Below are 72,089 nucleotides of genomic sequence, written 5' to 3' on the forward strand. Positions count from 1 at the left end.
AAAGGTTTGTAAGTACATACATACCACGAAAGGTGTGTAAATATATAAACTAGACAGGTAATAAATGGAGTGGTGCCTTTTATCTTAATTATATAGTTTCACATACACTTTTCCTTTAATGCCTTTATTGCTGGAATCCTATTTGCCTCATAATCTAGTTCTAATAATCTGATTTATATAGCCATTGAGAAGTGGCAGATCTTTCTTCAGACAAAAGACAGAAGATAAGCAAAAAGCACTTTGGACTGTCCTTTGTTGATACTTCTCTGTGGGACATTTTAAAGAGAGCCCCATTTGAGCCAGCTGGCAATAGCAGTGCTGGATAGGGAATTATTTCAGTAAGACTGTTCAAGGAGAACTTAGACACCATTTGAAACTTAATGGTGTCAGAGTCTCAGCAATAAGAGGTGCGGAATGCCATGAAATACCCACAGTAAATGTGTAAACGGAACAGTTAAATGCCTCACAAATCGAGCAAGTGTATGCTATATTTCATTAAGCTCGGAAAGGACTAACTACTTTAGCCAAAATGTCTTTGGGATACAGATGTATTGAGAAAAATTTCTCCTAAAAATTTTTGATTTTTAAATTATTTTCAATTTTTTAAAAATTATCTGAAAAGCTATGAAAACTTTGGAAACAGCTGCACCTCAGCTGAAACTAACCAAACTATTTGCAATTTATAAAAAGAAAAAACCCTTATTATTTTTCTGCCACAAGCAGCATTTTTCTTTGAAATATAAAACACTCCAAATTGAACTTAATAGAAATTTTCCATCAAAATTATTTTTTAGTTGAGGAAGAATCATAGAAGATGCGTGTGTGCATGTGTGTATGTCATAGGACAAGATAAGATTTTACAACTTCTTGATTTTTCAATAACAAAACCAAAGCAAAATATTTGATTTGAGTTGAGCTCTACATACTGCTTGTAGTTAGTGGACTGAACAAAACTGCTCTGTTCTGAGAAAGTTCAACAAAACTGATTCTGAAGATATTTCTGAAGATTCTTTTGAGTGTTATGTCCCACATCTTAAATTCAGTCTTTGACTAGACTGCCTTCTCCAATGTGGTCTCATTTTGGATCCAGCTGTTTAATGTATTGTAGCACTAACATGAGAATGGGAAATAGTTGATGTTGAAATTTTCTGAAATTCAGAAATTCTGTTTTTCCATTCCTCTACAGCATTAAGTCTAATACCTTTCTTGACAACAATGCTTAGGTTACACACCTTCTTAATTTTAAAGCAGTTAAAATGGATTGTATGATAGTTAAAAAAGAATGTATGCCTTAACCTCTGGTTTTTTATCAAGACATCTTTGCAAATATTCATTGTGTCTTCAGAAGTGTTGTAGCTGAATTTAGCAGTGACTTGCACATCTAAGGATTTTTGGAGCTTATGATCAGAAAAGTTGTTTTTCTTTTCTGTCAAGTCTAGTTGTGAAATACTGAATATGTTTCATTGCCAAAATAATTTGCTAATGTGATCAGGACAGAAGGATACATAGATGTCTTTGAACACATAAAAATCTGTCTCTGGCTCTGAAACATCCTTTAAATTTCAGTGGCTTACCCAAAGACGTGCTTTAAAATCAATATTTTCTATTGAGTGGGTCGTTCTGAAAGTCACAGAGCAGCCTGGCAAAAATTATTCTTTCATCACTGCAATCTGACAGTTGTGTTTCACACCTGGTGTGTGCAAGTAAATTAGCACCCACGTTGCTTTCAAAAAGACTGTCAGAGCACCATCATCTTAGCATTCTTTTAGGAAAAGATGCTATCAAGGATTCTAGGACTGCATTTCTCCATACGAATGATTAACTTGTATTTTTTATTTTGTAAAGTTTTAAGACCTTTTTTCTCAGGACTCAACTATTATTTCTTTTCAAAACCCCAGGATACTGAAAAACAGTAGAAGAGAGTGCAACTCTCTTCCCTCCCAAAGCCCAAACTTCTGATAGACATCTGCCTGAAATCTTGCTTTTGAGACGGATCCTATTAGAACATTCCATACTTTTAGTATCAGTGGGAGGTTTTTGTGTGTTTTTTTTTTTTTCCTTCAGATATGTCTAGTTTTCTCTGATCTATTCTCTCTAGAGCCCCCCAAACCCTTTTTTTTTTTTTTTGCGTGCTAGCATCCTGTTTCTTCTCTATTTATTTCTGTAATTCAGGAATAAATAAAACCCTTGTCTTACTTCTGAGTCTTCTTCCTTCAGAGCTGCATCCCCTTTTCCCCTTCCCACTTTAGAAACACAGGAAACGAAGCTGTAGTATTTGCAACATATGCTTCTACCACGTGCTTGAGAATTTCATTATGTAAGTGAAATTCAGGTTGCTGATCTCTTCATGTTTGTTTTTAGGCGTTCCTTAATAAAATGAGATCAAAATGAAAAAATTTGTATTCTTAATATGGACTAGCATTAGCAGTTCAATAGTTGATAGTCCATGTAATTGAGCATAGGAAAAGGTTTTATACCATGCACATAACATACACGTTTATTCTTTCTGTTTCTGGAAAGTAAACACTTATTGAATCACACACACACACACATCCATTATCTCATCTAAATAGACAGAAATAAATCTCCAATCGAAATGCCATCAAGATACTGTAATTGGGGAAATGAAATGCCATGTAGAAAGGAACCTTCTGATTGTCTTGATAAAGCATGCACTAGAAGTAGTAATATTTCAGTAGGTGGTATAAATTCAAGGAAGTGTATATTTTCAGCATAATTTCAAATGAAAAATGATGCTGAGTGTTGAAGAACTGCACAACTCCCCATATTTTAGGATTAAGAAAGACTATTCTTTTATAGTTGCTCTTACTTCTATCCGGATTATAAAAAAAAAAAAAAGCAAGCTGTATGAGAAGAACTCTTTAGTTAATCTTTAGTTTTCTGTTTAACTCAAGAGAGTTTCCTATAGAATATTCCCTGGAGATATATCCGGATTTCCTTTAGGCATTTGATGAAGGGAGTGATTGGGCATAGAAGGTATATGGAACAATAAAGAAAAGATGCCATTACAATTTCAGCAATCTGTTTCCCAGATACATGCAGAAATAACGATATCTTCCTATTCTTGGCAAACAAAGCCAGTTACTATAACCAGTTCAGACTAACAGAATTTATTTTTTTAAGATTATCTACTCTATTAGATGTTGGTGACTGTCCCTCTAATTAAATATATGGATTGTTTTACAGTACCAAGGAAAGTGCAGCCAAATTATATCAGTAAGATTTTGTACTTTCCAATTCAAACACCCTATCCATTATACATCTGTATAGACATTATCCTGTTTTCATATATGACAGGCTGCATATTCATAAAGAGAAGCACAGGAGGAAAAGTTTGCTGACTCAAGGCCTAATTTCAGATAAAAAATTTGCCATACCTGTAATTTATATTTGTACTGCAAAAATTGGCATGTAGTTCATTTTATTAATAGCAATAAATCATCGGGTGGTAGATAAAAATCTGTTAAAGTGTAGGAAAAAATATTTTTCCCAGCATTCTGTTATAAGTGTTGGTTTGGATAATTAATAGGGCTTGACTTCTTTGTAATGTAAGCGTCCCTCAGTTCTAGGTTCCATTAAAGGCAGGACTAAATAAATATTCATGGCAGTGTCTACTCATTGAGATAGGGTCACTTAGACAGAGTGTTCTATTAAAAATACATTTAATTTACTTGTAGTTGTCACCCAGTAGGTGTGAGAATTGATACTTTGACCAGTAGCCTTTGTCGAGATTCATGGGGAGAGGTCGTGAAAAATCTATTGGTCAAAATGTCAATTAGCTTGCCTAATGAATTATACCTGTGAGTCCTGCAGCCCTATCTTTAAGTAAATGGATGGTCTATCTCAACAAGAGGCCACTTTCATGAATATTTTATTGAATGTTCTAATTGAAGTAAATTACCAAATTATACTGTACGTATAAAGTGATGCATTTGAGGTTCCCAGAAAGCAGTCAATGGGATATAATAGTGGATTATATACAGAAAGATATATTTGTTAATGTTCTTAACAAAAAGAAGGCTATTATAAAAACAGATGCCAAGATGATCACATGCTTCCCAGAAGCTGAGAGTAGGGATTTGCCTATAGTGCTGGCTCTGTAACAAGGTGAAGAACCCCAAGCCAACGCTAAACAAGCTAACTCAGGTATTAGAAGATGTTTTGATATGAAATGGCCATGAAATGGCTTTGGTGTTTCTTACCTTACCTGGCAGTCCAAACATACCCTTAAAGTGGTGGGGAAGGGGCAACCATACTCAGGCTTTAAAGCACAAAGGGAACAACTGTTACAGGGTGCATATCCTGTCAGGCTGATGTTGAAAAGGTCATTTTTCAGTTTTACATGTGTCACTAATTTGCCCTTGCAGCTGTAACAAAAGGGTAGTATTGTAATTATTCTATTCATAGAAGCACACTATGCTATTGGTTTTTATGGATAGGACTAAAACAGGAAGGCTAGCATACTGTCCTCCTAAAAAAGATAGTGAGTATCAGTGAGCTTATTTCTCCTTCCTTTTCTTAGTAGAGGAGGGGCAAAGACAGAGAAATGAAACCTGCTAGCCTCAGTGCTATTTAGGTACCGCAGCAGCATTCCTGACACGCCTGAAGCAGAAGTAAACAATTCTTCCTGGAAATTCCCCCTTCATAAGTAAAGATTGTTTGTTCTAAAAATGTAAAAACTCACTCCACATCTTACCAGTTTGTATAAAAGATCTTTACTGAAAGATACGTTGTAGTCGCATTGTAGATGATAGCAAGGTCGTCACATGGCAGGAGGTAAGATGGACAAGAACACATGCCAAGGTCAAAGAGGAAGGGTGAGTCTGCAGAAGCTCGATTTAAGGGGTATTCTGCTGCAGCTTAAGCTGAGCAACAGGAGGGATGCAAACTCCAGCATGCTGTCCCAGCTGGCAAGCTCGGTCTCAGACCAGTTATGAACCTGGTAAGTAAGACTGAATGAGTTTGTCACCGAAGCATTTTCTTAAGGATTCTTGTTTGAAGGATTGGACAAGGCAGTCTGAGACAGAAGACAAATTTCTACTTGGTTAAGCTTGGTAAGATCATCTTATCTGGAAAGATAAAATAATCTCTACCCAAAATAGGCTAACTTAGATTTCAAGCTCCTTAGATCCTAAAAACTTAAGTTTTCTCTGCCAAAGTGTGAGAAGAACAGCAAAATCTGTGAGAAAATTACTTGAAGAAACCTAGCAAGCTCATAAAATACTCTGAACTTTTTAAAAACTGCAAATAGTATTTCCTGATTGGTAACTCAAAATTAACTACATGCTTTGCTTATTGTATGTTAAACATCTTTGCCCTTAAACACTTTCTCCTGAAAGGAGGAGCAATGTAGCTGAAGGTTAATCAGACAAGTAAAGAATTTTGTGCATGGAGTGTGTCCTGGAGAATGGCATCCAAATCCTTCTGTGAGTTGGACGAATACTTCCAACACCTGTTGTTCTGCATTCAGGGAGATAAAAAAGAAGACAGAAGTCCTGCAGCCATGGCGGAGAGTGAAAACAGAGAGGTCAGTTCATAAATAAGGCTGTACTCATCTTTCTGAACCTTTTTATGTAATATACTTCTTTGGAGTTTGACTTTGAGCAGTATAATACGGTTTTGAGAACAGGAGCTATAAGAAAAAATGACTGTTCCAATTAGTAGATATTGGTAGCTGTGTTGGATGATTTATAGCTATTAATAGTTCCGTTGGCTACTGACCACTATAATAGACACTACAATTTATAGTAATTTCATATGCCAGGACTTGTGACTGGTCTATAAGTAATCTGTCTTTCTGCGAAAAGCGATGGTCATTTAATTTGTCACATAATAAATTATTTTTCAGCCATGTTTACCAAGAACACTACTCAGATGATATTTCAAAAGCTAAAACATATGTCATAATGATTGCTTGCTTATAATCATCTAGCTTTTTCTCTGTTTCTGGTATCAGATTAAGTTTCTTATCATTGCAAATGGAACAGAACATTTTGGAAACAATTCTGCATTTACAGATGGACAAAAGTTGTTCAAAATATATTACAAAAAAGATGCATTTTCTGTCAGTCTTATAGTAGTTTCTTTTAAACATGCAAAACTGAAAATATCTGATGTACAGTCTACACATTCATTCATATTGAATGTACTACAGTACATAGAGTACTATAGTTCAACATATTATAATCAAAACACCTAATTAAGGTATCAGATACGTTGGCTTTTTCTTCTCTCGCTACTGTTCCTTTTCATAATTTTAGGGAATGAAGTACATGTGGTCACACTGTCTGTCTCTCCCCCTCTCCTGCTTCTCCTCCTAGTAGTTTTTTGATCAGTTTCTTTCAGATACGTCTGAGGGCTAGGAATCTTAGAGGTAACTTATTTCCTCTATGTTTTATGAGAATAGGTAGCCAGGCAGAGGAAGGAAACCCTTTAGGTGTTCCCTCTGAAAGCTCTGACAGGTGGAAAATCTCTCATTAAAGCCAGAAAACACAGATGGATAAGTGGGTTTATAAATGTGCCAATAATGAGAAAAGTTTAAATCAGAGCTTGAGTTAGAATCAAGAATCACAAATCTACACAAAGCTGATTTCCATCACATGTGGATGAGAGGTGGGCTTGCCATGTATAAGGCAGGAAAATGAAGAAAAAACTAAATCACAAGTTTAGAGTGAGCAAAGGGATAATTGCTGTGAATACAAGTGTCAAAGTCTATACAAAGAACTCCCAAATATTTTACCCAGAGACAAAATATGGAAAAACAGACAAAGTCCCAGCAAATAAGTAGTCTCATTCTATGATGTTACTACTTTAAGCGGTTCAAAACAATTAATGTATCGGTACTACCCAGTGCGCTAAGAAAAATTGGAGAGCCAGTTGTAAACAGTGTCCAAGCCTAAAGAAATAAAATCACTGATCTTGTGTTCGTTTTCTTCCAAGAATCTCTCACAGTTGCCCAAAAGAACTGTAGTGATATAATCAGATATTATAACTGTTTGATACAGAAAGATGTCTCTTTCTGCCTAAGGAGAAAGATCTGTTTCAACAATTGTATAGCATTTGATTTATTCAGCAATTATTTGATTTATTCAACAATTGTATAGTATTTGATTACCTTTAGTAAGATGAGTTCCATATTAATGTTTTCATCAGATTGGCCTTTACTACTTCTATATTATTACATTTTACACAACGTCTTGTAAAGTGAGATCATTTAAAGATTTAGAGGTAGGCATAGCAAAGGTAGCAACAAAATGGTTTTAATGATAAAAAATGTGCCTGTCACTGCTTTTTCACTGCAATCATAGCTTCATTAATCTAATTTTTATTAAAAACAAACTTTTAGGATGGGGGGGGAAGAAAACAAGAAAAAAACTAACTGTTTTGTATTCTGATGCAATATAAGCCTTAATACATAAAATGAATCAAAGAATCAAAACTTGAGACATTTGTGCAGGTGGATACTTCAAAATACAAATTTATACTTGAGTAGCCTTTAGCATGGAGTTTTTAGTAGCCAAGTTAAAAACTAAGAACTGGATTTTTAAATGTCTTTAGAGAGTGAAAGAAGTCCTGTTGATATTTTTTCAGTAATGTATGATAAAGTATTATCCCCTTAATAGAAATCTGAGACAAACATGGATCTATTTATATTTTTATGCCAATAGTTCATATATAAATTTTCTTTAAAAATGGAAATATTTGGGGATTAAAAGCAGAAATCCTAGCTGAGCACTTAGTTACATTTATAATTTATAAAAACAAGGAATAGGTCTGAAAAAAGCAATTCATGTCAACTTTGAAACAGAAAGTAAACATGCTTAAGAATTAGATGTTGTGTAAGAACATAATCAAAGGGTATATGAAGAACATAATCAAAGGGTATATACAAAGGGTACATGTAATAAGTAGACGGAAGAATGTGAATTGTTATAGATAGAAATGGAAACTGTAACTCAAAAGATTTTCATTATTATCAAAGCAAAGAATTAATCAGGGAGGAAATTAGCACTCTGGAGGATGAGATGGGAGAAGGGATGGCAGAGCACGGTGAAATTTTTGAAATATTATATTATAACTTGCTTAATATAGTTTAAAAGGCTAACAGTAATGGATTAATGGCTGGCAATAGCTTCATGCTTAATTCTGGATATGTGCAGTGAGGCTTATTTTCTCTTCCCATCTCAGTATAGTTGCATTTGTGAGTAAGTTAGATTGAATCTTGTTACTTATTTTTTAAACTTCAGAAACACAGAGTGGAGATAGGCCCTTTCTACAACTGTGATGCTTATTAAATTTGTATCATGTCTATTTAATGCACATATTTCTTTGACATCCCTAGAGAAAATATTTTAATATTTTGTTGTTAACTTCAGCACACTGTAAAGGAAAGTAAATACAGAGGATTGCAGTGATAAATATTTCCTTGCTTACATTTATTTTTTTACATAGTGTAAACAAACAAATGGTTTTTTTTCTATGTAAAAATGCTGAGGTCAGAGAGTAGACTGTCCACTGATTTCAGCTGCCTTTGGTGGACTACTGAAAATATAAGCCAGAGGAAATAATTGAAATAAATGAAATAGCTCTTTTAAAAAATTATTCTTAGTAGTGAGCCAGTAAATGAAGTGTATACTAAGCTATTTAAAACTATGAAGTTTATTTGGAATGCTTTAATTATACATTCAGTTACTTAGATGGGAAATCGCTATTGAAATCACATTTCAGAGAATTAATACTCACATATAACATGGAAATCTCATGTCTCCTTTAAAGATTCCGTTGCTTGTATTCTACATGGACAATGGGAAGGGCAGATAAAATCCTTCTGTACTGTCAGAAATAACAAAGCAGATCTAAGTATGCTAGGATTTCCCTTTTCACAGGCTAGAATTTTAATCAATCTAATATATGTGTAACTAAAGAACTCTTTTTCTGGGTATTTTTTCTTAGCTAATTTTAGAAGTACATCCTCGTTCATCAGCCAGATCAGCCATTTAGTCCTTAAATGGTCCAATCAAATTATAATTAACCTTTCAAATTAAACATGGGACTAATAGAACCTAATTCTCAGGTTTGGCAATACAGTGCGGGACCTGAAAGGATCTGATTGCTTGCAGGTAAATGCAGCGAGGGCTTCAGCCTTGTGCGCGCTACCATGGCCTCTCTTTTCTCTTGGTAGACGCCTTCCTTGTCGTGAGTAGCTGTGTGTAGAGTCCAGTGTGCAGTGTGGTTCTTCTTCTGCTCCAGCAGTCCTTGACCTTGGCAGCAGACCCACCTGAGGCTTCAGCGGTGCTCCCATTCTGCCTGCCATAGGGAGCTACAGATTCAAAGTCAGCAACAAGATGAAGCTTTGCATGGAGGTGCACAGCCTTTAGTGATAGTGCCAGGCTCACTAAAAGAGGGAAAAAGGTGCATTCCATGGGAAGTTTTCCAGGTGTTCTTTTTTTTTGTTTGTTGGGGGTTTTGGCTTTTTGTTTCAGTTTTTATTTACATCTTTACATCCTTTACATTCTTTTATATACTTTACATTCTTTACATCCTTTACATTCTTTATATACTTTACATTCTTTAATTGCTTATTACATAAAGCTGTTCCCTTTTTATTATGATTTTTTTTACTGAAGAAGTGATTGGTTTACATATCAGTATTAAAGTCCTTTTAATATTTGTAGATACTATCGTCTCTTCTGCCTTTCAGCTAAAATATTTATTCAGAAACTTCACTCATAAATAGTGATTATTCCACTTCCCAAGCAATTCTAATAGCTCTTTTCTGAGACATTGAACACAGCATGCTAACAGGAACACCAGAAGTATGGATAGAGGACATATGCTCCACTCTGTGATACATCTACTCTAATGCCTCCCATTTAGTAACTTCTTTGCGTTCCTACACAGCAATCTCTCCAAACTAACTGTCCTCCAAGAAAACACCACCACCAAACAACCCCCCTCTCCCCCACCTTTCCTCTTATGTCTATAGAGACCTGATACTCTTCTCTAACTATTAAAGAAAGCATACGGGTATTATATGAAACTTTTCATTGAATGTACCAAATTCATGTACCCTTCAGCCCTTCAATTTTAGGTTTTGGAAGTCGTTGTCCCTTTTGCTGTGCTTTTACTGTATAGGGTTTAGCAAAGGAACTAGCTGTGGTTTGGTCACTGACAAAATCATTGGACAGCCTCTGTGCTTTAAGTGAAATATAGCTGGTTTAATTTAATACGCTGTTAATAAATATTTAACTGTCTTTGGTCTACTATTCAAACCATAAAAAGCCCCAAACAATCCACCAAGTCAAAATTACCAAAAAATATTTATTTTTGCTTCAGTTATATATACAAATGAGCAAGCAAAACATGAATGGTGGGGTCTGTGGGTCCATCCACATGTTTTATGTAGCATGCATATGTAGCATCCCCAAAGGATGCGTGCTTGCAACATATCCACAAACCATGGATATAGAGAAATGTCTACTTTTTCCCCTATGGTGGCTCAAAGTTAAAAAACACATAGATAGTACTGTAAGCGTGGTCATATTTGCCACTGTTGGGGGCAGGCATTGGGCTGTGGCACGTGCCAGGGGGTGGCTGGGCTGCCCTTGGTCTGAGCTGGGTTTACCAGGTGCCCCATGGCCAAGTGGCCATTGCCCAGCCTGTCTGAGCTCCTGCTCTGTGAGTGCTGCCAGGGTAGGGGCTGGCAGCCCCAGGCAGTCCCTGCCAGACACAGTTGATGGGGGTACAGCGGGTTTGTGGTGCAGCTTTCATCCCTTCCCTAGGAGCAAGTAGAGCCCAGGGGGCTCAGGAAATCCTGCCCTGCCTTCACGCACCCCTTGCCCAGGAGCCACAGCCTGTGCCCAGTGGTGGGAGGGTAAGGGCAGGACCCTGCATGCATTGCCCCGGCTCCACTCTTAAGAGCTCTGTCCCACAGTGCTCCCTGTCAGAACCAAGGAGGAGGAAGCAGATGCAAGATTTAGAGCGTAATGTTTTTCCATCCAGTTTAGTGGCTTAAATTCAGCTGCACTGCCACCCTGGCAATGGCTGGCAGGAGGAAGTTTGGAGGGCCAGACCAAGTATGACACATGCAACCGGGACTGTCACTGTGCTCAGCTGCATTCACCCAAACCTCCTCTGTGATGGCCGAGGGCTTGCAAGATCACCTAAGCAGGAGTATGCCTCTTGCTGGTCCTAGATTTAGAGCAAATTTGAGGTTAAGCCTAGGTGTGTGTTCAGGTTCAAAATATATTGTGTCCACATCATGTGATAGTAGATGCAGGATTTTGTCTGTGTTTCCTGGTTTCTAATTTCTTCTCTGTAAAGAAAGAAGCAGAGCAATCCTGACAGGAAAAGAAATGGTACTTATGAGGCTGACAGTATTGCACAAGGAAGTTGAGGACACCAAGGAGGCTGGAGTGGAAGAGAAGGCAGCAGGGATTAGGCTGAGGAGCGTTTCATCTCTGTCAGAGCATAGAGCGGCCCTCTGAGAACACTCTGTATCGAGAACACATTTCACTTAGAGGAAAAAAAAACCAACAAAAAGTAGCATGCAAGTAGTCAAAGGTGACATCAAGATGTCAACAAATGGAAACTGAAATAAAATTGCAAAACTGATCCCAAGCTTGATGTTTCCTAATTTTGAAATGCTTAACTTCACAATCTAGATGGTATTCTTGTGTAACTTTTTTATATACAGATCCAAAATACTCCAGGATAATGTTCAGAATTTCTTATCTTGAATGTCACAAGATAAAAAGTGAGGGAAAAAATATATTCCCTCAGACTATATTTCAGAATAACTTGTCTACATGCCAATCACACTCTGACAAAGATATGAAACTCAGAGATGTATTACTGTGCCGTATTTGATACAAAAGAGCCTTTCCAGGGGATGAGAGTTACCAGCCAATGCAGAACCATCTGACCAGCCAACGCAGAACCGTCTAGCTTAGTAATGAGTTCTTAACTGGTGAATACTTAAAGGAGAGTTAAGGCTATCTGCGCATCCAGACTAAATTAGGACAAGAGATCTGAGCCTTTTTGGCTTAGTCATCAAGTGGTGCAAATAGTTTGCAAATAGCACCACAAAACCACCTCGGACTTCTTTGAGTGAATCAGGCGGTTGTGTCTCATGTACGCACGCCTAGATGCTTGTATAACCTTGGCAGCTAAAGGTGCTTAGAAACATGGGAGTTTATCAAAATGGCATACAGTATCTAAGGGTGCTGCACCATTGAGCTTTTTGCAAATACAGCTAAACTAACATTAGCTCAAGATGTATCATGAGGTACAGCGTAACATAGTGAAGATAGTGCTACCAGACCCAGGCTAGTATAAATTTCAGTCCAAGGACTGTGATCAGTTGCTCATATGCAGTAATGTATTGTCATGGCTGTGTTTGCCCAGCACCAGGACTACCTCTGCCCTGCATTCCAAGATTTTTGCATTGTTGACAGTACCAGATGATATCTTTTTTTCCAAATTGGCTACAGTGATATTGAATGCATCTTGTATAAAAGAATTATATTCAGTATCTTGTTCAGTGAGCAATATTTTATACTTGGATTAGTGTGACCATAATTATATTGCAAGATTGTTCAGTTAGTGACCATTTTAGTGTGAGGAGGTGAAGAAAAAAAGCTCTTTGAGCAATCTGCATGAGAGGAGTGGAGCTGTTACAAAGGGATACTGAATTTTTAAGTACTGGGTTACAAAAACTTGCTTGAGATTCATCTGAGATGTTGTGCTTAGTATTTTCCTAAATTGCTAGCCAAGGCTATAGAAAACTTATCGAGTCAAGAAAATGAGCTATATTAATAGTCCTTACTCAGGTGAATAGAGTATCAGAACTATTAAGGAACTAAGCATCACTGACTGATATGTGGAACATAGTAAATAAAGTTAATGACTCTCAAAGGAAGTCAAGCTCATTAGAAATGAGAGTGCAGCAGCATTCAGCTCCATGCAAGATCTAATCTCCAAAAAGACAGCTCTGCTATACTGAAGTGCTTTTGTTTTAAAAACTGATTCTAGAACTTTATTACTAGTATAAGCAAGAAAATAAAGAGCGGTATGCTTAGCTGATCTCAGGTAGTGCACGTAGATCAGGTCTATTTTCATTAATAAATCTGTTTACAGTAAATGGTAATTTCAGAAACATAACTCCATGTATTGATCATGGATTTTTTAACTAAAAGAATTATTTTGAAACTCTAAGTATGTTGGACTAATTTAGTATTTCGTATATAGGACAATTCTCATCAGGATGGCAAGAACGTTACTAGAATTAAACTTTTCTTATCCTCTCTATCCTCACCTTTATCACAGAAGACCCTATCATTTTTTACTCCTAGACATAGCTGATCATTAGTTTGGTAGCTGCAGGCTTGGATTACATTCGCTAATTTAAATCCACAGACTGGATGAGTCTTTAAAAGTCTCTGTCAGATCTTGAGCCATCTAAAACTGTGACAAAACAGGTATCAGACTTGTTAATTCCTCTAACAAACATGATGGACAGATAACTTTTTGAGACATGTCAATAAATGAAGGCAAACTTGTGATATCTTCAGTTAAGAAAGAACCACATATAGGTCAGTGCTAAAAAATATCCTGAATTTTTTCGGAAAAGTATCTTGATTGAGAAATCCGTCTCTTAATCCTTTATGAGACTGACTATGGTGCAAAGGCGAAAATGTGGAATTCATTATCAACAGGTGTTCTAAATCCTTTTCCATAAGACATTTATTTAGAAAGAGTAGATGATGTGAAAAATGAAAGAAAAATTATTATGGTCCAATTAGGTACAAATGAAATGAGGCAATGTGGTTTACTACTTAGCATTTTAAAAACCTTCCTTTTTAAATAGATGAAGACTTAGCAACTTGGCAATTTCTGGAAAAAGTAGTCAGATGGGAACTGTCTTTGAAATTTGCAACATATTTGAATAGTCAGAAGTAATTGGACTCCTTTATAACATGTAGTGCCTGCTGTGTGAGCCATTAGCATTCTCATAGTTCAAGTATATGCACTGATAAAATTATGATGAGCTAGCAAAAACACCAACTCAATATTAATCCAGCCTTTAGACAAATATTGTAATAGGATTTGCACATTTAAGGGGCAAATTATCCTCTCAGTGTGTGCTCTGTATATCTGGGCTATTAATATTGATGTGCATGGAAAGAAAAATACATCCATAATCACAATTACATTTAAGATTCAAATCCATATAGGACATGAAATTATAAAAATATTCATATTTTTTTCTATAGTTCTCAGAATGTGAAATGAGGATCCATTTTTTTTTAATGTACTGTTTCAGAGGACTGCATAATGTCCAAGAAAGTTTTGTGGTGTTTTGTTTGTTTTTATTATTGCCTCTCTCTATCTGCATGCATAAATTTTTGTCATTTAATGTCAGTTATGATTTACATTAGTTACAGATCTTAATCTTTATTTAGTGGGTATATAGCTGAAATATACTACTGGTACACATAATATGTATTGAGTAGTCACTGCGACTGAGCCAGGTATCCTAACAAAATGGTAACCTTAATTGGCCCATAAGCTAGCTCTACTCCATTGCTAATTCATCCTCTTTCTCCATAAACTTTGTCATTTGCCCCAAAGCTTGCTGCCATTTTAAGAGGGAAAGATAGTAAGTTTGACCATCTTAATTCTGAAATAATTATCTTAAGGAAAGGCATCACTGGGTGAACAGCAGAACAGATGAACCGTACTCTGTTTTCATTTGGTGCCAGAGAGGTTATTCAGCCTGCAATGTCAGTACAGTAGGCCTGGCGCCCAGTCCATCAGATAGACTACTGAGCAAATTCAGGACTGCCTAAGCATGTGGCCTCTATTCCTTTATTCTTGATAGAAGCCTTGCTATTGATCCCTGTAGTAGTGAATTTCGTATTTAGGGTTTAGTATTTGTCTTGCACCTCCTAAGAGAGGGGAAGTTTTGCATTCCCTTAAGATCAAAGAAAAGAGACGCTCAGGTGTCTCTCTTTCTCTAGATAGAAATGTCTGTATCTTAAATTATGTCCTTGCATTATGTGTGCACCACTGCAAAAAATCATCAGTAACTTGATCAGCATTATAGTTTGTGCCTCAGTGTGAAGTTGTTTTGCACAAAAAGCAAACTGATGTCACCTACCTGGACATACGCAAAGTATTCCGCACAATATCCTGGTCTCTAAATTGGAGAGACATGGATTTGATGGATGGACCACTCGATGGATAAGGAACTGGCTGGATGGCCACACTCAAAGAGTTGCAGTCAACGGATTGATGTCCAAATGGAAACCAGTGACAAGTGGTGTTCTGCAGGGGTTGGTACTAGGACCGGTGCTGTTCAACATCTTTGTCAGCGACATGGACAGTGGGATTGAGTGAATGGTCAGCAAGTTTGCTGATGACACCAAGCTGTGTGGTGTGGTTGACATGCTGGAGGGAAGGGATGCCATCCATAGGGTCCTTGACAGGCTTGAGAGGTGGGCTGGGCCAACCTCATGAAGTTCAACCAGGCCAAGTGCAAGGTCCTGAACCTGGGTCACGGCAATACCAAGCACACAATACAGGTTGGGCGGAGAATGGCTTGAGAGCGGCCCTGAAGAGAAAGACTTGGGGGTGTTGGTGGATGAGAAGCTCAACATGAGCTGTCAATGTGATCTTGCAGCCCAGAAAGTCAACCACATCCTAGGCTGAATCAAAAGAAGCATGGCCAGCAGGTCAAGGTGGGGTGATTCTGCCCCTCTACTCTGCTCTGGTGAGATCTTACTGGGAATAATGCATCTGGCTTTGAAGTCCTCAGCATAGGAAGGACATGGGCCTATTGAAATGGGTCTAGAGGAGGGCCATGAAGATGATCAGAGGGCGGGAGTACCTCTCCTATGAAGACAGGCTGAGAGAGTTAGGATCGTTCAGCCTGGAAAAGAGAAGGCCTCAGGGAGACTTTATAGCAGCCTTCCAGTACTTAAAGGGGCCTTACAAGAAAGCTGGAGAGCGAATTTGCACAAGGGCATATAGTGATAGGACAACGGGTAATGGCTTCAAACTGAAAGAGCGTAGATGTAGATTAGAGATCAAGAAGCAATTCTTTATAATGAGGGTGGTGAGATTCTGGAACAAGTTGCCCAGAGAAGTTGTGGATGCCCCATCCCTGGAGGTGTTCAAGGCCAGGTTAGTTGGGCCTCTGAGCAACCTGGTCTAGTGGGAGGTGTCCCTGCCCATGGCAGCGGGGTTAGAACTAGATGATCTTTAAGGTCCCAACCTAAACCATTCAATGATTCTATGAAAAAGCATGAGCAGATTTTTATACACATTATTTAAATTTATAACTGAACTTTTCTGAGATGGAGATTTTTGGTAAATAATCTTCTATCTATGGAAGTCAAAAACATGCTTTGATATGTAAGAAAAAAATCTTCTTTCATCAACATTTCATACACAGAATATTGAAAAAACATCCTACAAAAACTCAGCCTTTAATTTGAGTTTTCTATCTCTGAATGAGGTGTCAATTTTCTTACAGATGTTGGGAAATTAAGATTTTATGAACTTTTGCTACTCTATGCTTGTAGAAGGTCTTTAGAGAGAAAAAAACGTTTCCAGTTGTTTGTCTGCTTGAAGCCTGAACCTAGATAAACTAAAGAGCACAAGAAACCGGAGTTCCTCTTTTCCCAGAAAGCAGACTGTGAAAGATTTTGGGAACATGGAGTTTTCACAGAGCTGTATGAGCTCCTGCTGCTTTGGTTGGAGGCAGATAATCTCATTTTACTTGCCTAAAAGCAGAATTCCTTGACTGCTAAACGTGTAGCAATTCATATTTGGCTGCTATGAATATAGATACAGAGCTGAACTTGAGACCCTTGGAAGCTATGAAGGGAATGCAGGGGTTACAAGGAGCGTGACATGGAGAAGGTGTAAGAAAGGCAGTTTGTGACACGATTGCTAGCTTGAGCAGCAGCTCCTCTTCACTTAGCACGATTTATAATACAGAGAACCTCCAAAAATAATTTGTACTCTATTTTTCATCTAGAAAAAAAATGACTCTGTATCTTTTCATTTAAGAAAATAGATGAGGAAAAAATGATAATCAACACATACTTTAAATGGAAGAGAAATATGCAACTGGACAAAAAATTTCATGGTAGATTGGTTGTCTTGTACCCGGGTGCTGTGAGGGGGAGCTGCTGGGCGGCCTCTGTGGTGAGCGGCCGGGGCTGCCCCCAGCCGGACACAGCCGGTTCCAGCCGGCTCCAACCCACCCCCCGCAGGGCACGGCTGAGCCCCGCAGCCACCATGGCGGCGCCTCGGGGAAAGCCTCTCTCAGAAAGGGCAAAACGCTGCCCGGCAGTGAGGAGTCACAGAATGATTGAGGTTGGAAGGGACCTATGGAGGTCTTCTGGTCCAAGCCCCGTGCTGAAGCAGGGACACCTAAAGCCATATGCCCAGAACCATGTCCAGATGGCTTTTCAATACATCCAGGGATGGAGACTCCACAACCACCCTGAACAACTTGTGCCAGTGCTCAGTCACCCAGACAGTAAAAAAGTGTTTCCCTATGTTCAGGTGTCCCTGTGCTTCAGTTTGTGCCCATTGTCTCTTGTCACTGGGGACCACTGAAGGCAGCCTGGTTCCATCATTTTTGCACCTACCCTTCAGGTATTTATATACATCGATAAGATACAGACACACCTCTGCACTCCTGATCCTTCTCTACTGAAGGCTAAACAGTCCCAGCTTGCTCTGCCGTTCCTCACAGGAGAGATGATCCAGTCCCTTATTCATTTTTGTGGCCCTTCAGTGGAGTCTCGCCGGTACGTCCATGTCTCTCTTGCACTGAGAAGCCCAGAACTGGACACAGCACTCCAGGTGTGGGCTCATCAGTGCTGACTACAGGGAAAGGATCACCTTCCTCCACTGCTGGCAACACTCCTCCTAATGCAGCCCAGGAGACCATTAGCCTTCTTTGCAGCAAGGGAACATTTCTGGCTCATGTTCAACCTCGTGTCCACCAGGATCCCCAGGTCCTTTTCTGCCAAACTGCTTTCCAGCTGGGTGGCCCCAGCAGATACTGGTGCATGGAGTTATTCCTTCCCAGGTGCAGAACTTTGACCTTCCCCTTGTTGAACTAATCTGCATTAAAGCCCAGTATTCAATGTCCCCTATGCCTCCTCAGTGGGAGAGATTTCGAAATGCTGCCATTGATTTAAACTTTCTATTTCCTCCTGAATTCTTCTGTTTGGAAGCAGCCACAGTATGGATCCAAAGATAGCAGGGTTTTAAGTGGCATATGTTCCTGCTCACACACTAGAAGGTAACCAGAGGATCACCACTGAAATGGAGTTATTTTTCTCCTCTGTACCAAAGTCTGTAACCATCTGCCTTCTGAGCTTCGGTAAATTAATTTTGATAGTATCCTAGGGAGAATTTGTCTTACTTGTCACGTTTTCTTACTGTGACCCCCTGCCTGGCTTACTAATTTGAAGAAGCAGAGGGAGTCTGCCTCCTAGGATTCATGGAAAAATCATTGTCATGATGAGGCACCAACCAAAAGCACTATCCTTTTTCTTCCTAAGGAAACAAAGCTTATGTGAACAGTGGAAACTGAGGACAGGCAAAACACAGTCATGGGTGCTACTTGGCAGCAGACAGCATGCAAGCTTGCAGGTGCACAGGTCCCTACTCTCCCCAGCAACAGCCTTCTCTGATGCTGGTGGGGCTCTGGCACCCCTTCTATTTTAGCAGATGCTCTGTGCTGAGCATGCCATCTTCCTTTGCATGGGTTCTGCCACACCTGTGAAGTGTATCCTACCAGGTCAGGGTATCTGATTTTAGTCATATTCCCCATAAAAGGGTCCTTCTGGACAACCAGTATACCATAGTCAGGGTATATAACAAAAATACATCGATCTCGTACTGAAGAGTATTTTTTAATGAAAACTGACTGTGCTTCTTTCTACAAATATGCCCAAACCAGGTATTTAAAGGAATGATTTATCACTATATCTTAACAGAGAAGTAACTCTGCATTGTGATTGCTAGCTAATACGAACAACCTTTGAAGTAGTATAAAAGAGCTGACCAAGCTGTAGAGAATGAAAATCAAATTCTCGAAAATTATTCTTTAATTTGTTCTTATTATTCTATTAGCGTTTCAGATTCCTTCAGTGTGATTAGTATTACTTTAAAATAAGGAAGTTTACAAACTTCATGCAAGTTTGAGGTAATTAGTAGCTGGAATAAAGTGACTTATTTTCCCCTTTGAACGCAGTTTTTTTTAAATACAGAACAAGACAAACCTTGTCCTTGAACTAGAGTAAACAGCCATTCTTATAAATTTTGCAGATAAAGATGTTATGTTGATTTTAATTTTTGTACATCTATAGAGCATTTTTAGCTGCCTTATAAAGCATTTTTAGCTGTTGAGAGAACAAAGGAGACAGTAGTAATCTTAAATATACTGCAGCAATGATAAAAATGAACCTTTCTACATCTTTAATGCTGTATACAAACGTACTAGATGCTATTTTGGAATAAACTAATAGATTTATTAAATTAACTGTTAATGTGTAAGTACTTGTTTATTTTTTATAATATTCCTGAATGTCATCAATATGCTAATCATTTAGTTAAATACATAATTTTTTATTTTCAAATGCCTATTTAAATTAATTTTACTCAAAAACACTTTCCTTAGGTAATTTCATACTGTTTTCTAGTGTGTTTGGATATGCAGTTAAAGGTCTCAAAACATTTATTCTAAAGTCCCCTCACTATCTAAGCATGTAATGGTTGACAATTCAAAGTATGACAAGTTCTAAGTAAGATTCCCGTCAAGTGATACTGGGCAGAAGGAAGAAATGGTAAACGTAAAAACTTGTTAACCTGTTGGCAGAGTGCAGGAATATAGGCTTAAGTCTTTGTGATATAGACTGCCTGTGCCTCAAGCTATGTATTTCAAAGACAGAATACAAGGGGAAGATCAAAAAGTCAGAATAAGTTTTGTTTCAACTCAATCTAAATGCAATGACAACGATATTCTTTGGAAAAGGGATTTTGTAGGTGTTGTTGACCAGAACAACAACAACAACAAAAGCACTTAAGAAACATTTAAGCAATTTGATGACTATATGGTTGTAAAGTCATTGTGATTATGTAACAGAATATTAAGCGGTAAAAAAAAAAATAATAGATAAGCATCATAAAAAGCAAAAGCCTAATTTGACTTTCACATAGAGTTCTGATAGACCATTTCTTTAGAGGTAAAATCCATGTTGTTTGCAGAGAAGTCAGTAGCTTTTAGAGAAGAGTTTAGACCTATCAGTAGAGACACGTGGTGTAATTTTTATTTTTTCATTGTCAAACGTGAAGAAACACAATTCTTACATCCCACTGGTAAACTATTACAGAAAGCCCACGTGAGTCTACGCTAGTAGTTTATTGTTTATAAATTTCTGGGGATTTAGAAAAAAATTAGAATTACAGGATCCTACAGTGTTTCCAATGACATCTGTAAGGAACATGAGAGGCAGCTATTTACAGGTTCAGGGAGTACCTACTTTACCCTGGACTCTGTGTCTAAATACTCAGACATTTTAAAAAGCCTTCTTACTATCTTCAACATTTATTACAACTAAACACTCTGACTTCTTTTTCACAAGCAACTTGACAAAGGTTAGCAGAACTATCCCACCATTTACTCCATCAAATATCAATATGTTCTGGAGGCAGAAAAAGAAGTAGGAGAACGTGCTAATTAAGAGAAAAAATTGTCTATGATTATATTCAAACCAAATTGTCTTCTTTTCATTACATCATCTCATTCGAACTCCTGGATTGCTGAGGAACTTCTCCTTTACTTCCTACAAGGTCTTGCTCTTCTGAAACCTCTGCCACATTTGGAGACTTATGTTGATTTGCATTGTGTTCATTGTGTTGGAATGCCATTTATAAGAGCTGCAAATGTAAAAGATTCCCTCAACTCTGGAAACTTGAGAGCTGCCCTTGTGGATCAGAACTTTATTTCCTGTAACAAAATGGACTTCTGTTACAACTGGAACATGTAACCTCCATACACTGTGAGTTAGTTCAGTGGAGTAAAGACAGAAAAAGTGTGAAATAGCATAAGTCATTTTCTACAACAATTAGAGGAATAAAGTATCTCTCTCATATTCTCATGTGTTGTTTGGGCTTTACCTTAAAAGAGTGAAAGGTCTTATAAGAGACACAAAATATTAACATATTGACTGATATTTCCAAATTCTGAGTATTTAGGACATAAAACGTTATAAATAATAGTACATTTTTCTTTCTTGTGCTATGTTTCTGATAAGATAGCCATTTAATTCACACCAGAAATGGAGAAGTTATGTAAATAATAGATAAGAGTAGAGCAAAACTAGTAAGAAAAAATAAGATATTCCAAAATATGATCCACATAAAACTACAAAGTTTCGTTGATGGTGAGATATTTTAAATAACCAGTACGGACCAATTAATACTCTGTCTACAATATTTAAAAAATGCATGACTGCAGGGACACCGTAAACTGTATGATTAACCCAGCAGAAGCCTGATAAAATAATTAGAACAAAAAATCATCTGTTATGCAACTGTAAGACACATATCGATGGTCTAACATGGTTTTCATCCTGCTGGAGTTCAGGCTTTCTTTCTAAGTAGAATCACAGAGAAAATCAGCCTAAATTTTCTGTATGCTAAAACAGCTTTTTATCCATCACTGTTATCTTTATGGTTTTGAAAAAAAGTATTGTCTGTGTTTTGTTGTAAATGCCAGGCTTCAAGAATTGATTGTTCTTTTGTTGCTTTTTATTGCCTTGATACTGCAGGGCTTTTTATCTCTGAATCTGTTTTAAGTGCTAAAATAATATTGAGGCTTTGCTCATTTTTTGAGAAGACTTCTTTACAAAAACAGGAGTGATTTGAGGGCATCTGAGTATTTCTATAAAGGGTTTGCCTGACTGAGAGATTAAGGCTATTATATTCTTAGCATGCTTCTTTTTCCTCACTTAATACCCCCCTTGGTCTTCCCCAAAGGTAATACTCAAAGTATAAAAAAGTGTATATACATAAATTCTTTAAAATATTCATATAAATATTTGCAGAGTTCCTCCAGATAAATACTTCTTTCTGTCACTTCAAAGAAGTAACTTTTTAAAGTACAGAATTTACAGTAAAGGATTAAGACTTTTGTGTTTTAAATGACACATTATTAGACAAATATAAACAAATATGCAATAATTTAAATGCTAAAAAAAATATTTTGAATCAAACAAAACATGCGTATTAAGTTCAAATCTGGCTGGTCTTGTCTGACCAAAAACCTCAACCAAGGAAAGGATTTCTTTTTGAGTTTTATTATTTCATGAATGAATACTTAGGCTTATAATTTCATAATAACATTTGGCCTTTGAAATTCAAATACAAAAAATTAAAATTAAATATATTAGAAAAAAGACCTAGAAAAATGTTCCTTTCTGTGTCAAACTATTCTGTTTTCGCCAACTGAAACTTTTAATCTCTTTTCTGAATCAGTCACTGAATCCAAAATTAGGTGTTCATATACTTTCACTGCTCATAAGCATTTGATAGCATTATCATTTACTTAGGTTTTTGACTGGCAGGATTTCTGTCTTAAAGATTATATGAAAGTTTTTATCACTGTGGACTGTGTCAATGCCAAATCTCGGTTTTCAGTTTTAAATCATGAAGACATAGTCATCTCAATGTGGCATAATAAAGAATGAAAAGATGTTTTAAACCATCTACAATTCTCTCATTACGGTTCCACAATTTGTTCTCAATTGTAACTTCCCCTTTGTGTTTTCATACTTTTGAAAGAAAGAAGTGTATAGCCAAGTCTCACAACTTAGGCTGAATCGTGGCAATTTATGAAAACACAGTGATTTAGATGCCTTTGATTATGTGTACAAAGCTCATGGTTCCATAAAGAGCTGTCCTGCTTTTCCTTAAGTGTTCATTGATCTAACCTGGGCAAAGATTTAGGGCCAATAAAGGGGCCTTGGGCCAAGGCATTCCTTTTTCCATGGCATCCTTAAATCATGGGGACTGCTGGATGTCTTAAGGTGGGAGTTGTAACAATGTTCACGGTGAAAGGCCTAAAGCTGTTCTAAAAGTGAGATGGAAGTGTTACATCCTTTTTAGAGTTGAAGTATTTTTAAGGAAGATCCCCTGGGAATCCCACGTCTGCAATCTTCCATTTGAAGTTGCATGTATTTTTTCAAGGAACAGAGCCCCTTAGGGCATGTAAAAACCTTCTAGGTAAGGTGCAGACCGACAGGTTCTCATACATAGGTGTGCTGTGCTATATTAAGACAAAAACTTAACAGTTTTTGGTTGTACCAAACTAATGTTGGTAGAAATGCAAAAGAGGATCACTAGATTGCTCTGTTGGCAGCTGGATATTTGTAAGCAAGACAATCCCAGTGTGATTTGTTAAAGCTACACCAGGGAAAAACACAGGAGTTTTGTTGGGCCAAGATAGCCAAGAAGTTGGTAAGGGAGTCACAACAATACTGCTCAGCCTGTGACCCCCCAAACCTCACTGTTCACCCTCTCTTCTGTGGGGAAGAGGAATCTGTGAGTAAGGGTGCTGGGGTCTCCGTCTGCAGTCCTAGGCTCAGCCACAGGACAGGAGGGTAGCGGTGCCCTCAGGGGTCTGCTCTTTCTTCAGACCAGCTCTGGCTGCCGTCCCTGTGTGCAGGACAATTTGTATGTTTAAGACGAAGACCCAAAGTGGGATGGAAACTGTGTAAACTGGATTTAGTAGAGATGTCATGAGTACCCTGCTTCTCTAAATGCACACACTTTCCTCTTTGTTGGTACTTCAAAATGGGAACAACAGTTTAGTAGAAAGTGTGAGTCTGTCAGTATGTGCCGGTTATACCGTGAGTGCAACTGTTATGTCCAGGGCTTTCTGTGGGTATAAGCGGACAGATCCCTACACCTTTGATCCTTGCTCACACAATTGAAATTCATTTGGTTTCTGTGGGGTGTTTATTTCAGATTATTTTTTGGGGCATTAATCAACTTGTGTATCTGTGAAGTTTTGTACGAGATTTGCCTGAATTTTGCTGAAACATTGTCCACTCTATATAATGTTGGTAAGACATCCTTAAGTGGATTCATTAGCTAAAAGGAGTGTTTTAATGATCTGAGAAAATATATACAGAATTTAGAGAGAAACTTCATCTTGGCAGCCATTTTTAATGTTGCCTCATTTTGCTTCTTTGAGGGCGCTCTGAAACTAATAATGAATGAGGAAATGTTAACCTGTGACTAATTTTTCAAATTTTCAGTGCATATATATTTATATAAGTCTGGTAAATGTTACGTTATATAAGAAAACAATTATTTTTATTTAATATCACACTGCATATGTAATAGTGAGCACTTGCTGACGTAAGCAAGTGATTGATTAATACAATTGCTAAACCCTTAGCTCAACTTTAAATAAGTAATAAATTCAGATTTAAATTCCTATTAGTACATTAATGCTTTTAACAAATGGTTCAGGCACTTAATTACAATATATTAAGCAAGCAACAGCAATTATTAAGTAATTGTCAGTACACACTCCTAAAGTGTGCAGTTGTTTACCTTGAAACCTTACTAATATGTAGCATATTTTCCTTTTCTTTGTAATAATTGTATTACTATAATACATTTACAGCATCTTAGGTGAGCTACATAAGTGAACGCCTTTGTTAAAGCATATATGCAAATAATGATTTGTCATTTTGTAATGGAAAAGGTCTCTGTGGGCAATACTCCTCTTTTCTCATTTTCCTTAATTAATGGTTTGCTTTACAAGGTTTTGTGTTTGAATCATTCAAGGAACTAAGGTTACAACGCATATATTTTAGATTTGCTTGTTTTCCCACATGAATGTTGAGCGTTTCCTTTAGTACTGGATGTTTTCTATAAGTTTCCTTGAGAGAAGGGGCACATTCACATAATGAAGAAATTATGAGCCATTAAAGTTTGAAGCTGTAACAATGAGCAAAAGTGCAAGGCAACAGGCCTGTTGAATCATAGAATTGTTGGTTGGAATTAATTTCTGGAGACCATCAAGTCCAGCCTCCTTCCTGAAGTAGGACTATCATCAATACTACAACACGGTACCGTCTTCCAGGATTACACTATCTTCTCCATTAAACATGGTTTTCCTAATTTCCAGTTTGAACCTCTCCAGCCACAACTTGTGGCCATTTCCCCTTATTATTTTATTTGTCCCTGTTGAGAAGAGTTTGTCTCCATCTTCTATGTAATACCAGTATCGGTAGGCTGCTACTAGATTGCCCTTTAGCCCAAGCCCAGCTTTCTCAGTAGGACACGTGCCCTCTGAAAATCCCGGTAGTCCTCTGAATGACTCCCATTTGTTTCTCAACATTCATTTTGCACAGGCTTTGACCCAAAACATTATCTCAGATGCAGATTCACCAGTACCTAGTAGAAGGTGATAATATTTTCCCTAGCTCTCCTGGTGGTGTAATGTAGACCAGGTTTCAGCCTGCTCTACTTGTGACAGGAGCACACAGCTGTCTCACATTCAGCCTGGCATTCACTGTAGTATCCACGTCCCTTTTATCAGGGCTTCTACTCAACCAGACAGTTCCAAAGCACTGGGTTATTCTTTCCCAGGTGTAGCCTTTTGCAATTCTGACTGCTGAGCTTTACGTTATTCAGTCCTCAAATCTACAAAGGTCCCTGTGAACTGAAGCTCTGCTGTTTATTCTCAGTAATTCCCCATAATTTAGTGTTGTCTGGGGGTGCATTGCCATCATCCAGGTCGTTGATGAAGATACTGAACAAGGTGGGCCCCAGTAGCATCCTCTGGGATACTCTGCTCGTTGCCATCTGCCAGCTGAACATTAAAGTTTGGATTAGGAACACTGAGCCCAGGGGTCCAGCCAGATTTCAGTGCAACTAGTAGTCTGTACTTCCTCATCTTCCAAAAGGAGAACGCTACAGGGCATGAAGCCTTACTAAATTCAAGCTATGTTGTATGCACTGTACATTTCTCATCCACGGCTAGTCAGTAGCCACTGGTCTCCCCATGTTCACAAGTACTGCCGGCCACTCATGTTTGCAAGGACATGTGGTAACTGTGTCACTGAACTAATCCAGGATAAAACTCTGCAGAAAAGTTGGCATCTTTTAGGCTAAATCAGTTCACTGGACTTTCCAATACAGTACTTCAGTTGTGTTACCAAAACTGAAAGACTGGTGGAAGGTCAAGGCTATAGCCCAGTATTTCATGATGAGAAGAATGACAAATAAAACCATAGCAAAAATTACTGGTTTCTCAGAAGAATCATAGATGAGATGATCCACTTGCTCAGTTAGCTACCATTTTGACCTAACTTTTCATGTGGCTTCCTTGCAGATTGCAGATGGATGGGAATGAGCTCCAGATATCCTTTGCATTCATGCAAGAACACAGACTGTCTCCTGAGTAAAAGTCATTAAAATTACTGATTACACTATAAATTATTTTGGAATACCAGAGTTTTATAACTGTAATTTATCATCATAAAAATGCCTGACTATTAGCCAGATCTCACTGAGCTGGGATCCCTGTCCAAACTGCAGCAGGAGTCACATTCCCTTTCCTAAATGAACTATTATAAAAGGAAAGAATCAAAGAAAGAGACGGTTCAAAAATGGAAGTGTATTATTTGGAAGGTAATAGGAAAAAGTCTTATGCCAGAGTTTTATGTCTGAGAGAAATGGCATATCCTTTGTCCTGGAATATATGTAGCTTCACAGATGATGTTTTGACTTCTATTGACACACGCCTGCTCATGCACAAAGGAAAAAAAGGTGTGGAGGGGAAAGGTTTAATTCACTCAAGCAGGTTTAACCAAAAAGCTTTAAAATAGTTAAGTGTACTTCTGAGTGCTGTGGCTGCCTGCCAAGCCTGTAAAATAAGGTTGTGATATTTTCTTTCTGTCCATAAAAAAAATGAGGTATTGAATGCTTGACCTTGCTTGTTCCCATTTTGTTAGCAATTTTTGATTTTGAAAGATAGAGCTATGACCAAAAAAAAAAAAGAATAAAAATCTCAAAACCACAAGAAGCAGCATTTTAAAGCAGCATACTTGTAAATATTTTTTTCTTGTTTACATATTTTCTCAGTCTAATGTATAATTTTTTTTTCTTTGTTTTGGAGTGTTAAACATTAAAACCAATTACAATGAAAATGGAGGGGATAAAAACCAAGGGAATTGAAATACTTTTATACCTTCTGCAAAAATTTTAAAGGAAACAGTATTTCACTACATTGTCCATATATATATATCTTCCTTTCTAGAGATTTTTAATTAAGTGGCCAGGCAGACAGCTTGACACATTTCACATGGATTTTACAATATATCTTCAACTGATTTTAAATTAATAATTGATTTTTTTGGTGATCTCTTTTAGCTGATATTCATTGCTTTCTATTTTAACATACTGTATAGTCAGTGGCTTTATGATATGTACATAAATATTTATTAATTGTTCAATATCTTTGTTTGTCTGACCTTGTATCATTTGGATAAGGTCCCTGTAGCTCTGCTCAAAATCCTTACAACATGGGTTGGAGAGCCTTGAGTTGGTCTTCAAAACTGAGATAAATTCTTCTTGGTGCTGAGTGAGCAATGGGTTGTGAGTGGGAAAAGAACTGCTGAAAATCTATTGTCCTTGGCCCACATTTGAATGACAGCTGTCTTTATTGACCATACATTTTTAAAGACACAAGTGCTCTCCCATTTTTCAAAGCTCTAAGTCCAGTGAACCTTAAAGCAGGCCAAGAAATCTAAGTGCTTTGAGAGCTTTTGAAAATTTGAACTTAAGGTCCTCCATTTTACCCACACACCATACAAGTATTAATAACAGATTTACAGGTTTCTGTACTCAACCTTCACCTGAAAGGTAAGTGTTTTAAATGGATACATCATTGTTCAAATGAATGCTTAGAGTTTATAGCGAATAAGGTGTAGAGAATTTTTTTTTTTAACTATATAGTAGGTTTAGGAAATCCTGTTTTGTACAAGGAAGAGCATGAGGCTACTCAATGAGTATGTGCTCTGTATGCATGTGTGGGAGAGACTCGTCAAAGTCATATCTTAAGATCAAGTGTCCTTTATTACAGATGACCTTTAAATCACTGTGTGGTAGAGCTTTCCAATCTGAGGACCAGTTCATATTACATTATGGTCACGGTTTGGGCCAGGTTGGCCAATGACAAGATGACAGATGCTCTCCTCCACCTCTCACTCCAAGGAGAGGAAGAAGAGAGATAAAGAAATTTATAAATTTAGAAAAAAAACCCTAAATTAATGAAATATTAATAATAAAATTAAAAAGGATATAAATATGTACAAAACCATATCAAGCTCTGAGGGAAATGTCACTGGCAGGCACTAGGGAAGTTCGAGACCGGAACACATTGACTGGGATCAAAGGCAGACGAGCTGACGGAGTTCTCCTTAGACACCAGTCTTCAAAAAACCAGGGCCATCCAACATGTCCCCTGTCATCCCTCAGTTTTTATACCGAGCACGGCAGATGGGATGGAATACCTGATTGGTCAGTTTTGGGTCACCTGACCTGTCCGCTCCTCCCCACAGGTGGGACCCCCCCACGGGGTAAACACCCGTGTCAGCTGACCCTGGTTGCCACAGCAACAAGCGTAAGCAAGAGCCTCTCTCAGGGAACAGGAAGTTGTCCCTGCTCCACCCCAAACCAGGACAATTATTTAAACAAAATAGAACAGTTCAAGAATAAAAGAGCAGCTGACTCCCAAGTGATCACCTGATGGTTTACTAGGATATGGGAAACATGACTTAAATTTTAAAAAAATATTTTCAAAATATAATTTTAAAAATTCTTTCTGCATGTATAGGTGAGTGTCATAACTGTTTATATAACTTTTTTTTTTCTCTCTCTTTCAAAATTTTGTTTGGTACCTGAAAAATATTTCGGATCAAAACTACAGGAAAAGTTTTGTGAACCAGAAATTGCAGGGGGTTTACTGTACTGTTTAATTAAAATGTCCTGGTTTCAAGCAGCCTATATAGGTTTTAAATTTTTTTCTCCCTTTTTTCATTTATTTTTAACTACAAGAAATCTTTTAAACTAGAAGACAAATTTAAACTGTTTACTATTAATCAATTAAATATTGAATTGTCAATGTAGATTCATTAGCTAGAGTGAATACACACTGGTTTGTGTCATCAGTTTTTTCAGTTCATCTTTTGCTTATTGCAGCATTCTTTTTTCGTTCTCATGCACTAACCAACCTATTTTGTATTCTAATCGTAACCTGTCAAATAAAAATGTTTTATTGAATAAAAACCAAATCCTTTGGTTTTAGATTTTTTTTAAATTTTTGATCCAGCTGAGCTGTTGACCTGTATAACCCACATACCATTAGGAAGAACTTCCTTTGCTGCAAAGAGAACTTAATCGGTTACCGAGTTACATGTGTCTGTGTCTAAGTGTAGGGGCAGATGAACCCTCGATGTATTCCCTAACCTAGAGGTTTTTTTATTGTATGGGATATTTGGGCCTAAAACTGCAGAATGAGATCTATGGAACAAAGCATAAACTAAAGACCTGTCAATATTATAAATAATTTTCTTACTCACCATTCGAGTGAGGGGGGTGTTATTACTGATGGTACATTGATACTTTTGAATTTAGTATCTAAATAAAAGATGGATAAGAAGCTGGAACATCAACTACATACAGATCAACCTAAATGATCTAGTACAAAATAGCCCACAGAATGTAACACACATTTGAGTTTTAAGATGAAAACAACAGACATATTGGAATATTTGAGTATGTGAAAAAGTACTATTTTTTTCAATGATGTGGACTTAAATCCCACTTATATGAACACCTGTTCTGGCTGTTGTTTCCAGTTTAATGAGTTTGGGGAAGCTTGTATCTCTGAACTGAGAGTAGCTCTATCATTTTGACATTTAATTTTGTTTGTCTTTTATAAATGTCTTATAAAAAAAGAGAATCATTTAGCATCTGTTATGTTATCTACTAACATCTGTCTCTGTTAGCCATTGTTAAATATATACACAATACATTAAAATTCAGTTGATTTTTTTTCTCTTAAATCGCAAATTGATTTAATTATTGATGCAAAGTTCTTACAATAACAATTGCTCATTGAAGATTTAATGAGTTCTCACATTTAGACTGGATTTACCAGGGGATCTGTCTTTTTATTCCACGAATATGAGGGAATATCTAATAGCTTTTTCTTTGCTTAGCTTGTTCCTATTTAAAGCCCTTCTCTCTTGCTTCACAATTTTTCTGTGTAACCATTCCAGTAAAGGAAAAATGCAATAGGGTACATTGATGCATTATTAAATTTATATATAGAGAGAGGGGAGTGGCAGCCAATATCTATCTATATTGGGGGGAACGGGGGGAGAGTGGCAGCCTTTTTAAGAAATGACAAGAAAGCGTTAGGATAACTGAGGAAAATGTAGTATAAATGTTATTCTAGTATAACATAAAAGAATATAAAGCTGCACAAGTACATTCTGCCTAAGTAACTTCAGGATCAAGTAGTAGTTACACACACGCATGAGCTTAAATTCATGAGTACAAGAGTTGGATTGTGAATTGTCAAAGCTGGAGTCGACGAAGTTCTTGGGAATAAGGTTACACTCCTTAGATTTAGTTGATTGAACATAAAGATACTCATAAACAATTGTTTATCCAGTTGTCACTGGGAGAATGTTGGGTGAGAATATATCATCATCAGTGATGAAAGTGTTCAGATAAATAAATGTTCAGATGCACAGCAATCTGAACTATCCAATGTCTTGTCAAAAAGAGAAAAAAAACGAGGGGAGAAACATTAATTTTACATTAATCAAATCCTAATTTTACATTAGTCCAAAATTTTTCAAATTAATGTTATTATATAATGTATTATGTAATATATGTATTATATAATAAGTTCATGTATTAGTTCATTGCCAAAAACTATATCTTCCTAACTAAAACCAAACCACAGTGTTGGAGGATATTAATTTCTTAGTCCAAGGAAATCCATGTGAAATACTCCCAGCAGGTACATAGTCAAGTGATATTTTAATTTTGTTTAATATAATCTGGGAAATATTCTTTAATTTTCTTTCTATGAATAGTTATTATGTCTACTTTGTTACGTTTGTGGTGTGCTAACCCCGGCTGGAGGCCAGGTGCCCACCAAAGCCGCTCTATCACTCCCCTCCTCAGCTGGACAGGAGAGAGAAAATATGATGGAAGGCTCGTGCATCAAGATACGGACAGGGAGATCACTCACCAATTGCCATCACAGACAAAATAGACTCCACTCGAGGAAATTAATTTAAGTTATCACCAATCAAATCAGAGTAGGGTAATGAGAAAAAAAACCCTAAATCTTAAAACATGTTCCCCCCACCTCTCCCTTCTTCCCAGGCTCAACTTCACTCACGATTTTCTCTGCCTTCTCCCCCTGAGTGGCAGAGGGACTGGGGATGGGGGTCGTGGTCAGTTTCTGCAGCTCCTCCCTTCTCCAGGGGGGGACCGCTCACGCTCTTCCCCTACTTCATCATAGGGTCCCTCCCACAGGAGACAGTTCTCCATTAACTTCTCCAGTACGGGTCCTTTTCATGGAGTGCAGTCTTTCAGGAACAGACTGGGTCCCCCACGGTGTCACAAGTCCTGCCAGCAAACCTGGTCCAGTGTGTGGCCCCTCTCTCCATGGGGTCCACAGGTCCTGCCAGGAGCCTGCTCCAGTGCGGGCTTCCCACAGGGTCACAGCCTCCTTTGGGCATCCGCCTGCTCTGGTGTGGGGTCCTCCATGGGCTGCAGGTGGATATTTGCTTAGGAAAGCTCATGACTTTCACAGTAATTTTTCAAAAACAGTTATTCAAACTTTATACATTCAAATATAGTTTTAGATAAATCTGTCATTTTTAATGAAATGTTTGTTATACAAGTATATTTGTTCAATAGTTTATGCAAGTGTTTTTTCCTGGTAGGTGTTTGACATAGTATTTGGTGGGTCTGTTTTGCTAAATTCTATTGCTACATCCATATTTCAGCTCTACTGGCGTTCCAGCTTCTCTTTGATGTTTCTGAATACATAATTAAAGGTATATATATGACATCCTGTCTTGAGAATTGTGGGCTATCGGAAGTGTTTTAAAAATTTGTATTTCTAATTTGTTACATACATTATGCAATTATTTAACTCAGGCATTTAACGTGACTTCTTTTGGAAGAACTCTGTCTCTGAAAAAAACTGACTGGAAAAAAGTTTGGAAATATAAATTTTTGCTGTTTTCATATTTTTATTGTGTTTTGATCCTTTCATCTGATGTCCCTGATTTGTCCAAAATTCTTCCCTCCTGATGAGCTGATGTGCTCTCTTCAAAGCTTACCTTAAAAGTTTCTTTCTCTCTTTCCCATCTTTGTCTTCTTGCTTCTCTGTATCACATTGTTGCCTTGTAGTTACTTTCTGCTATAAATAAGTAATGTTTCCATGTAGCTGTATTACTCCAGGAATACATCTAGTTAAGGACAAAGTATATGCTCATCTGAGTGCTTTGCATCTAAGGTTGCTAAGGGTCATTGGCTATTCCCATGTTTATTGTTGCCTTGTCATATAATGGATGGCCATTACACACTCAGAAGGAAAAACACACATATTATAGGCTCAGGTAACGTGTGCTACTCATTTGTCAACCCCAGGAATGTTACAGATGAGCTTAAATTTAGCAGAAGAGTCCTACCTAGATAATATTATTGTAGATTCTGGATCATATGCAATACATTGTTTATTTAAGTGTTTGAGTTCATCAAAACCGGTGTATTTACCTAAGCATATGTAAGACCTACCTGTGGTTTTGTTTTGTGTCTAGTAATTTCCAGGGACCTAAAATACAGGAATATTTTTTTTTAGTAATATGAAATTAATCGCAATTTTACTTAGTTCTTGTCAAATCACTGTTTTCTTGGGCTGATCCAAAGAAAGAGCAACTGAGAGTGTCGCAGACATAGTAAGCTGACTGAAGCAGTACCTTCACTTCAGTTCCTCCAGTGATTTGGAGCTAGCTTTTTCCTCAAAAAAGATTGCATCAGATGCTTATTTAAAAAGTGTACAGCAATTCAGTGCTTTTGTTCAGATAGGAAAGATGTCAGTCCTTTGTTATAAATCATCAAGAGAAAGTTAAGATCTTCTGACTACTTCCGAATCAGCTTTCTCGTTGAAGCCTCTCGCAGCGTTTCACATGAATGTGGCGGAAGAACAGTCGGAGGCAGAGACTGCCTTTTCCCCTTCAGCGCTCTCAGCTGTCCATTTACAGAAGATGTCTGGGTGGGTGTGCTGGTGAGCACAGTGACAATCACTCTTTGCTAGGACACCTGGTGCTGCTTCCCCAGAAAAAAACAACCAAAATAACCAGAAATGCTCTGTGTGTTGTGGGAGAAGAGAGGGCTGCTCTTTTGAGTAGAACTTTTAATGTATTTGTGAGATTTTATTTCTTGGGAATGGTGGTGATGCGTTTGTTCACACAGGGGTGAGGTAACCAGTGTGTACTCATAGGCTAACATTTATGCATCTATTAATTTGTCAGTGCAGATCTTGAGTGGAAATACTAAGCAGTAAAGAGTTTCTTTCTTACAAAATACAGAAGCACTTGTGACAAATATAAGCCTGTCTTGTTTTTCAATAAGATGCACTCTGTTATCCTGGGAGAATGTTTTGAGAAATGTAAGTTAGACTTCTGTTTGACTAATTGGTTGTCTGCAGAAATTTCTAACTACTGCAAGGAGTTATATGTCCATTTTAAACTAGTTGGGTTTACCCGAACAACTACTTTGGGTATGTCCAGCATTCAGTTGGGTATAGCTGAGGATGAATAATTTTATCACTAATATTTTGACTCAGCAATCAGTGACTTCACGATATATATTTTTTTTTCCAGTTATGACATCAGTTGTACAATGCAACCACTTAATACAGTGCATCTCATAAAAACAGGCAACATGTAAACAAATTCATGATTCTTTATGCACTTAATCTTACTGTGACTTCTGTTAATTGCTGCTAAGGGTTCTTTTAGTTTAACACAGCATGATATCACCTATTACAATATTGATTGAATTCATTTATATTTCTCTGTTGTTCTGAGTTGAACTTACAAGGTGACTAGCTTGCTTGAATATTTTTTGTGGCAGGGAAATTGCAGCAAAATGCTGAAAGGTAAAATCAAGCTACTGCTCATTTCAGAAGAATTCACACAACAGTCTTGCTGGCTAGCACAAAAGAGTGAACATAAATGAAGGAAAGAGGTTTACTGTTGAAAAAAAGTATATAGATGAAGAAAATGGAGACCAAGTTAGATTTTCAGAGAAATAACACTGTGTACGGAAAAGCAAAATTTCATCATTCACCATAAGTTAACTGTCCGTTCCTATGTTGAAAAGGTGCCACTTTATAAAGTCCAGATAATGAAATAACTACATAATAAAACTTCCTTTAAAAAAGTTGCCTTCTGGCCTTAAAAATAGAGAGGGAAGATGTGGGCAGGAGGAATAGGCATTTTCTAAGATTTTTAATTTTTATTTTCTCTAAAGAGAGGTACTGATATGTACTCAGGGTTATCAGAACACTTGATGTAATAACCAGTTGTGGTTTCCTTTGTAAGTTTGAAATGCTGTGTTGGTTTTTTTAGTTCCCTTACATGTTAAACACATGGATGTTTTCCTTGGATAGAGCCTTCTTTGATTTGAGAATGTTCTTTCTTTCCTTTTAAGGTTTGGGTTCTTGATGCAGTGCTTTCAGTTGCAGAAAAACACGGACTTCCTGAAAAAAGACTCAGAACAGCCTGTGGTAGTACCAAAATCAAATAACAAGGCAGTGCAATGCTATCTTTACTTCACATTTTGAATTTTGTAGAAGTCAAAGGTTTGATGAGAATTCAGACCTTTGTGTTTGGAAATCTTGAACCTGAGTCATTCCCTGATACTGCTCTTAGTTTACACTGATTCCATGCTAGACTCCTAATCCTCCTAATGGAAAATTAGGCCAGAGTTTGTGAAAGTTGAGTTGCTATGACAACTAGTCATTTTCAAATAACCTTGAAGAACAAGAACAGCAGTAAAATGCATGTAATATAGTTCTTAATTAAAAATATAATTTGTGCAACATATTTGAACCTACCATTCTTTTTTTTTTTAGTAAGTAGGTATATTATATACGTGCTATTTTAAGTCACCGACTTCATTTTTGTTTTACCCCCTAAGCATGGAACCAGACATGACCCATAAGCATGGAACCTTTATTTGCAAATGAGAGGAAAAGATTGGAGAGGAAGTCACACAAATATATTTTTGCAAGATCTGAACCTTTACTCCAGGATCTTCTCTGTAAAAGCAGTTCTTTTCTATCTTCAAAACATGTGGCAGTCTGTTAAACAAAAATGTAGAAGGACAAATGTTATGTGCAATATTTGTCACTATGCATGTTCTGATTTTTCAGAGTGACGAAAACAATTTCCAGTGGGGAATAAATGGAGAACTGAGCTCGAAGTCACTTGTGTTTGAAATTATTCGGTGTTCAACACTAAATAGGTCTAAATGCTAACTTTAATATATGAATAAGGTTCACATACATAATTCTTAAAAATAATATTTTCTGAAAGTAAACTTAAAAAATAGTCTTATATGCTGAATACTAAAAGGTAATACTGAGAAGGAAGAGCAGTTATGTAAAAAACCCTGTTATGTTTGGCATATTCCACACAGAGGACTGAATTTACTGTAAGCACCGGGATCTAACTGCACTGAATTCTTAGGCACCCTAGGACGATCAAAACTAAACTCAGCAATATTATATTTCTTTCTGAAAGTCGATTCACTTAAAAAAAAATCTTCCTTTTATTTTTCTTCAGTTTTATTAGGAGCCATCAAAATGAATTATGTATGATTTTAATTTACTGCCCAAAACAATAGCCATCAAACCAAACACTGAAAAGTCCATATTTGCATAAATGTTTTCTTAAAAGTACCTTTCTCAGTGTGCATTCTTCCTGCAAAATTTATTGAAATATCTAAACTATAGATCTGTTAAAGAAAACACCCCAAATTGTTTGTGTTAGTTTTGCACCATTTGGTGCAACTTTTGGAGCCAAGAGCCAGCCATAAGGAGGATGTGAACCTGTTGGAGCAAGTCCAGAGAAGGGCCACGAAGATGATCAGAGGGTTGGAACACCTCTCCTATGAGGACAGGCTGAGAGAGTTGGGATTGTTCAGCCTCGAGAAGAGAAGACTCCAGGGAGACCTTATAACTTTTTAGTAGGGCCTATTTTGGTAGGATGAGAGGTAATAGTTTTAAACTAAAAGATGGTAGATTTAGACTAGATATAGGGAAGACATTTTTTGTAATGAGGGTGGCGAAACACTGGAACAGGTTGCCCAGAGAGGTGGTAGATGCCCCATCCCTGGAAACATTCAAAGTGAGGTTGGACAGGACTTTGAGCAACCTGATCTAGTTGAAGATGTCCCTGTCCATTGCAGGGGGGTTGGACTAGATGATTTTTAAAGGTCTCTTCCAACTGAAACTATTCTATGATTCTATTTTAACTGCAGTAATGGAAGTCATTAATAATTGTCTTCTGCATGAATAAGATAGCAAATTATTATACCAGCATAACTTGAACCTCTAGTTGTTAGACATTTATAAGTAATTTGCAAAGAAATTTCAAACCAATATAAGTTTGCCTGACTTACTAATACAAATTAGTATTTCAACTATTTAAAATAATTCTAAGCTTAATCAATCTTGGTGGCAAAGTAATGTAGAAATAGGTAGTATTTACTTGTAGTATGTGGTTTAAATACAAATTCATATTATTTAGAATTATTTGAGTTGTATTTTTAAGGAATATTATTACCTTGTTGGTATTAGTGTCCAATATTTATTAGAAGCAAATCTCTGACATAAAATTACTTTTTTTGGGATTCTACGAAATTAAAAATCAGCTAACCTGAGTTCAGTGCATTCAAAAATGTTCTCTTTTTTCTCTGCAGGGAAAAAGACAGTGAAGTTGCCAAAATAATTTGTCCGTTCTTAGATTCAGTGTGCTTTTGCTGAAAAGGAAAATAAATTGTTGGAGCAGTTTTGCATTTCAGTACATATTGTGTGGCCCTGGAAGGAAGTGCTGCCTCAAAAAAGCTACACAATTTGTTGTAGGAGAACTGAGGAAAACTCAGCTTGGCCTTCTCTTCGTAACTTCCACTTTAGCCATGATTTCTTTATGTAAGTTTTTTCTGCATTGGGCCAAGAAAATCCCCTTTTCCTCTTCATCATTGACCAAACAGGACAATATCCTCATGATCATCCCATATATCTTGAAATGTAACATCTCTTGATCTAACCCATTGCTTTCTATGTCAAAATCTTTCACTGCCTCTGGTAGCCGTTCTTGTAGCTAAACAATGGACGTTTGCGATCTATTGGTGAAATGGGTGAAATCTTTTTGTTGTTGGGAAGAGCGCTGTGCTGAATATAAGTTACATTTTCCATAATGAAGTGATGGAAGAGTTAGTATAGGAAGCCTTCATTCAGTGTTTATCATGAAAGTTACAAACTGAAGCACTTGAAACCTAGAAAATGGCAGGTTTTGCACTGACTGAGCAACTGTCCTTGTGTGTGTGCTGATTATCTTTACATCTGAATTCATTACAATGCTGAATTAGGTGGAAAACTTAGTGCCTATAGTGTTGGATTCCTCATTGTATAGGAAGCGATGTAAGAGAGGAGCCAAATTAGATAAAAACTGTGACTCAGCGTTTCTTAATTTTCTCGTGCATGCCTTTATAAACTTAAGGTATTTTTTATGTACTGAGTCTGTAGATGAATGTCTTTCGGTAATGATTAATGCAGATTAATTTTGTGAATATTTAGGCATTGGATATATCTGAAAAGTGCTATCAGTTAAACTTTAATTTTGTACATTTTCTAGAAACAACGGTGTTTGGCATATTTCTTTACAAAAATTAATTAGAAGAATGGAAACAGAAGAAAAATAGTGGAATTAATGTTAAACAGTAAGTAGACAAAATACTTTATAAAAGTCTGTTATTTATTGCATTCTTTATGAAATTATAAAGGAACATACAATATCTACCACCCTAAAAAAATTAAATAAATTCGTAGTCAGTGAATTTCTTGCTTTCAGAGTAATTAAAAATAGTGAGTTCCAAAGTATCTCATTAGTATATCTTCAAATTAAAGTGTTCTGTATATGACTATTTATTGATTTGTCTGGGTTTAAAGTTAATGTGTTAGGTTTTTCAAGACAATTCTACAGACTAAAATATTTTTTTGTCAAATAAATTATTGTGGGGCTGTGTTCATATTTCCAACATAGCTGGAAGTCATGCCCCTTTTTTGTTAAGATTGAATTCATCTACGTGGATAAGGCCTTCATTTTTTTCTCTATTTATAAGCTCCTTTCCACACTGAAATATGTGATCTTTCATTACTGAACTATAATAGTAATTTCAGTTTTCAAACCATTACAGTCTTCAACAAAGGGTTCAGGAGCAGTGTCCTCAGGTATAAAAGGTTGAAAATTATATATTTTATTGATAAATAAAAGGTACTTATACTAAAAGTTTTTACAAGGTTTTTGTTAAAAGTCGTCCGTTTGTTAACATGAAATCTTGTTTAATGCTTTTTATTGAATTGTAAGAAACTATGTCACGTGCTTCATAAGATGATATCTAAATAAGGTCAAACTGTCTAATTGCTAATTACTACCATTACCTATTGTTAATGGAAACTTTTTAATTAATTTTGCTGGAGATAATTTTTCTATTTATGATTTTATATTTTTACAGTGAATATTGCTGACCACATGTGATGGTAACATTAAAGCCAATGCAAATTAAAATATCCTTGTCATTCAAACTTAAACTTTGTTTAAAATTTAATGCAAGTTCAATTGCAGAAGCTAGCACAACAGCGATAATTCTTGGCAGCTAAAATTAGGAAAGAAATACCACTGTATTCAAAACTCATACTTCAAAGCACATAGTCTTGAAGTGGGGATAAAATTAGCATTTTTCTACAGTCATTACACAGTGAAATCTGAGATTATTTTATATATATATTATATTATAATATATTACATTATTATAGCATATATACAAATTTGTTGACAATAGTTGGAAAATGAAACTTTAATTTGGTTTCACTGCATGGAGAGTAATTTCAAAAGACAGTTTGTCTCAGTAGTATCATTCAGTGACTGATAACACCACCACCAAGACACCATATGCTCTGGAGAGAATTTCATAATTCATTCTCCCTGACAGCCTCAGTTTTAGAGAACAAGGAATTTTAAATAAACTGACTTTCTAAAAATTCACCGTATGTATATGTATGCATGCTAGCACACATAGTGCTTTATATTGTGCACTACCTGGAACTTCATGAGCATTCTCTCTTTTCTTGCACTCCTGTTTATATCTACTGTAATCGCATTTGTTGTTGCAGGACAGACTTTTGCTTTCAAACTTCGTATTTGCATCTTGTAAAGACATTTGAAAGTTAATCAGCAGAATCAATTTCTTCTAGCGACATAACAGCCAAAGAAACCCAGAATTCTGGAATTTTGTGAGGGTGAGTTTGCCTTTTTAGGTCTTGTATTTCCAATTTATAATGGTGGAAAAATGTTTGGGCATGAGTGCTCTTTAGTCTACTGAAGTTTATCCATTTTGATACATCATTTCATTCTAATTCTAATGGATTGCACTGCAGCATTTCTCTCAACAAACTTGCCCTTTAGGCTATCCAAAAGAATGTTAGCCAACTGTGTTTAGAAGCACTTCTTGATGTTTACTCTGTATTTGTTCCTTTTATGTTTCACATTTCTATCATCTGTTCTGTATCAAATTTCTCTACTGATTTTAAACTGTGCTGTTTAAGATTTTTATACATCTTTAATTCTGTTTCAATCAACTTACAGTTTTAAGTGGTATGCAGATTAGACTCTTATGCTTATTTCTGTTCTACTAGTCAGATTAAAAGTTACCTTGCATGAACAGAATTTTTTATTCTTGTCTTTTTTAAAATAATTTCTGATTATGAGTAGAATAAACAGTAGGACTAAACATTTTGCAGTCAGGATTTTTGCTATTGTATTCCTTGTGATAAGAAGGGGATTTTAAATGTGAGAGGAAACAGGAGAAAATAACCAAGAACATTCTGTCCCTTCAGGAAAAAAAAAGCTGCTTGAGATTTTCTAGAAATAATAAAATGTTTAATAGGGGCTTCGTAATCATCTTTTGTGCCAAGATGGTTTATGAAATCTATAATCTCTGCTAAAACTGATTCTTCAGAATTATATGCACCACGATTGCTTTGTTTTGTTTTTATGAAGCAACACTTGCTATAGCAAGTTTCAAAACTCCAAACTATGGAAAACTCCAAAATATGGAGACAGGCTTAACAGTATAATCAGAAAACGTAACTCATTGCTATAATAAAAATTAATGTTGCAAATTTCACTAAGCTGACGTTTACAAGGTAATCTGTACTACTTTCCAGTATTTTCAATTTAGAGCCCTAATGTGAAAGTGTTAAATTCAGTTCTTATTCATAACTTTATCAAAGAAAAATTTGAACTGGCAAATTAGCCAAGACTTAGATTACCGGTATGGAGTACCTCAACAATTCCAAAGCAGAAGACAAGGTGGCTTAGAATAATGAAACTCATCTGAAAACTTTTATTTGTTTTAAAGTTCTCAGCAGTGCCTCTAGGTGGGTAATTGTAGACTGAGATGCTCATGATGGCTGAGATTTGCAATGACAAAAGGGAGGCTTCCCTATGTGATTTCCTTTTTAGGGGTATAAGTTATACTGGAACTGTGTGGTTTAATAAGATCATGCATGAATCATGTTAGCTTTTGAAATATAAATTATTAACGCTTCTACAAAAGTGTACAATAGCTAATTAGGCTGTTGAATCACCACATAGAATCATAGAATAGAATCATAAAATGGTTCGGGTTGGAAGGGACCTTAAAGATCATCTAGTGACACTTCTTCATCTGACACTTCTTTTGCCTGGCAATATATTAGATGTCCATACATCTTCAGTCTCCTAGAATTCAGAATCTTTTCCTCTGTGTTACCTCATTTTATATTCTCAGCTTAGTATGTATGTTTTGATATTACCTGGGCTGTGTTGAACCCACCCACCTGCTAATCTCATCCACCTAAAACAAAAGGTGAATGTGTGTTCCAGGTGTCTGTACATTATTTAGCAAAATCCCTCATCCGAAATGTATTACATGGCCAACTATTAGCTCTTTCAACTGTTAACACCTACAAATACCTTGTTGTTACACAAATTATGGTAAAGAAGTTTGTCTTCTGAAAGCAAGGTGCTCTACTTCCACTTTTATTTCCCCTCCCTTCTCAACTACTAAAAAAAAAGCAGAATCCTGATCTGTTCTTGTAGGTCTCATGCTCGTTCTTTAATTGTATGGATTTTTCCCAAGTCTGTCTTAGTTCTGTTCAAGTATCTGAATTGGTTTGAAACTGAACAGAAAAACTAGTACGAAGCTGGTCTCTGTACAACTCCTCAGTAATGTGAACATTGTGCCACAGGGATTCTGAATTTGAAAGTGCACTATGCCTGAGGAAGTCTCGGAGATTTGACAGATGTAACATTTTCATTTTATTTGGTATTTCCTAACCAAATTTCATTGGGCTATATATCATCTAAAGGGATTTCTGTTAGATTTGTAAGAAATGCACAACGTATACAATGTATGTTCTAAATGCTCTTACCACTTCTTGGTTTTGGTTGGTTTGTTTGTTTGTTTATTTGTTTACTGTACACAGCTGTAATCTTTGTACACCAGTCTAAAAATGTCATGGTTTCCTATGGTGACTTGAAACCTGTTCCATCAGCTAATGCATAACCAATCTTTCTGCAACTGCTGTTGCTATTTACAGATGTAGAAAACCTGACCATCAGAAGACAGTATAAACTAACACAGGCCATGGATGAAATAGTTTCTGATGGATTGGAATATGGACTATTTAATACAATTATACATACATTCTCATAAATTTTTAATGTACTAAACATCAAATGGCTGAAATTCATACAATTTCAGTCTAAGTAAATAATATTCATATGGTGTTGGACATGTTGACTGCCATCACTGTTATCCTTTCCCTGGACTTGTTGTGAAAAGTATGAATGCTTTTGTGCTACAATATTTTAACTTTGTGGAAATCAGGCAACGTGATAACATCACATGCCATAAATATTTTTAAGTGATAAAACAGATGCACGTACTATAGTCTGATAGTCAGTAGTTAGCATCAGTTCCATATGTGCTTTTGGAGATCCTTCATAAGGAAGAAACATTATGGAGCTTGTGTGAGTGAATTTCATGTTCAGCAATTACTCTGAAAATTGTCAGTTTTGTGTCTCCCTAGGAAGTTACATCATGGATAGAAATGACTGGTGATTTTCCATGCTATCATCTGATTGATTTTTCTTTTTGTTCACATAAGGATCACCTTGTGAGGGTAAAGCATTAAGAACAAGTAGATTTAGACATCTTGGTAGCTAATGTAGTATCAATCATTTTATAGTAGATTGATCATGTTAATCACAGTGACATGGGAGTTTTTAAGGAAAAACTATCTGCTGCAGCTAAAAGCCTCCAGCATCAGTATATTTCATTCTTAGCTAATGTCTGTCTTGGAATAGCTGTACAAATGCCAATTGTGATGATGACTTTTGTTATATAGACACTTGTAACACAGCTACTGGGCACTGAGATTTTCTATCAGCTCCATATCACTCATTAAATAGCCTTCAGATTCTAATGACTTGCAGTTTCTACCTAGCAGGACTGGACTTTAATGGATGGTTCAGATATTGATCCAGCAAGACAATGAAGGCACTGTAGGCACTGGGTCCTTTTTGCCGAATCCTTTCTACTCTGATTGGGTCATTGATCAGTACTGTTCTGAACATAGACCATTGGAATCAGTGTTTCATTTCTTAAATCTTCAATTAATTTCAAAACCATTATGAGACAATGTCGAAGTCATGAGTGTATATAATGTTTGGGTGCAATGGGCCTGACTTCCATCTTAATTTATCTTAATCTTGTGAAGATAAGTTTGTCTGAGTGGGACAGAATTAGATAATTAACATTATTTGAACAATAAGTGAAAATTATAAGTTTTAAATATTGGTTAAAATGAGAAGTTATAGAAAATGAGGTAGATACCTATTCTAAATAAATGGGAACATCCCCCCTCGCCCACCCCCCCACCTCCCCTTATTTTTGTTGGATATCTGAAATACAGATAACACAGTGCTAAAAATTAGTAAAATGATAAGCACTAGATTCCTGATCAAGTAATTTTTTATGCACGCTTAACATGAAGTTGGCACTTCAAATTGAAGTTTAAAGAAGTATATATGTGACTGATGTTAAATATATGTTTTATGGCACTCACACCACAAACAATATATAAACTGGAAATAGTGATTTCACCTCAGAAAACAGGAAAACGTAGTAAAAAGTTTGCAGTAACACATTATTTTCTGTTGCAGTAAGGAAAGGTGCTGTAAGTAATTCCTCAGCAATCTTCTCCTGTATATACATTTTTCTGTGGAGAACAAACAGAAACATTTGATTCCTTAATGGAATGATTTTTGCAAAACATTGTAATTATTCTTTGCTAGTGTCTTCCTACCACATGAAGAGTTGAAAAGATGGCAGAGGTCAATCTCCTTCATCCTTACTTCTGTTAAAAGAGTGACAGCTGAGGGAAAAATAAACTGACAGTGACTGTTGTTGCATCAATAATTGAATAACTCAGTTTGACAATTATAAGTGAGCTTTGGCTATGCAGTCATTTTATTGCCATGTCCTTAAATGCTATCTTAGATTTTTCTCCTGACAGACAGTTATTTAACATGATGTCTGTTTCAAGGCAACCATTTCTGTACTTGCTTGATTATTTTTAATTTAGTGATCTAGTTCTCCTTCAGTTAACATTACAGAAACACTATTCAGTGTTAGCCCATAGCTGACTATTATTAGGATTGTTGACTATTATTAGGATTATATATGTTTGGTTTTTTTAATTTTTCATCCTGTAAAATAGTATATAGTCACTTTTGCACAGTTCCAGAGCATCCATTTATTTTTAAAAAGTAATTTCACTACTGAGCTACATAACTTGAGATTTTTTCTTGAAACTTCATTTACCTGTTTTATCTACTAGTATTTTCTACAGCTTCTGCTTCAGAGCAGCTTCGAGAATCTCTTATACTTCTGTGGCAGCAAATACCTCTGGTATTAAATATGCCTTTTTCTGAATATAAGTGTGATAAAACAGTTAAAGCAGGTCAGCAGCAAAAATTTGTTCTCTATTTGAGTTTAAAGACCTTTGGAAAGAGCAGAGAGAACTTCTACCAGTACATTCAGATAAAACCTGCTCTACATATGCTTTCATTAAAGATCCATTGTTTATATACCTTTCTTTGTACTTTTAGAACGTATGTCAAAAGTTACTGGAATTTCATTTCTAAAAACCTAGTTACAATTTTTCAGATTTATACAGGGACATGATGATTCAATAATCACTGGGAACACGTTTAAAGTAAACTCAATCTCTTAAGATCATACGGGAGGAGACAGGTTTCAGAAACAATTCTCCGTGTGTCTGTAGTTGGTGGACTAATAGTTTCCCAAGACAAGACTGTAGAGAGAGACAGGTTCTTTCATCAGATTCCAACTGGTATGATTGGAAACAGCACAGAACTTCTCAGGCCTGTCTGCTTCTTTTTTCAGTTACACCAGCTGATCTAACAAAAGCTGTTACCTTCTGATAAACCTTGTCTTGCCTGTGGTGCTAGGCCGTCATGGCCAAAGCAACGCTACCCTAGTTTACTGCAATATAATCTGTAACACTGCTAATATCTGTAGTCAAGCCCTTCATATACCTTTTTTTCACTTCTTTTGTGTTTGCTACAAATCCTGCTTCACAGCTGAACAGTGTTTTGTTCTTGTTTCTGTCAGTGGATATTAGATGGAGGAATCTCTTTCATTCACTCCTCTAATCTTTTACTGTTAGTCGGAAAAGGTTAAGATGGTGAGGATCATATTTTCAGTTCTCTGGTGTATGTTGTGACCTGCTTTTTATAGTTAGAATATATTGCTTCAGGTGTATCTAGTTTCTTTTTATACATCGTTGTCTTTGTTGTAACAGAAAGGACAAAAGGACTGACTTCCCATTAGCTACCAATGATCTCACATCTATGCTTTAGCCAGATTATTTCCCTGACTTCTGCCTTTTGTGTCAGGATTCTGTACTGTGCACTATATGATACCAACCTGCTATATGGTACCATTCAGCAGTTCCGCCTCTGAAAATATGGCATTATTAAGAAATACTCTTTTTATCTTCTGCTTTTTAACACTTACGCTAAATCCTTAGTATGTTAGTGTATGTGTGCTACATTTAGCAGCATCCAATAACTTCCTTGACAGAGATACTGGGTATTAAAGAGTAATCAGGTCATTAATCCTTCATTCTTTTAGCACTAGAAAGAATTAAAAAATATAGGAGTATTTTCAGAATTACCAACCTTTCATTCAGCTGGAATAAAAACACTGAGAAATAATACTTTTAATTAAAAGGGAGAAATAGCCATTTATTGCTAATCTCCTTCCTGATTAAAAATTTATGTGTGAACTTTCATTCAATTTCTTATTGAGAGGAAAAAAGCTTCATACTAAGTATGATGCCAGAATTACTTAATTCTCTGTAACCTAGGAAAAATATTGTCTAGCAAACATTTCCAGGTGGAAGGATTTTTTTCCCCCCACTAATTCTAGATGCCATTTCATAGTAAATAACGAACCATTGCTGCACTTTTTTAAATCTTGTGGTTGTTGTTGTTCAGGAGGGCCTCTCAAACTCCTTATTAAGTGTTAGATAGGAGACACCAGTTAAGTGCGACTAGCTTGGTCACATACTTGGATATGCAAGTCAGGGGGCTTTGTAGAGATTAAAACAGGGGGAAAAATAAAAATCACTTCAAAAAGTCTTGACATACAATCAGTTGTATGCATTTCTTTGAAGATGGAGCCTTAAAGTATTGTGGTGTTTGTGACCAAACTCAGCAGTTAGTTCAATGGCAGTTTCTCACCACTTTGTTTCCTGTTCTTCCACAAAGATTTACAAATGTAATGTGGTTTCTACAAAACATAAAGGTTTTTCATTTCCTGACACCTCTGGGATTGTATATGAATACACTGTGCTACAGGTGATGCTTTGATGCACAGCTTGGTAACAATGAACATATGGTTCTGAATAGGATAGGATAGGATAGGATAGGATAGGATAGGATAGAATGGAATGGAATGGAATGGAATGGAATATTTCAGTTGGAAGAGACCTATAACGACCATCTAGTCCAACTGCCTGACAACTTCAAGGATGACCAAAAGTTAAAGCAAATTATTAAGGGCATTGTCCAAATGCTTCTTAAACACTGACAGGCCTGGGGCATCGACCACCTCTCTAGGAAGATCGTTCCAGTGTTTGAACCTCCTCTCAGTAAAGAAATGCTTCCTTATATCCAGGCTAAACCTCCAGAGCTTTGAATCATTCCCATGTGTCCTATCACTAGATCCCAAGAAGAAGGGCTCAGCACCTCCCTGTCCACTTCCCTTCCTCAGGAAGCTGCAGAGAGCAATGAGGTGGCCCCTCAGCCTTCTGTTTTCTAAACTAGACAAACTAGCCGCTCCTCATGGGACATTCCTTCCAGGCTTTCACCAGATTTGTAGCCCTCCTCTGGAGACATTCAAGGACCTTCACATCCTTCTTAAATTTTGGGGCCCAGAACTGCACACAGTACTCAAGTTAAGGCCACACCAATGCTAAATACAGCAGGATAATCACCTCTCTTGACTGGCTACTGTCTTTGATGCACCCCAGGGTGCGGTTTTCCCTCTTGGCTGCCAGGGCACACTGCTGACTCATATTGAGCCTGCTGTCAACCAGCAACCCCAGATCCCTTTCTGCAGGGCTGCTCTCCAGCCACTCCTCTCCCAATTTATACTTGTATCCCGTGTTACTCCATCCTAGGTGCAGAATCTGGTATTTGGACTTGTAAAATTTCATCCCACTGATGATTGCCCAATGCTCCAGTCTATCTAGATCCCTCTGCAAGGCCTCTTGTCCCTCAAAAGAGTCAACAGCACCTCCCAGTTTGGTATCAGCAGGAAACTTGCTAATGCTGCATTCCAGTCCTGCATCGAGATCAGTGGTAAATATAATGAACAGAACTGGCCCTAGCACTGAGCCCTGAGGAACACCAGTGGTGACCGGTCACCAGCCAGAAGTAGCCCCATTCACTACAACCCTTTGAGCTCTGCCCTTCAGCCAGTTCTTCATCCAGCAAGCATTATGTCACAGCATCAGTTGATCCTCCAGCCCTGTCGTGGTATTCACTTTAGTAAAACTTTGTGCTTCATTTTTCATTGTCCTTCCAAAGGACGTGCTAATGCTAAATGCTCTTTCTTCCCCGTTTACGCTGGGGAAGTGAAGGCATTTTATCAGTCCTCACTTCTTGTACACATGAATGAGCTCTCTCAAAAGGCATTTTCTTAAAAGATTTTGAGTTGCAACAGTAGTTAGCTGACTGCAAACATAACGTGAATGCAACATTAGACAGTTAACATTTCTGTACCTGAAGTATGGAATATCTGGCAAAAGCATCACTAGGAGCAAAGACCTTCCTTCTTTGTGTTGTTCATGATTCAGGTAGTAGTATTTTAATGCATTTGGCAGCAGGTAACCAAATCCCCAACTCAGTGAGGATCTTTATTCTGTAGAAGGAGTGGTGTGGACATTTTAGCTATCAGGGGCCTGGTAACTACTGAATTACTAGTCTTAAACACTTGTTTTCACTGTTTCTGGAACCTGGCAGTATTATTTCTAGCTCCTCGTCCCAGTGTTTGTGTTTCAGTATGATATTAAGAATTTATTACATTTTTTATTTGTAAATCAGGCTTGGAATCCTGTTTGTGTATGATGGGAGCAGTGGGTGGTTGGATTTTCTTTGCTACCATGGGTGGGGTTTTTTTGCATTTTGTCACACTGGAATAACACTTAGAAGTTTCCAGGGAATTGAGTCTATTGCACAGTATTTTTAGTGCTTTCAAACTTTCTTTTTATTGAAGTTGGGAAGGAACAGCAAAATCTTAAATCTTTGACAGATGAAACTATACCGTATTTTGTGCACTTCCAAAGTGAAATATTTTCTCTAGGACTACTTAGTGGCTTCTACTGAGACTCGTTTGATTCTGGCCTCCTATTTCTGCTTAGCAGTGAAAAGACTTGTGAGCAGTCACAGTTAGCTCATTAGCTGAAGTGAAGCAAGGGCAACCCTGAGGCAGTCCAACCATACATTTGGGGTGACTGGTGAACTGGACTTTATTTTTTATCTACATATCAGTCAGGAGCCCGTATATGACTGTTGGCCTAGAGCTGACTTCAGTATGTGATTGACTCAAGTCATGGACTTGTGAAGCCCCAGGGCTCCTAATTCAGCAGCAATTGTATAGGTAGAAGAGTCAGGGATGAGAGCTGGGAGGTAAGCACTAGAGTTTTGGGCAGAAATCTAATAGGCAATGTTGTCTCAAAACCCTGTCTGTTCTGTCAGAAGATAATTTAAGCCAATACGTTATGGTGAAAGACTTATGTAGAGAACAGAAGGCCTTTACAGGGAGAAAAATGTTTCATTAGAGAATTCCCAGCCAACAGTGCTGATGATTTATTAAAGTCAGGCAAAACTTGAACTGACCAATATTTTATTTTTCTGTTTTCTGCAGTAAGATGTTCCCATTTGAAGAGAGTGCTGTGATAGTCTGGTGAACACCATTATTCTGCTTCTGAACAACCTGTTGTGAGAGCCAGCATACACCTGTTGGTTATAATGATCTTAAATGCTTTTGTAATGCCTTTCTGTTTGATCACCACCTTCCTGTTGTTCTTTGTCTCCTTAGCCTCTATATGTAAATTCCTACTGTCTCAGCACATATGAAAACTTATACCTGTTGTTTTTCCATGCCAGATGACTGGGACTCTTTGTGACATCTAAACTCTGTTGGCCACAGAAAGTATAAATCCGATTAACCTCACATGGGTGTTGATAGTAAGATCCCTGTTTATTTGAGTGTGCTTTCTACTGACTAATTGTAGGCTGGCTAAGGCTTTACAGAGTCATCTTATGCCATCCCTTCTTGAAGTCCTATTGCAGGGTCACAGTCCATAGTCCTCAGACTCAAGCCAATATGGGGAAGATATGAATAAAAGATCACGTATAAATTTAAAAATATTATGATTAATCTCTAACAATTAAATAAACATTTCTGTAGAAAGAAATTATCGCCAACTGCTAATTTGATTTTCAGACTACGTTAGGAAGTGTATTTGATATAATCCATTAAGTTGACTTATTTAAAGAAAAATAGGCCATATATGTTTGTTGCTTAAGTCTAACTACTAAACTGACTGATGTTGTTAATGAATCCCATAGAATCAAGGGTTCTTGAAATGATAAATCAGTGTGGGGTGGCAATTTAAGTTAAGCTACAAAGCTCTGATCTTAAAGAACTGAAATACAGCATAAAGTGAAGAAACAGAAGTGGAGGTACTTGGTCAGGCTTGGTGACGATTATTTGGTACAGCTAATTACTTGAATCCTTCAAGACTATGCATGAGTAGACTTGACGTGCATTAGTAGGTGAACTGGCAGAACCAAAAAAATTTTCCGTTTCTGGATTAGTGCCTCTGGATAATTTCTTTCAGTGAATTTCCATTGACCTTTCTTGCAAATTGGATTTTTTCTTTGCTAGTATATTGTGTCACTTGTAAGTTTCCTTATTTCTTCAATGATGATTTTTTTCCTTCTTCCAATTTTAAACCTCTCGTGGCACCATTTGTACTGCTCCCTACAGGTGGTGTTTGTGTGTTTTGAATAAATCTGTAATACTTTTCCTGACCTCTCCTTGCTTCTTGTATGCAGAAAGCTGTGAAGTGTGGTGACAAATTGTTAAAATACTAAAAGACAAGTTTTTAATTGTTTGTTTTTCTGTAAGCGTACCATTAGAAATCACCCAGTTCTACAATATCTGTAAAAGGATTAAAAATGTTGTTTTCTACACAACATGTAGTCCTATGCATAATGGAATATTCTGTTGACTTCACACCACCATAAAAATGCATTAGTCTTATAAAAAAATGTATGTTATACACATAGGATCTGGCTCACTGGTGTGCTACTCTACAGTTGCTCCCTATCAAAATCATTGCAGGTGTAGCACGTAACATTTAAGTGTGAAATGAAACCATCTTCTTCCGATGCAGTTATAGGCTGAGCACATTATCAAATATGAACTATCTGTAACAGCTTCATTAATTATTATCTATCTGCTAAACTTCTCTAATGTTTACTTAACCCATTTGCAAAATGTGGAAATTCTAATGATTTCTGTTATGCTTATGTGAGATATTTGTATTATTAAATAAATAAATGAATGTTACAATATCAAAAAAAGCAGACTGTTTTACCAGGATTGGATTTAGGCATTTCTGTTGGACATCTTGCAGTATAAATACAATAACATAAATATAAATAAACATTAGGCATATGCATCAATATTTGCAAAATTTGGGCTCAATTTACTAAAATCCATTTATATCCTCAAGTCCGGTTGGAGGACAATAGGTGTATATACTGTCCTTTTGCCATTATGTAGTCTTTTAGCTTTAATCAGCTCATTTGTTTGTATAAGACAAGTGCATGAAAATAAATCCAGGATATTCAGAGAAGGGTCTTCTCTGATTTTCATCATGCTATTTTCTTAATCACTTCAGAAAGGAGATCAACAACTTGATAAGTTGGTGTTTTCTTGTTCTGGCAGTGAAAACATTCTTTTCCAATTTAAAAACTTTTATGACAATATTTGTCCCTATAGACATTGTTGTGACTTTCACTGGATAGGATAAATTATCATGATCAGTTTGGTCATATTTTTCACATCCTTCTAGTTTGTTATGAAAAGACTCAATCAACTATAGGAGATGCAAGTGGGTGGAAAAGTTGCATCACGTGATGATAAGTTCTATGCTTTCCAACTATATATTCAGTTCCTTCTAAAGGTTTGAAGTAGTAGATTTTCATACTTAGTATCATTGTATATGTGCTTAGAACATAGGTACATACTTAGTTTCAAGGAAATTTTCACAGAATTAAGTGTCTGACCATATATTTATATATGTTCGTAACAGAGCATATGACTGCAAGAAGACTCTGTCTAAAAAAATTGCAGTAGGTTTAGTAAGTGCAGTAAATTCATATTTACCAAATAAACCATGAATTCAGCTAATACAATGTTTGGCTTATACTAAGGCATTTCGGAAGGAAATGCTTAATTTGAGAAACTTTGGGTAGAATCCTTCAACTTTCTCAATGCTTTCTTAAGGCTATTTGTATTTTGCAGATTTACTTATTTCTTTTCTTTCAGTAAAGCTTAGTCACTCTTTGTGTGTTTCCATAATTCATGAAATTATCTGTAATTGTGTAATTAGTGTAAATACGTGCAATCACATTTATACGATATAATTACAAAGTGCAATACAATAATTGTGATGGGTAGTGTCATAAAGGAATACCTATTAAGCTTCTTAAATGTATAGTCTGTGAATATCCAGAAGCTAGTGTTTAAAGCTCAATATCAAAATTGTTTAAATGTCAAAAGCGGATGAGCAAATTTTACAGGAATAACTGGAGCTGATCAAGAATACTGTGACAAAACAATTAAAAGCTGAAATCATTCATAGAAACACCTCATTTTTCCCAAATTACAGGTGAATTTTCATTGCTTGGCAGGGATTCCATAGCAACTGCAGTCTGAAACTGGATGTACCTTGGGACCTTATTACTGAGGCTAGCTTGCAATCTGTGTACCTTGGGACCAAAGTCTGACTTCCCACCTGGACATCTGAGAACCTGTATGGCAACCCCACACTCTCCAGGTTTCTAAAGCAGACATTACAGATTACCTAAATCCCTGGTAGGCCCTTTTATCTCAGAGTAAGCATTGAGGAGCTCATGCCTGGTGCTGCAGATGGGGCTTCTCATCGCCCAGGGTTCTTCTCCACCTCTGGGGATTCCCAGTCTTGTCCTTCAGTCCTCAGGTGTTGGAAGAAGGTGTTGACTTTTCTGTCACTACAACTGCTGTGTTTTTGATTCTGATAGTTTCAGATCTGCAGGCTCTGGCCACGTTAGCTTCCACTGCCAGAAGTTAAGAGGTTCTTGCACTAGTATACGCTGAGCGTCACCCATCTAGAAAGCAGCCTGGCAGAAAAGGACTTGGGGATCCTGGTGGACACCAGTTTGACCTCCTGCTCATGCCAGAAATGTGCCTTTGTGGCAAAGAAGGCAATTGGTCTCCTGGGCTGCATTAGGAGGAGTGTTGCCAGCAGATGGAGGGAGGTGATCTACTCAGCACTGATGAGGCCACACATGGAGTGCTGTGTCCAGTTCTGGGCTCCCTGGTAAAAGACAGACATGGACATACTCGCTATACTCCAACCAAGGGCCACTGAGACGATCAAGTGACTGGAGCTCATATCCTGTGAGGAAAGGCTGAGAGAGCTGGGACTGTTCAGCCTGGAGAAAAGGAGGCTCAGGGGGGATCCTGTCAATGTATATGAACACCTCAAGGGAGGGTGCAAAGAGGACACAGCCAGGCTCTTCTCAGTAATGTTAAATGGTAAGAGACAATGAGCACAAAGTGAAGCGTGGGAGTTTCTACCTGAACATCAAGAAACAGTATTTTCACTTGAGGGTGACTAGGCATTGGGACAGATTGCCCAGGGAGGTTGTGGAATCTCCCTTCTTAGGGGTATTCAAAAGCGGTCTAGACATGGTTATGTGCAACTGGATGTTGGTGGTCCTGCTTAAACAGGGGGCTTGGACCCGAAGACCTCCAGGTCCAGGAGGACCACAGGTCCCTTCCATCCTCAACCATTCTGTGATTCTGTGAAAAACCCCTAACCACAGGTGATAAACCAGTAAATATGTAAGCCAGGTTTCCTCTTCAGGAATAGTTTATATACCTGTGTTTCTTACCTCAAAGAAAATAAATGGAAATGTGATTTGTATTTTATTGATTTTGATGACTGCACCAACGTACAAACAGATTATGGCAAGGTTTTGACATATAAAGTGTCTATGCCATCTTTGTATGTCCTTTTACAAACTTCACATAAAAAAGCCGAAGAAAGTTATCTGCAAATGGCATATTTCCATGTAATTAGATTCTCTTTTATTTGCTTAACAGCACTGTGATATTAATGCAAGTTCTGTACTTGTTCAATACATAGATTACTTTTATTATGCTTGCTTTTTTAGAAGTTATTTATAGTCTGATTTACATTTTCCACATTAGACACTAACTTTGTATTCCATACTGTGTTAGATGACAGAGCTGAAACAAATTACATATATTTGACTTCTGCTTTGCTTGACAGTAATAAGCAGTGTTCAGTTAGATGCAGCTTAGGCATCAGGGGTATATTACTCTAATAGTATTACTCTGTCAGAAGAGAAGAATGATTTGCTCAGAACCAAAAACATATTTAACATTAGTACATCCCCTTAGTCTTAAAATACGAACTAGGGCCTTTTGACAGTTATTATTGAGTGTATAATTTGCTAGGCGCTCTTATTTTGCAAAGCATATGCATTGTAAAAAACATGTATGATCAAAAATGTATATTCCTTCAAGAATTTCTTAGACTCTTGCTTTCTATTTTTGCTTAACATACTATTTCTAAGCAGAAAAAATTAATAAGATTTTCTGAATTAATGGTCATTTAGAGAAAAAATGACATTGCACTAAGTTGTTCTTTGTGGCTGTAGAAACTGTAGGTGAATGTCGTTCCATGTGGTAATCAGATTCTCTCCAACACCAGTAAAATACACTTGAATATAAACAAGAGGATAATTTTAATGCAGAAATTATTTACTGAATTTCCCTGTACCATGATCCATGTGACTGTGAACCTGCAATTAATGAAAAACCTTTTATCTTTGTTTGTATCTATGTTTGTTAATCATGCTTGTTTGCATTATACCTATATTACACCAATTCTATGTTTCAGGAATTTTTTTTATTCCTCCTTGGTATATGATATAACTTCAGGAGGAAGGATGGTGGTAAAGCACTCACCATCCTCTGAAGCACTGAAAATTTGGCACAGCTGTGGGATGTTACTCTCCTAGGTGCTCAGCTGGTGAGGACTGATAATTCTCATGGGGCATATAAGAATCACCAGGTAGACTGCGGAGGAGGAATGTTCAGTCAATTCAAAATGTTAGTTGCTCTGTCTCACCTTTCGGCTTACTTTCACCACCCCCACCACATCCCTGTATTTTCTTAGTCTTCTCTGTTAATTTAAGTGACCAATCCATGCCCCTTTCCGAGGCATTCAGAATTGTTGCACTATGCCCCTTACACTTTGTCTGCAGGATATTCGTACAGTCTAAAAAAAAGTTCTACAATGTGTGCTAAACGGAATTCTTTTGTTGTTTGAGGTATCATGCAGACAAAGAACAGAAATTCCTCAGTACTGAGTTAATAAATAATGACAACTGTTACTTCTGTATCGACTCTCTGTTATGAAAGCATATCACTTCATTGAAAAATGCTTGAGGGAAAAAAAGAAATAAAATACTGAGACTTGATTCAAAAAAATGTACAGTCAGCTTTTGCATTCCAGAAGCATAATTTTTAAAAATTCTCTGCCCGTGTCCTTTTGTTGTAAAGCTGAAATTATCCCATGTAGCATAAGACCACACACCAAACTTTTCAGCAAAAGTGAGTCCCTGAGGCCTTCTTACTTCCCTTGGAAATATATATCTATATATTAGAAATGTATAGAAATATATACTATATTTATTTTCCTGTCTTGAAGAGCAGTTCAGTTTATAAAAATAATTTTAGTCCTTAGAACATTCAGATTAACATGTTAATTGTAGTGTTTTCTGTATTCATCACTTTTTCTACATGAAGTTCTATTTGATGATAGATTGCTTCAGTGGGAGCTTGACTTTTTTAACCAAAAAGCTTTGGTAAGTTATGAAGCCAAATAACGCCTGAGGTGGAGTGGGACTAAACTTCTATAATTTTCACTTCTGAGTTGATTGTTTAACTAAAGAATTAGCTCTGGGATTCATTATTGTACACATTTTATCTCTGACTGAAGCTTCAAAAGTTGTATCTAACACTAAATAAAGCTTAGAAAATGCATGGTGTAAGGTTTGAGAAGTAATTAGGAGATCATTCTCAGTTGTTTCGGTAGGGAAAAAACCCAATAATTAATGATTTACATTCGTTGAGGTATGTTCATTATTATCATTGGAGGATCTGGTCTTTACATCTACCTCTGGCTGACCAGAATTAATGGGCTGGAGCTTCTATAGCAGACCTTAAGAAAACAAGCAAACACACGCAATAGTTTTCATCAAATGGAAAAATGAGAAGTCAAACCTGTATAGTTTGAAAACTACACTCCTCACCTTGAAAAAAATAGCACATTTCTGTTAGATCTACCTTTCCTTCCTTTCTCCCTTCTTCTCCTTTTCCTCTCGTCAGGGTCTCATGGTTTTAGACCTATTCCATTTTTCTTTGTTATTTTACCCTTATTACAGGGCTGCATGTTGCAGAGTTATATGTTTGTATTCTAATCTGTTGCAAAAAATTCCAGTAGTGTGAAAAACACAGTGCATTTCAAACTTGTTTCTGTACTGTTTTTCTGTGAGAAGGCAATACAGTTCTTGTGGCTATCTCTGCTTGTCTCTTATTTCAGTAATTTTTCTCTCAAATAGAATCAGAAGAATTTCCTTTACCATTTATTGCCACAAACTAGGTTGTCAGATTTTATTGTGATATAAAGCACTGAAAAAGTATTGAAAAAGTTTGAGCATAATCTAATTTATACATGCAGAATTCACTTTAGATCTGATTGACAATTTGATGAAATAGAAGAAAATAAAGTGATCCTTCACGTGAATCACAATACTGAAGACAGAAATACGAAACTTTGGCATTGATTCTTATAATTTCTGGTATGAATGGACACATTTTTGCAGAAGAATGTGTGTGTGAATTAAACTTGTTATTATTATGTACATACAATGGAATCAGCGTGTGCATGACAATATATTCAAAAGTGGTCACTGGCGAATTCGGGCATTAGTGTTTCAGTGACAACATTTTTGCTTTGTTGGTTTTTGGGTTTTTTGGGTTTTTTTTAATCTTTTCCGTTTTCATTGTCTTCGGTATCTTATTTAGACAGAAAAAGTTGATTTTTATAAATAGATAACATTAAGCTAAATGAAATGTTGTACTTTTCCAATTTTACTTTCTTTAGCCACTATCTAATTTTTAAAATAGAGACTGAGACTTCCTTCCCAAAGGGAGGATAAACCTTCCTCCATTTATCTTAAATAAAACTGATGTCAATGTAGCTAGAAACACCATAGACGGGTAAGAGAGGGAAAAACTGAAAAGGCACTAGTAATTCAGAAAACTAGAATGTTAGAGAGAGATAGGAATCCAATACAAACTTTTAAAATGACAAAGTAATACAAATAAAGAATTTAACAATACAAATAAATAATAACAATACAAATAATAGTAATACAAAGAAATAAACCAAAATAAGAAATCTTCTTGAAATGTAGCTCTATTTCAGGAATTAGCCATGGGCTTTGATCCTGCTGAGACCTGCATGTTTGTAACAGTACATGTAAGAAATTTGATTTTTGTATTAGAACAGCTCAGAGATATAGTTAGTAAACTACACAAATTAAACAGGATTAGGACTGTATCTGTAAGGAACGGGTGAGTAATTGAAAATACTATTTTTAAACCCTCCACCTCTCTTTTAGCGCTAAGCCGGCACAGTAAAGTAAGCACATGGGAAATTCACTTATACATCATACTGTCAGGGCCCTGAGGGCACTAACAGGCCGTAATGGCCAGGGCCCATACATCATACCATTTATCATGTAATGCTGTGGTATACAGTGCCTGTCTTTTCCAAAGGTCATCTTTTCTTGTTCAGGACACGGAGTAAGAACCATTTCTTCAAAAGTCAATTCAGACATTCACGTAGAGAGTGAAAGGGAAACTCTGTTAATCCTGTCTCAAATCAATTCCTTCTTTAACCATTGGAATACATTTACTTTGGTATTCATGTCTTTCTGAATAAAGCATTACTGAATATCTTAAGCTATATGAATATATGTATGTGCAATTTTCCATCTCCAGGCAGCACATGCAGATAAAGAGACCACAGCAAGCTGGTCTTTCCCTGGTAATTGTCACATTTAAGAGTAAAAACTGCTTCCCATGCACTGTAGCTGCAGTAGATACATGTGTATGAGCTTTAGACCAGCTTGTGTAGAGATAGCTATATATAACACAGGTTTGTTGTAGGCCGCAAAAGCAACCAGGGCAAACTGGCTTCCTGGGCTGAGCTCTGAGCTGCCGCTGCTACGCCATCATCAGCTCTTCAGCCCTCTCATTTACATCCTGGCTTATAGTGGTGAAACTGAATCTACATTGCGCACCTTGTGTGTTTCTATACCACAGAATCCTTCTGCCAAATGGGGAGGATGGGACTAAAGGAGTATTTGATCCCCACTGATTCCAGTCTCTGGCAGGATGATTTCTGAAGTACAGATTTCTAAAGCTGATACAGAAAAACTTCCAGTGCTTAATTTCTTTCTTTCTCACCAGATCCTCCAGTATTACCAAGCACAACAAATACATAAACTAGCAGAAATTTACCTTCAGATTCTCAGTACAAATTGTCTTGGTTTGGTGAGTAATTAATGAATTCCCCCAAGAGATGAAATCTGAGCATTCCATCTGTGACCTATTCCCAAATAAAGATAAGTAAGAATATGCTTATTTTTATTTATAGAGACTTACAAGATTGTTTTCAGAAATGTGGCTGTGTTGTTTAGCACTTCATATCATCAGCCCCCATTTTAAATGGTCATATATTAAGTACGTAGAAAATAAGGCATCCAAACCAGCAATTTTAGAAAAAACGGCAAAGTGTGTGTAAATAGGTATTTGGGGTTTGGTTTGATCCTGAAACCTGATTCTGAGTTGTCACTGAAATTTAAATTTCAATGCTAACTGAAACACGCCTAGCTCAGGACCTCCTTTAAGCTGATACTATGTGGACCCTAGAGATACTAAGGGAAAGTATGGCATATGCTCAGTCTCTTCTTAGTCTTCCCTTTATACCTGTTTACAGCTACCTTTAAAGAAAGGATACATTTGTGAGGTTATGGCCATTCTTATATTCATCTCCTTAGTTGCCTTTGATCAAACTTAAGTCATTAAGGTCAGTATATATAAAGAAAAAGCCCTAAAAATGATCAGACTAACTGATAGTTCTTACAACATCACAGCTACAACAAAGAAACCGCAAATAATATATGGTCATCTGTCTCTCTATTTGCATGTATAAAACCATACCTTTGCATTGCATAAGCCTTTGCTATGGTTTCAGATACCCACAACAATTTATTGTCATTTAGACAATTATTTTATTACCTGATGACCCCTCCCCACCTGAGAAGGGGAATCAGGTAAAAACAAGGAAACACGAGGGTTGAAATATAAATAGATTTAATAGGATAAGGCTAAATAATTAACATTAATAATACTAAAGAACCAGTATTGATCCTGATACCAATATAAAACATACAAGGATTATATAACAATTATACAAGAATTATAAAATATACAAGGAATATACAAATTCTATCCATAGGAAGCTGTGCACTTCCAGCAGTGGACAGCAAATGTTAGACACTGGTGAGCGCAACACCTTCGGGAGGAAGGGGAGACCTCAGGGGTCTGGCACTGGGGCAAGAAGTTCTCTGGACTGACGCCATCAAAAGAGAGAGAGAGAGAGAGAGAGAGAACTTCACAGCAAACTTTCTGATTTATATTGAATGTGACATTCATGGTAAGAAATAATCCTGTTGGCCAGCTTGGGTCAGGTGCCCGGGTCTCACTCCTCCTACCCCTCCACCTGGCAAGGCTTGAAAACACTGAGACCTTGAAATCCATATACCATAGCTGGCTATAAAGTAAATATTCAGACATTACAGTCTTCTAAAAGTGCATTTTTCCGAAGCATTAGAAGAGAAATTAGTCCTATGTCTCTCAAACCAGGACAGCCTTGTTTACTTGCATAGAATTATTGATTTGAGGAAAATGATCGAAACTTGAAGTAATGTACTTTTAAACCTTATTTTACTTCTAAGGCTTACAGTAAAAACCGAGTACTTCATGTGAACCAGTTCCCGCCTCAAACCTCAAAACACAGAACACCCAGACAAGTAAACAAAGCAGAACCTGTGGAAGACACAAACACTGACACACAGCTAATTAACATACATCTGTACAATTACCCAGCTAGGCAGGAGGGAATGATGAACACTTTAATCCTATTAAGAGTACATAAGATAGTACTTTGCATTTCAATTAAAAAGATTTCTAAATGCTACCACACTACCGAAACAGCAAATTAATGGAGTAAAAACCTAAAAGCACAGTAGACATCAGCTTCTTTTCTCCTCCCGTGCAGCAAAATTTATGTCTTTCCTCTCAGATTTGTGAAAACCAAAGAAAGAATTGTTTTATTTGGTAGGCTTTTTCACCCTAAAATAAAGTTTAGAAAAATATTTTAATGTTATCCGCTTACTACATAGCAGTTATTGCACTTATTTGGCAAATCAAATTTTTATAGCAAGTAAGACTCTTGTAATGACTGTTGTAATAAGACTCCTTATGTCTTAATGGAATGTCATGGTGGATTTGGGTATTAAGGATTCATGACTGATTTACTTGCATCATGTACTTTGTCACTACTCCTAATGTACCTAAATCTGGTAGTTACTCTGGTAAAAATCAGCTATGTCATCATATCAGTTGATATGAAAACTTCAAAACCTAACTAAAAGAATGGTTATTACAGAAATCCACAGCATTTTTCCAAGTGTCACAGATGGATTGATGTACCTCACTCAGAGATAAGCAACGATACATTTATTGATATAAAACAGAGATTTAACAAAGTTTAATAATAAATGTGACAGTGTTTTAACAAGATTTGATGGCAAGTCATACTTGATTATTTACTGCTTAGAGGCCAAGGTCAGACAGAACTGTCAGGGAGACCCTCCCGTTGAGTTGAGGTTCAGAAAGGACCCCCTTGCTTTTTAAACTCCTTCTCGGAGAGGAGTCTAGGTGCACCTGCATCCAGTCCTAGCCCCAGACTTGGTCAATAGTTTATGACTAACAGATTAGATATGCACAATCAATCCTTTATGTCACTTAGCTAAGATTTCAAAGTTTGGGATGCTATTAGTCACTTACCGAGGATCTGTTATGGCAAGGAATCTATGAATTTCGAGAAGTAACCTTGAGACGTCTCCATACTCAAGGGGAGATCCTGGCATGCAGCCTTCTGCCGTGCAGGAGAGCTCAAAGGGCTCTTGGGCTATTTGCTGTTTATGGGCTAAGATAATTGACTTATAGTCATATTTGTATATCAACCACAGTACCAGTATTGTGGTTAGGTGGGCACATTGCTCAATTTAGCCCTTGGCTGTTGTGTTGTTATCTGTCTCCCTGAAACCACGTTGAGCTGGATAGAGCTATCATGACTAGATGCACCCGTTACGACCACCATGGGTGGCTGTTGATTGGGCAGGGTTACAGGAGATAAAGATCAGGTTGGGGTTGGGGCGGGGGGTGCACAACGTCACACCAAGACCAATCAGAATTACAGCTGATACCTGCTGATTCACACTTTATGAAAAATAAGTGTTAAATCCATTTCTGTCTCTTATCTTCTGTTATCTTTATATGAGCAAAGATGTTTAGTCCAATTTGTAAGAGAAGCAAGACCTGCCTTCCTTAAGATGTAAACTAGAACTATTCAACTTGTTTTCTAAAGGACAAAGTAGTATCTAAACATATTTAAATTTTCCAAAAACAGATGTTACTATTGTTCAAAATGGTCTATTTTCTGTTTGGTGAATATTAATGAGAGAGAATTTTTTCCTTCTTAGAACTGCTATTCAGACTACTGATGTGTGACTGGGTCTGATTTCCCAGGTGACTGGGACAAAAATACTTATTGTAAACAGAATAAATAATTTGTGCTGACACAAAACCAAACCTACTAACTTTCATTCCTGTTTTGATAAATATTCTTTTAGTATTTATCAGCCTATATCATGTAATTGCTTCAGTGCTAAATAAATACAAACATTATTTACTTGTCATGAAAAATGCGTAAATATGTCAAAAGAAAAGATGGCCCAGATTGCAAGGAGATAAATGCAAGCTCAAAACCTAACCGTCTTCGGATGCAAGAATTCTGCTGAATTTTAATAACTAATACCTGAAATGAGGAAAAGCTTAACTGTTCTTGTTTCCTCTGAGGAAAGACAATATTTTCTTTTTAAGAATTAAGGGTTCTAGTACTGCCTCCTCTTCTTCTGCTCCTTCTTGTATCTTATCCTCTCTCTCTGATGTTGCTTTTTAGACATTGATGACTTCAGTTTAACTGAAATTAAATTAAAATTCTTATGTTTCCTCAAAGCAAGAAAGGAAACAAAAAAACCTCAACCTATATAGCCAATTCTCATCCTCCCTCATTGCACTGCTTAAAACCTCACCTTCTTTCTGTCACTCAGGATCACACTACACAGCTCCTCTTATTTCTTGACAAAAAAACCCATTCAGACTGTGCACAGTTATTGGGGTATTTTCCTTTCTAATTTTCCCAAATTTCACAGACGTGAACATCCTTGTTCTGTAGTTGAAACAAGCGGGAAGTGTAGTTTTGCTATACCATAAGACAAGAGAATGAGACAATGAGAAAGGTGCACTGTAACTTCAATAAGATGCTATAGTAGACTTTTCTGAAACAATTTTTTTTTGCTGAAACATCTCCTGAAATATTGAATATAGGAAATGTATTCAGATATTTCCTATATTGAATATAAAAAAATATATTTTCTGCAAGAACAAGTTTCAAAACAACTCCATTATTACAGACTCTGCATATGAGCCTTGTTAACTGTCAATGACTGTCACCCTTCTTTAATGACTTTATTCATAAAATTTTCACTTCACCCTGAATTTTTATCAAAACATATTGTCATCTTCTGTTATTCTCTCTTTTTTTTTCCACTTTCAAGGATTTTGTCATGTCAGGTTCACCTTAGCTGTTTCCATTTGCATCACCAAAAATTTCAGCATACACACTGACTGCATCTACGGAGGAAAAAACAAACAAACAAACAATCAAACAAACAGTTCTTACGAGTCTTATAAATGAGGAAAATCCATTAGAACTATACAGTTTCTCCTTGCCTGAGACATTTATTTGAATATGAATGTACCTAAGTTTTTGTCTTTAGCTACAGAGCGGCTCTCACATGGAGCTCTCTATCCTGACACAAACAGCTTACTTTTGTTATATACCTTATGCTCAGGAGAACCCATGTAAATGATTCACAAGGCCTCTCCTTCTACCAGAGACATTTTGACCTGTAGGGTTGTTTTAGCTTCTAATGTAAAACTGTCCTTACATCTCTCACATATTGGTGAAAAGTCCACGTGGCCTCCATCTGATTCTGCATGAGTGCGAAGTCCCCAGCATCTGAAGACAAAAGATTTACTGTCTATATTCTTCTTACTCTGTCTTATTAAACCAGCTATTTTATTAAGCCATTTGTTTTCAGGCCTTTCTCACTGAGATCGAGAAAGAAGCCTGCACTGTCTCTCACCTCACTCCCTGCCTACCCCCCAGTGCAGCAGATGTGGTCAGGAAAATATTATTGTGTTATGGCTACAGGAGAATCAAAATGTTCTGGAACTACAGTGGCATCAGTCAGAGACGCCTTCCTGAACCTAAGTCATTTTAGACCTGGTAGCGAATTCGAAGTGACTACAAACATAAACATAAAGAAAGCACCCTTCAACCAATTCTTCTTCCTCTCCTCCCAGAATTAAAGAAATTGATGCAATGAGGCAAGGGTTTAAGAATATTATTTGGGAGTTTTATTTGGATTTAAAACAGAGAACTCTGATCTGACTGTGTTCTGTGGGACTTCACTTTCTCAGGATAATCTAGGTTGTCTGTCTTCTTAAAATATGATGTGCATGTGAGAAAGCCAAGGTGTTCTTCACTTTGTTTTGCTGTTATTTGTAAACTTACAAGCCATAACTCCTCCTCTTCATATTATTTTAAGTTTACATAGGACTGATATCTACTACGTCTTTTCATGCAGACCTATTCTGTGCAGTTTAAAATAAACCTAAACAATGTAAATTCTAGAAGCAAAAATAAAGGAAAAGTTCTGCTCCATATACCACGGCCCTACACCCCTGGTAATACCATACCATGTCAAAGAAATTAGACTATCAATTGTGGAAGTGGAATGAGGATGTGGAAGGAAAGTAATCTAGCATGAATATGAAAGAGGGCATATATTCCACTGTCATGGTTTTATGACTATGGCCTTGGAAGAGTGCTTTAATGGAGCTGGTGTCTCGGACCAACCTACTTACATAAGGCAGAGGCAGAGATGAAAGATGGAACTTTTTTCCCCATATATTAAATGTGAAGTATGTCATTTTTCATAATTGCTTAGGATTTGTTCCCTTATTTTAAGAGCTCTCAATTCTGAATACTTTGATAAATTCAGTGTTTAAATTTCAAAGGCTAAATCTTACCATTGTTGAATTTACTAGGTTTTTGAAGATATGAAAGATTCCAAGGCAGTATTATAGAAGGAATTATGTGAAAAGATGTGAAAATTTCAATCAATTGGTTACTTCCATGCTTGATTATACAGTAGTAGAAAAACTATAGGTTTTCATTCTAAAGAAAAAAAACAATAAGGGCATTTGTTTTTTAATTTGAGGAAGGGGAAATGCTGGCAGGAATTACATTCTGCAATTTCAAATCTTGTAGAGAACCTGAATTGCCCATGTTTTTGGTTAAAAGTTCATGTGCAAATGAGGCTTTGCTATATGTTTCCCTTAATATTTCTTGGGAAGTCTTCTCATACGTGACTTCCATTTTCCATTTTTTTCTCTTATGTCTTATGATCATCAAATCAAAACTAGCCTGCATAAAAGTAAGTATAACAGTGATGACGATAATAAAAAAGTTATCCATGGAGATACCCAATATCAGTGTGATGATGGGAAATTTTCTGGAAAGTTCAATATGAATAAAATTAAATCTCTTCTAGCATTTTCTTTCTTTATTAAAAAAAAAAAGTGAAAACCAACCAAACAAAAACAACAAAAAACCTCTGTATGTGCCCTACATGCTTTATACCTCTGCCTTAGGATAAGTTTAATTGCACCATAGGCAGATGGAAGGAAGTCCACTCATCCCTTGCTACAAATGTCTCTCTTGTTTCAATTGCTTAAATTTTCTTTTTTTCCCTTATTTTATTTTATTTTTGTTTCCTTAGTTCATTGATATGTTGTCAATTGCTTTTAGGTAATATTGTTTTCTGTTTTTCAGAACAATTAAAACATCACTTAGCCCCATGCTATATAGTTTCAAAATATATCAAGTTACATTTTTACAGCTACTGTTCATCTAGCCAAAAATGTTGAGGAAAAGTGTCTTCTGAGATTACTGATATTACTGACTAATTATAAAGTAGTCACTCTTTAATGATCAAGACAAACTTATCTCTTTGTTTATGTCATCAAAACTTATCTTGTCAGTGTCTCAAAGGCTTCTTTCCATGCAGGCTTCTAAGACTATAATCAATTGTAATTTTCTCTATTTTTGATAAAATCACTGCTTTTTCCTCACTCATATCCTGTACTCTCTGGAATTTTATTATTCTGTCTTTCTCTAGTTCTCTTTTTTATCTTTATATAAATTATTTACTGTCTTCTTTCATTCTGCAAGTCCTCCCTGAATGAGCCCACTTGCTTATATGGATTTAAACTCCACTTCTAACCAAATTAATCTTAAATTTATCAATCTTTCATATTCTTCATGTCCAATCTCATATTTTATTGGTCTTCAGTATCTCGCTCACAGCCCCAGAAAGCCAACATGGTGAAAACAGATCTAATTTTCTTCCTGAAACCTTATTGACTACCTTTGTTCTTTGCTGTGATGTTTAATCATTCTTCTTGTCTTTAAAACCCAAAACAGTCAGGATATTGTCTTGTCTTTTCCTTTCCTCACTGCAGGCAGACAGACAGTAAGCAAAGCCTATTGCATCCTTCTATAAATTTACTTCTTTTTTTACCCTGATAAATTGCAGATCTAGGCACTTTAGTTTTGATCCTTTAGACGCTTTTGTCAGTAATATTAATCGCATTCTCATCAAGTCTAGAGGCAATGATGTTAATTGCACTCTATTTTTGCCTACCATTTTGATTGTGTTTTGATTTTTTTTTGTTTGGTTTGGGTTTTTTTGAAGTTATAGCACTGTTTTTCCTCATTCTTTATGGCTCATCTTTAATATTCTTGCAATCTCTGGAATGCAAGCATGACACAAAGTATGATAGCTTCCTTGGTCACATTCTGTTTTTCTTTTCTATTTCTTCCCTTCTCTTCAAATATCGATAACACCATTCATACTTGCGCCTCTAAAGAGCTGCCAAAGGAAGTAATTTCCTGTGTACTACAAAAAATTATATTGGTCTATGAAGCTCAAAAGCTGTTCCACATGTTCCTGGACCCTCTGTTCTACCTGCCTTTCAGATGTCCCTGTCTTCAGTAGCTTTCATTTAATTTTCAAGTCTTTCTGAATAACATATCTTTGGTCTCACTTATGAGACAAAAGTTAATATTAGTACAAGCATGTAAACATGTGCATCGCCAAGACTTGTCAGCAAAATCAGACGAGCTGATCTTCACAGTGTGGTCTTTTTTAATGCATGACTGATTATATTATTGCCACTTTCTTCTGTAGTTCTCACTTGTGACATTCCACTGTATTGAAATTAAATTAAACCAGAATGTTCTCCGCGAACAGGCTGTGTTGTTGCTGAATTTATGAGCATCTTGTGGAAGTCTAAAATAAACCAGTATCTTGTTTGCCTTTCAGAATCATTCTTACTTCTGTAATACAAATTAGAACTCCTGGGAAGGCCAATATTTTTTGATGAATATAGTAGACATGCTTTATTACTACCTGGTGTGCTTAACTGGAATGCCAGTGGATAACATTGTCTTGCCATACTGCTGTGAAAAAGGGCATAGTGGCAAAAAGATTAATCTAGAGTAGCTGTGAGGTGAAGCATAAGGGAAACCTTATCCTCTTAATCTTGTCCATGAAAACATGGGATGAATTGATCCTCCTGGCTGGAGAGAGTGAAATCTTCAACATCCCCAGTTGTTGTACATGCATAATCATTGTCCATCAATATGCATTATAACCATCTGTTTAGATGGCATTATTCCTGCTCACAAGATATGACGGTTAGCTGGGCTACAAATGCCAGTTCAGTTACTTGGCAGCCTTCAGCTTCACAAGAGCCTTTTTTCTGTTGGAAAGAGTATCATTTTAACCTCCAAACTTACTCACATGAGTCACACGTATACATACAAGTATGCCAAAAATTCAACATGAAAGAACCACTAGTAAACACTTTTGTAACCAAAAGGGGGCACATACAGGATGTCAAAATGTATAAAAGGCTCCATTAAATAAATACTTACAGTACCTTTACAAGAAAAACTTCATTGGCAAAAAAGGATGCCAGAATATCATGTTAAACAAAATGGAGACAGGCTCATAAACAATAAAATGCAATCTCATTTATGCCTACCTTCTCATATAGGAGCAAGAGCAGAAAATGAAGAATTCTAATTGTTTACACTCATAGAATTAAAAATCACACTGTTAAAAACACATTTATCCAGATCACATTTTGTTCTGTCATGTCTTTATTCTTTTCTGAGATCATTCCAATATTCTCTCAAAAAACTTTTGGATTATTTTCTTAAGTATAACATGGAAAGCCAGTATTAATGGCCTTAAAAATCTATGTAGAGTAGAAAGAACTGCCTAGATCAACAATTTTTGCTTCAGCAGTTAAGCATCCCAAATTTTTGAAAGAGCTTACCTTCTGATTTAGAGGAGAACATCTGAAGAAATGACCCTCCCACTGAATATTGCAGCAGGTACATATCTTTTTATATTTATTGAAGTCCTAAGATATGATGTTAGGTTGGAAGTCTAAGCAGTATATTAACACAAGGCCTATGCAAAGCAAAGGGTTGCCTTTGGAAACAATCTGTTTGTCACAATGGAAAATGCAGTTGAAAACTAAATGGGTCAAACTAATTTAAGAAGTATTGGATAATTTTTTAAAGAGAAAGATTATATAGGAAAAAAAGTAATTTAAATTTACTTAAAATAACTGATTTTCAATACGTGAGAATCAATGTCTGTGTAAAAGAAATAATTTTTTTACTTTTTGTCATTTTTCAGAAGAATCAGGCTAAAAATTTGATGAAATTTATTTCCTTGTAGAAAATTTTAAATTTTATATATTACTGGAACTTGGGTACTGCAGCTAATATACAGTCATCTCCTCTCTATCTTTAAAAAGATTTTCCAGTACAAAGAGTTCATATAGTGGAGCAAATCTACTAGTATAATTTCTTTCAGAAGCCCCTTTGTATATCTTCAATTGACTAGCTTTATTCTTTGATACATATCTCTAGATTAATAGAGTAGCATATTAGAAATAACAAAAAATGGGTATCCTGTATTAATTTAAAATACATGTTTATGGCCATGAAAATTACGACCTTTTAGTTTCATTAAATGTTCAGATACCCAGCATCTGCTGAGCTTATCTCTTTGGATTTCAGGGTTATTATTTTTAAATTAGAGACTTCACTAATAATTGATGATTAATAGTTCTTTGAAACAAGTTCTTTGCACAAGTTAATCTCTTTTTTTCTTCTCGCAGATGTCTTGCACATTTGACATGAAAATGGTTCTTCCTATGCAAGCGCAAGAACCTGCGCTGTTGGGGTAGAAGCTCTGAAAGTCTGGAAGCAGATGGAATTTGATTGCAGCCTTACAGTAGAGGGTGGATTGTTGTATTCTATGAGTGCCCATCTGTGTTGAAGCAGTTTGGTTCCCTAAACGCAGTGACCTCTGCCTACGAGGTGGTGGCGCTCTCATTTTATGCTTGATGACAGTCTTCTTGCTGGCATAGAGCACTGTGGTGTAGCCCCTTGTGGGTCCCACCCCGGGCGCATGGCTCCTGCACTCCCCATGCCATCATTCTTGTTTTCTTAGTGAGATGACGTTGGTGTGTATGCCCAAGGAGTAGTTATCCATATTTTGCCTTTGAAAGGATTTTTGGAGGAAATGTTAATCGTAGAAGAGGTCAGAAACAATCAATGAAAATTTGCAACTAAAAAAAGACTTAATTTTTATACTGTCCATTTCAATGTTGCATGTAATTACGCACTTAGTCTCATGAATCTTTCTTATTCATTATACAGAATAAGCTAAATGTTAAATTTCTCACCCTGTTCTAACTTTGCCTCCAGTTTATTGAATTAGAAGTAAAATGTTGATGCTTACCTATCTATAAAAGCTATCCGTACCTTGCTTAGTAAATCAATAGTATGTTAACCTAGACCTTCAGATATTACCGAGGTCGCCCTTAAAAAGTAAAGAGATACAGGTAAGGGGAAAAACAAGTTAGTATTTCCCTTTTTACTGCTGTTTGCAGTGCTCAGTTGCCTAGAATAACATAAAGCTTGGAGTTAGACTAGCTTAACACTTTGATTTTCCTTGCTTTTTGCCAAGGCCATTGATAGGAATTGAATTCAAGCAACATTAACTTTAAGTTAATGACTTTGCTTTTGTGTGTATGGGAATGTGAAAATATTTGCTGATGTTGTTTGCTGCCAGAATGTGCTATGCAGGTTGCAGATCAACAGTTTACTTTCTAATGTTTAATAATTGCTGTGTAGCTTTTTATTCCTGTTTTTCAAAAAGAAGCCTGGTATCTAATTACAGTAGGGCCTGTTGTAGTCTTTATCTTGGAAACAAAAGAACTATTAAACACCACTGATATAATTTTCACTTGGGTTATTATAAGAAAAGGAAATGCACAAAAAATGAAATGCAACAACGCTGCATCAAGCTTACTGGGCCTTAACATACAACGTCCCTTTGAGCCAGTCTCTGTCTTTTTGTTGTTGTTGTTTTTAATCCCTTTTAAAATGTAAGCATATCCTTATGAGAAATCTATATAAGAAGAAAAAACCTCTCACTCTTGTAAAAGATTTGAGGGTTTTACAGAACAAAATGAAAGCAGGATGTAAGAGATTAAGGTGTTCATTAGCTTTTAATAACAATTCCAATAGCTCCAACAGCTGTCAGAAGTCTGTATGAACGCCCTTTATTGCTTTTACTTCCTTCCCTCATCCCTGCTGCATATCTCTGAGGACTGTGAAGCAGAAATTAAAACCATTGGTGCCACAGGTAAGCAGAAGCAAACAAATCATGATGTTGATTCTGGTAGCTGTGAAAATATTGTCTAAAGGTGCTTTAAAGTTATGCTGTAAAACTGGGTTCACAAGTACCTGAGTGAAGGAAGGGCCTCAATTACACTCAGAAGCAATGAAAGCAACTCAATGTCCTTTGGTAATGCATCCAGAAGTTTTGCCTGGAGTTTTTGCAGATAATATTATTTCTGTGAGATTAGAGAGTTGGGATTTTTTTTTTCTTTAAACTGTTCACATCTTTTATACATTTAAAGGATTGGTTCATGTGAAAGGGAAAGATTGCAAACTGAGACATGGCAGAATTTTTTTTTAACTACTAAACTCAAATAGAATTCTAGAAATTATTCGGTTTCATGAGAAACAATGACCTACATCTATCCAACCGAGCTGACCTTAGGGACCTATCATTGCCATAGTGTTATTTTTCAGTGTTGAACAGAACCTTTATTATAGAACATATTGGGTTTTCAATAAAGAAAAGAAATCCTCTGTCAGAAGAAGAAAAATGAATTATAAAACACCTATAAATGGAGAACCTTTCTTTAATAAATGTCCTAAATTATCCTAGGTAGCCCAGTGTCTCAGAAATTATGCAGATGCTTTCACATCTATTTTGTTACAGACTGCCATAGAATATTTATAAACTGCCCCCTGTGGCAAGACAGTTGAGGTCAAAGCAAACTGAAGCATTATATAGGACACAATATATTTTTAAAAATTCAGAATCATTAGTCAGTGTCCAAAAATGAAACTTAGTTATGCTCTGCTAAAATCCTAAATAAACTATCTATTGCCGAGTTCTGTAAATATATGCTGAAATATTCTCCTTTGTGAGGGTGCTGCGGAAACTCTTCAGTGGTTTTTGCTTGATTCAAGCGGCAATAACAAGATTCATGTAACAGAGGCTTCCTGCTCGTACAATACCTTTAAAATGCATTTCAGGAGTCTATGCATATATTCATTGCTGACCTCACACTGACGCTAGGAAACAGCCATTTTGCCTTCATGAGATCCATCGTCAAGATATATCCTATTCACAGTTGCAACTGAAACAAGTTGACATCAGAAGATAAAGCCATACAGTGAGTCAATTGACAGTTAGTGATTGCCATCAAGCAAAATGTGCTATGGAAATTATCTATGATGTACTTATTGTGTGATACTGAAATAGTGTCCGGTATTTCTAAGCATCCAGACCTATTAATATTATCTTTTATATAAATTTGCCTATATGGGAATAAATGTAGGTACATGTCCTTTTTTGCTCAACTATAAATAAAACAAAAAATTGTTATGTGGATGAAAGTAATAATTAAAAACAAACAAGCAAACAGAGAGCACATACTTCTTTTCCAAACGTGTATATTTCTATTTATATCTTCAAAAGAGTGCAAGTTAATAACTGGTTACTATTGTAACCAGTATATTTAAATATTGAAATTATTTTTCTGTCACTTATTTATTAGGCCATTTATTATACACTTAGTTAATATTTCTCCTAACTGAATTAAAAATGATTTTTTTTTTTGACAAGTGAAAAAATCGCAGTGAAAGAAAATCATAGAGAAGGAAAGAATCCATTCTTTATAATCCTTATGATAATTTCTAGAAATAGTGGCAATGTATGATATTATCGTTGAGTAATGAAAGGAACTAAGGAAGCTGAGACTTAAAGAACCTCCAGTCCTCTGCTAAAGTGAGAGTTGTAAAATTGTCATATAGTGGATGACCGTTTAGAATCCCTCAAGTCAAGCTAAAGTTGGCAACTGACTGGTAGATTCGGTGTGTTAGGATAGTGATGGCAACTCATATAATGTTCTGCTCCTTTTGTGCCTTTTTGTGATGCATTTAAGCCAGCCATTCCTGATAACTCTTAGATATCCTTCACAAATACTACAGGTATATATTAAATATTTGTCTAGGAACTATTTCACTATAGAGGTCTCCTTGAGTTCGGGTAACTAATAAAATTAACCTTTCTCCATATACCTTTTGTTTATTCCTGCCAAGAATGTCTCTCCTAAAAGAGATGTATTTAAATGTACAACAATACAAGCAGGAATACCTAGGTGCTATTTAAGCTTAGATAACTGCTGCAACTCAGGGCAAGAACTGATTATAGTTATCCTCGTAAAAAAAATAGCAAAAAACAATCAAAAAAAAGAAGTACAAATTATGCTTTGTATATGGACTTCTATTCAGGACATTTAGAAAGAAGTTTAGAAGAAAATGACCCAAATATATGAGTACTCAA

General features: G+C 36.5%; 2 long non-coding RNA genes across 2 annotated transcripts; both read left to right on the forward strand.

Moving 5' to 3' along the window:
* Window positions 1–4,824: 4,824 nt before the first annotated feature.
* On the forward strand, window positions 4,825–37,378 carry LOC128917181 (uncharacterized). Its single transcript, XR_008469189.1, has 3 exons — window positions 4,825–4,963; window positions 5,492–5,548; window positions 37,156–37,378. It is a non-coding gene; the product is annotated as an uncharacterized LOC128917181 (long non-coding RNA).
* A 716-nt stretch (window positions 37,379–38,094) lies between these two features.
* On the forward strand, window positions 38,095–50,192 carry LOC128917175 (uncharacterized). The gene is made up of 3 exons (XR_008469186.1): window positions 38,095–38,175; window positions 39,629–39,754; window positions 49,021–50,192. It is a non-coding gene; the product is annotated as an uncharacterized LOC128917175 (long non-coding RNA).
* Window positions 50,193–72,089: the final 21,897 nt, after the last annotated feature.

This window comes from Rissa tridactyla, chromosome 1, assembly GCF_028500815.1.
Source record: "Rissa tridactyla isolate bRisTri1 chromosome 1, bRisTri1.patW.cur.20221130, whole genome shotgun sequence".
In the NCBI taxonomy this organism is placed as follows: Eukaryota; Metazoa; Chordata; class Aves; order Charadriiformes; family Laridae; genus Rissa; species Rissa tridactyla.